At 37.3% G+C, this 62,324-nt stretch overlaps 1 protein-coding gene, 1 non-coding gene and 1 pseudogene across 2 annotated transcripts; 2 read left to right on the top strand and 1 right to left on the bottom strand.

Moving 5' to 3' along the window:
- The first annotated feature begins 2,046 nt into the window (after positions 1-2,046).
- Positions 2,047-59,296, top strand: IL23R (interleukin 23 receptor). The gene is made up of 11 exons (XM_042952913.1): positions 2,047-2,107; positions 3,695-3,797; positions 6,380-6,676; positions 13,522-13,645; positions 26,658-26,818; positions 31,629-31,774; positions 37,550-37,706; positions 50,850-50,939; positions 53,587-53,692; positions 54,612-54,702; positions 58,258-59,296. Exons 2-11 carry the CDS (start codon positions 3,728-3,730, stop codon positions 58,909-58,911), a joined length of 1,896 nt encoding a protein of 631 aa, XP_042808847.1. The 5' UTR covers positions 2,047-2,107; positions 3,695-3,727; the 3' UTR covers positions 58,912-59,296.
- LOC122229000 lies at positions 23,041-23,147 on the top strand. The gene has a single exon (XR_006206874.1). It is a non-coding gene; the product is annotated as a U6 spliceosomal RNA (small nuclear RNA).
- On the bottom strand, positions 35,075-35,424 carry LOC122227753 (annotated as a pseudogene).
- Positions 59,297-62,324: the final 3,028 nt, after the last annotated feature.

Here is a 62,324-nt window from a genome sequence, read left to right on the forward strand (position 1 = left end):
TGTATCTCTTCTTCTTGTCCTTTGGTCAAGATTTCTTGGTTCTGTCCACCTGCTCCCTTCCCTTATGATTCTAGATGTGCTAAGTTTTCTTATTCTAATCTCAGTTTTAAAACTGCTGACATGCTGAAATCTTCCAAATTTAGATCTTCAGCTCAAACTTCTCTCCCAAGTTTACCAGTGTCTACGATGGCCTCTAGACAGTTTTTTCTGAATATGTTGTAAGCTCCTCCAAATCAACATGACCAGAATCAAACTCATCACTTCCCTATCACTCCTTTTGTGTGCTCAGTTAATGCCCTTATCTACTGGGTCAGCAAAAATCACCATGAGAGTCATTCTTCATGCTCCTGATTTCTTAGATCCCAACAAGTGTTGTTTACTGCACAACTGCAGGGGTCGCCATTTTGTCCAATCTGCCTCCACATAGCTCCCAATGCTGTTTCTTCCTCTGAGTTCTTGCTGCCATTGCTTTACTTTGTGCCCTCACCAGCTTCTGATTTTCAATAACTTAAATGGGCTCTTTATCTTCATTCAATGCTCCACACAATAATTAGAATTACCTTTTTTTTACATTTTTTTTAACGTTTATTTTTTGAGAGACAGAGACGGAGCACGAGCTGGGAGGGGCAGAGAGACAGGGAGTCACAGAATCTGAAGAAGGCTCCAGGCTCTGAGCTGTCAGCAGAGAGCCTGTCACAGGGCTCCAACTCACAAACCACAAGATTAATACCTGAGCCGAAGTGAGACACTTAACCTACTGAGCCACCCAGGCGCCCCTAGAATTATCTCTTTAAAATCCAATCTGATTATGTTATTTCTCTGCTTACCAATCTTTGCTATCTCTGACTGACTTCAAGACAAAGGTTAAACCACTTAGCAGGAATACAAAACCCAGTAATCACATTCTGCCACTGGCCTTAATTTTCTAGCTCAAATCCTATTCCCTTCAACTAGCTTGTCCCAAAACATCTCTATTACTTGAACATTCTGTTCTCATATGTGAAATGTTTTCCCACACCCTTTCCTTCACAGCTTGGCAAATTGTTCCTAATCATTGACATCCAGTTGACAGTCCTTTCTTTTGTGTGGTCTTCAAAGACACTCATTCTTATATTCCAATAATTCTCAACCCTGACTGCTCATTATAATCGCTAATCACATGGCGGGGAGGTGTAAAAATATTGATGCCCAGTCTTCACCCACAGACATTCTAATCTTCACTGTCTAAAATAAATCTGAGCATAGAAATGTTTTGAATGTTTCCCCAGAGTATTATATTATGCTAGGTACCAAAGATATAAAAATTTAAAAGGCAGGATGGAGTTTCTGGCTTCAAGAGGTTCATTGAAACAAGTAACTTAACTGTCATTTACAATAAAAAGGAATACACAGAGTGAAAAGATACTCAAGTAGAAGCAACCAAGGACATGGGAGGAAAAAGCACACCAGGAAAAGCCCTTGGTGAGGACTTCTATAAATGCACCAAATATCTGGTAATTTTTTATTTCCCTGTAGAATCCTGTGATAGTTCAAAACAACTGATCTACCATTTAATCACTTTAAACAATACAACAAAAGAGCTGTTCAGTAATTAATCACCATCATATGCTTAATACCCAGAACAATGGCTGACACATATTAAATACCCAAAAATGTTTGTTAAGTAAATGAATGGTCAATGGTAGCATTTAAACTCTCTTAAGAAACTGGTTTATAATAAATATCAATGTTAATTGCAAATTAAAGCTAAGCATCATATTTTTGGTGTCAAAGATTCTGACAGGTAGAACCTGTATAGGGGTTCTACTTCTTGGATGAGACAGATCATTTTAAATTAAGCTGAGAAAAACAAGTACTGACAAAGCAGTTCACTTTCAGTAATCTGGGTTTTCCCAAATAGTGACATTAGAGCCAGTCATTTTGAATTGGACAGTTTGAGTTCAAGAGTCTGAAATGTAGGTCAGGGCTTTGCTGACATTTCCATTTGCCTCATTGCTGAAAATCTGAAGTGATTATTGACAGACAGTGGGGAAAGAGGACATGATGCAGGCAACAAGGTAGCAGCCTGGCTCTGAAGTGGAATTATGTGCTTCAAACAAGTTGAAAGGTAAACAAACCATGATCATCCAAATGCTTAAAAACAGCTATATTTTCTATGTAAATACATGGCACAGGTTGTTTTTCTCTTTCTTTCCTTTAAAAATTTTTTTAATGTTTATTTATTTTTGAGAGAGAGAGAGAAAAAAAAAAAAACAGAGAGAGAGAGAGAGAGAGAACGAGCTGGAGAGGGGCAGAGAGAAAGGGAGACATAGAATCTGAAGCAGACTCCAGGCTCTGAGCTATCAGCACCAGAGCCCTACGTGGGGCTCCAACCCACGAACTGAGAGATCATGAACTGAGCTGAAGTCAGACGCTAACCAACTGAGCCACTTAGGTGACCCTCTTTCTTTCTTTTTTAATGTTTACTTATTTTTGAGAGAAAGAGAGCACACACGAGAACACGAGTGGGGGAGAGGCAGAAAGAAAGGGAGAAAGAGAATCCCCAAGCAGGCTCCTTGCTGTCAGCAAAGAACCAATGTGGGGCTCAATCCTAGATCATGACTTGAGCTGAAAGCAAGAGTCAGATACTTAACTGATTGAGCCACCCAGAGGCTCCGGTTGTTTTTTCTTGTAAGTTCTTGTGATATTTTATAGAGTGGTTACTGATGAAAGTTTATACTCAAATGTTGTCTGATACTATATCACTTTAAACAATTATTGTTGTATATATTCTATTGGGGTGAGTAGTTAACTTCTAACCAGGAACATTTTAGATTTTGTTTTGCTTATTATTTATAAAGAGAAGACCTCATATTGCTGGCAAATTATGAAAGGTGTTCCTATATTCATGGGGGTCATGGGGACCCCAGGTTTTAAGAATGTTATCAGATATTTTATGCTATATGATGAGTCATGATTTTGTTTTGCTGTCTTATATGAAAGGCTCAGGTTTTATTAAACATAAAAATAACTGAATAATGTTGGTTATTAAGTAATAATGTAAAGTAACATTTAAATAAAAATGTAAGTAACTGAGTAAATAATGCAACTAGTCATAAACTAATGGCAATATTGTTTGGAATTTATATAATGTGTGTCTTTTGAGCTGTCTACAGAGGAAAGGAATTTTATATAAATTTAATTGGTGATAGCACATATACCTTTGTCTCACTTCATCTTTCTTCATTTTGAATGCCTCTTTCTGGAACTTCTGAACTTTTTTGGCTTTTCCTAAGTTTAACTCATCAAAGACTGATATTTCTGGAACTTCTAAGGCCTAGAAATCTGGCCAGGAGTGAGAGCAGAGATTTCTGATGAGAGAGACTAGATTAGAAGAAAGTGTATTTTATTAAGGGTCAAAATGTCCTAGTAAGGTAAATCATAGTGACTTTTGAAGGGTATAAAAGACCATTCTTTTACTTTACTTTTCCATCTGTATCATACCTCCTTACATACCACTGACTTTTCTTTGCCCTGTTTCCCTCCTCCCTTCCTTTCTCCCTTCCCTTCTTTTCTTCCTTCCTTCCCTCCTCCTTTTCTTCCTATTGAAATGTTCTCATCAAAGGCAATAATAACTGTTAGGAAAAAATGTAATGCCTTTACTACGGTTATTTTATTAAAATATTATAATTTAAAATTTTCATATTTTTTCTAGAGGGCAACAAAGAGCTATTTCCTGCTTTCAGGCATGAATCAGGTCACAATTCAATGGGATGTGGTAATAGCTATTTACATATTCTTCAACTGGTGTCATGGAGGTATAGTATTTTTAGTACCTATTGCTATCTTTTATTTAAAAAAATGTTGAGTGGTTATTGTTTTCAAGGCACTATTCTAGGGTCTCTGAAGAACCAAAAATTAGATTGGGAAAAACTATATGCACATAAATATTATATGGAATGAAATAAAAGAGTCCAACCGCCCCCCTAATGGCAGAATTCCTTTCCCTAATAAACAAACCTCTAACTTATATATGAACATTTCTATGAAGAAGCATATTATTCTGAGTTGGCGTGTTCTATCTTTGAACTGTTACAATTGTTATATGATAATCCATCAAACATTTGAATTTAATTCAACTCCACAATTTATTTGTTGACAGGCACTATGTGTCAGGCACCGGGCTAACTAAGCCTTTTATTTCTCACAACTTCGTGCAATGGTATTGGCTATTATTATTCCTATCTTATAATTCACACAAACATCTGGCATTATTACAGATATAAGCATAAGCAGCTTTGAGGAATCCAGGAAGGGGATTGTCAGAAATTCAGGCATAATAGCCTTGACATCTGAGAGTTTTTACTGGGGACTTGGTGTCCTGGGCAGGTGGTAGAAATTCATTAACTGGGAGATAAGCAACACTAAGGTAGGGTTCTAGACCTGGAAGGAAGCTTTGCAAACCATGCAAATTACTCAGAATAGTGACAAAAGCAACAATGTCTTCTGTAGGTTGGAACACAACTATATTGGTAGTTATACCAATATATTGATATATACCTCTATATATTGATATAGAGGTAGCCCTGTCATCAGAACTAAAACCCCTCCAGCAGGATATCAGACACTGCCAGAATCAGGCCAACCACTATCCAAGATTTAGGATATTGAAATATGCAAACAATAAGTAGGACTTCTGTTGATACATTCAAGTAATTAATAGAGTGCAGAGAAATAAGTTAGGCTCCTCTGACATGGCATTAGAGACCCTAGAGCTGTCCATTATATATTATTTTATATATTTTGTTCAATCTATGAATAGTTTTAATATCATCCAGACTACATTTTTTCCAAATTTTCTATTAACATGGTATGTTCCCCTTTTCAATAGCTCTGCTGAAATAATAATAAAGTTTAACATTCCTCTGACCAATCTACTAACCCCATTAAAAAGAGAAATTAACATATAACTTATTCTTACATAATCTATGTTGACTCTCACTGATTACAGATTTTTTTTTTTTTAGGTACTGAAAAATCATGGACTTACTAATTCATTCCTGAATGTAGCAAAGCTCGGTGGTCCAAAGTTTCTGGGGTTCTTCTTTATTCTGTTTTTGAAAACCAACATTTGTCCAAATCTGAAGTCTTCTGACATTTTTTATATTTTCTGTGTATTCTCAAACACTACTCACAGCAATTTCATGATAGTATTCACATATTTTTTTCAGGTGCTGGAGATGTAGTTTGTCTAAACCTGAATTGTTGACCTTATTTAAAGTAGTCAGATGTTTCCTTAAAACTTCCTTTTCTTATCTTTGGCTTCAATTTCCCATTAATAATGATGGAATTATTTTTATCACTATTTTTAATATTTAAATACTTCCAATTTATACCTAAATGTTCATTACGTAAATGGAAATATTCAATTACATTTATATTATGCAAGTTAATTCTTTAAGCATTGTAGTCCATAGCTAAGGACCTTTTAAAATCAAATAATTACCTTGATAAGATTGGTAAGATTCTAGGATGTTTTAATGCAAGTATTTCCACAAAAAGACAATAATAAATTTTCCTTGATGTGAGTTTAATTTAACTGATACTGCATTGCACTGTCATTTGAGTTTATGAAAATGACTTTTAATTATTGCTTGGGGTTATAAAAGTAATACATTCACTATATAATTTTTAAAACACAGAAATATGCAAGTAAAAATGAAAAAAGTAGACTAACACACACAGATTATCATTGTTAAAATCTTAGTGTATTTCTCCTCATTTACTCTATTTACTTCTGGTACTAAACCTATTATTAAGTGTGTTGTTTTGCAAGTTACTTTTTACCAAAATACATTCTGGACATTTTCCTATATTATTCCTATATATTAAATTAATGATGAATTTTAAGTGGTTATCAAGCAATAGATTTTTGTCATTATAAGAGTATGGTTTTACTCATTAAACTCAAAATTTTGTGATAAAAGCAGCCGTTATCTACAGAAGAATGACAGATTGATGGAGTGCCTAGAGAATGGGGTTTGGATTCTGCAATGCCAGGTGTTATTTCTAATCTTACCTTTGAAAAATGGCATAGCCTCATAATGCGTCAGTTCTCTACTTTAAATAAGGAGAGCTAATTTTATTTGCTCTTTAGACAGAGTAGCTTAAAGGCAGACTCCAGTTTTGTATCCTGTTACTGAGCGTCCACAGAAGCCTGCTAAAAGTACATTATAATAAACTAATCAATGGAAAGATACAGTTGGTCCTAAACTTTTTTCCAATGGAAATAATTTAATTAATAGGAAAAGAATAAAATTTAAATGCAACAGCATATTCATCTGAATCTCTTGCTTTAATGTTTTACATGGAATTTTTTATTTTATCTATTTGTTTCCAGGAATTACAAATATAAACTGCTCTGGCCACATGTGGGTAGAACCAGCCACAGTTTTTAAGATGGGTATGAATGTCTCTATATATTGCCAAGCAGAAATTAAGAACTGCCAACCAAAGAAATTTTATTTTTATAAAAACGGCATCAAAGAAAGATTTCGAATCACAAGAATTAATAAAACGACAGCTCGGCTTTGGTATAACAACTTTCTGGAGCCACATGCCTCTATGTACTGCACTGCTGAATGTCCTGGATATTTTCAAGAGACACTGATATGTGGAAAAGACATTTCTTCTGGATGTAAGTGTTGGGGTGCATTCAAAATTCAAATGAAAGCTAATCTAGCAATTAACTAGTCTAAAATCTTGTCTAAAAATAGAGGCTAATTAATATAGTTTACTTCTTGTACTAGTTTAATATAAGAATTGCAAACTGAAATGTTTCCGGGGGCCAGGTTAGTGAAATAAAGGAGTTAGGGAGGCTGGTGAGATCCATGCAGAGAGAAAAGCACATAGAGGTCTACGGGGGAATAGCCACTGCCCAACTCCATCATTTATAAGGATCTGGTTTTCCTAAATCTTTTTTTTTTTTTTTAATGTCTATTTATTTTTGAGAGAGACAGACAGACCATGATCAGGGAAGGGGCAGAGAGAGAGGGAGACACAGAATTTGAGGCAGGCTCCAGGCTCTGAACTGTCAGCACAGAGCCTGATGTGGGGCTCGAACTCACAAATGGCGAGATCATGACCTGAGCTGAAATAGGACCCTTACCCGACTGAACCACCCAGGTGCCCCTGAATCTTTGACTCTTTAAGGGAAGACAGACATGTGAATCTTCAGTGTGAACTCTACACTTCTACAGCACGTCTACACTTCTACTCTACACTTCTACACTCCACAGCAACTTTCAATGTTGCTGATGTATTAAAAAAACAAATTTTCAACACCAGCCTGTCCAAACACAGCATACATGAGGGGCAGCATCCTCAGATTTTTAAGTATTGTTCTTTTCATCTGCTTTACACTTATGTTTTTTGTTATTTGCTTTCCAAAATAATAGCATCAACCTTGAAGCAGATTCCATAAAAAAATTCTGAGACTAAGATTTACAAAACAAAAGCAGTTGCAAAACTAGCTTTGTGTGCTTGCTATACTTTCCAGCTGTGTGACCTTGGGCAAGTTAACCAGTCTGAGCCTTGATTCCATGTCTGTAAAATAAGGCTAATTATTCTGGCTGTGGTAAGCACCAGATTTTAATAAACTACTTAAAAGCATGTTATACATTTTAAAGTGCAACACCATTGTACAGTGTGGAGTCTTTGTCATGCTCCCTTCCCCACACTTTTGAGAATCAAATCTGAGTTCTTATTTTTCCTCATCTCCAGATTTTAACTTGCAAGAGCAAGACCACCTGGTGTTCACGACTTGCACCTAGAGTGGACAGCTAGGATACAAGAGGCTTCCTTGTTCTGAATAAGGCCATTGTCCTACTTAACTCTGGGCACCTGATCTTGCACGACTTTCAAAAGAAAGAAGAGCTATGGAAGGTAGTAGAGGTGAACTGAGGAAGGAAAATACTAAGTTTTGGGGTCAAACAATAAAGCTAGCAAACTCACACCTTAAACTGATAACACACTAAACATGCCCTAAATTATGGGAATTGAAGCCACAGGCAGACATCTTATCTGATATATGAGGGCACCTTAGCTTGTCCACATCCTCAGGAAACATAAACAACACTTAATGCTTAAATATTTTACTATTTATCCTTTGGGGGTGTTGGTGGGGTGTTGAGAGAAGATACAATTTCTTTGGAGGGCAAATAAGAAATTTTCACAGTGATGGGGAAAGGTTAGCTTTTAATTTGAGCCAGAGGAAGAAAGGAGACAAAAGAAGTGTGGCTTCCTTCCATGGGTTCCAGTTTGGGTGACATATTACCCCCAACAGCTCTGCCCCCAAACACAACCACCAGGCCATATTTAGGGCCAGGGAATGGCCTGTGCCCCCTTCTAGGACAACATCATAGAAGAATTTAGATTCTCTGCTGCTGGCTGCTTAAAAAGAACATCACTCTTTCCATTTATTTACTTTGTGAGTTGTAACTTCTTACACAGACCTCTGGTTATGAGTGTGAAATTGTAACTGCCAGGTAAGAATTTACTCTAACTCTTAGACCCAAGAACCCCTGGATTCTTGAGCTCTGCATTCTTAGCAAACAAAACTTCCTATTTAAGTAGGTCAAAAAAGGTTTCTGAGGGTTTCTGTGGTACTCTAGAAATTATATTGCTTTCACTGGGTTACTTTGATCACAGAGTATTTGTCCTGTGAGCTTTACTATGTTAACTTACCATCACTATTTTGAACAAAATGATTACATGTATTTTTTAGACTAGAAACAAGTCATAAAAGAGAGAGAAAATAAATGAGTCAGTGCTTTTCCTGGAAAGAAATCCAAATATATTTAAAAGCTTCTGTACTTTAATATGTAATTTGTGAAATACAAATATTATCACAATTTCTATTTTTAGCCATAATTTTAAACACTTTCTAGAATTCATCTATGATTAAATGCACACATATCACAGGAAGTTTATCAGATTCACACCAATCATGAGATAAAATACTGTAAGATGTCTTTATTCATTTAAAAATACCACATTAAAAAAACATACATGGAACAGTCTGTTTCTACTTAATCATTTATTTAAAAGTTTAAATGTCTTTGACTTCCTTCAATTTTAACCATCTTTTTTTTTTTAGATTATTTATATATTGAGAAAGAGAACAAACAGGGAAGGGGTAGATAGGAAGAGAGAGAGAGAGGGATAGAGAGAATCCCAAGCAAGCTCTGTGCTGTCAGCACAGAGCCCTGTCAGAGTGGAGCCCGACTCGGGGTTTGATCTCACAAACCATAAGGTCATGACCTGAGCCAAAATCAAGAGCGCCCCAAATTTTAACCATCTTTGATCTCTACTTATTGAGATGAAAGCAGAGTTCTTATCCAACAAAAGTTCCTAAATATTTGTCTTTAACGTTGCTATCTAGTATCATTATTACAGGCACAATTAGGCTGACCTGTGCTCTCCTTGGGTAAGGAATTACAGAGTGATCTTTGCCAGAAGCATTGTGCCTCTGTTCACTGTAAATTCTTCTCATTATCATTTTATTAATCAAGCCAATCAAATTATGAGATAGCTTTACTGAGTGGTTGCTCTGTACCAAAAATGTGTTAAATGGTAGAAATTCAAAGAAAAGGGACTCTGCCTTTAAGAAACTCTCAGTAGAAAATGATCGTTGGCTAGACTCTGAATTCATGAGAAATCCGGCCTGTGATTAATAAGTGCTCCAATAATAGGGGAGGGATGGGATTACTAGGAAAAAGCAAAAACATAAGCCTCATACTTACATGAGGGGGTTTTTACCCTTGACATTGGATAAAGGGGCAACGAGATTAATAATAACCCCATCTTCTTCTCATAACCATAATCATACTCCCATCTTTACATAGCTTCATATTAACAAATATTCTGTTTATTTGCATATGTGTATATAATCTAGTTGATATTTTGCAAAATTAATTAACCACTAGACATTTACAAACCTGAGCACTCACTTCATATAGAATGCTGTGGAATAACAACCCAAAAGATTGACCGTTGTTTTTTATGATGGCCAAATCAATGATACTCTCTGGCTCATGTCTCAGGGGGAAAAATAACTTCAGCATAAATCACTGTAATCAGTGCAGGACCACAACTCAATCCATGTCCAAAATGACTTAAATTTACCCCCTTTATGACTCAAATAAAAAAATTTATTTTCCCCTACTTGGAGTCCAGTTTGTCCCCATTGTAATTCAATGCTACAACTCACCAAAATGTTCTAAAGAACTTTAGTATGTTCTTACTGCTTGAAATAGTTTTTTAATTGTAAAATCAAATTGCATACAATGTAGAAAGTTTTTAAAAATTTAGACCAGCACAAAGGAAATACCCATCATCTCTATAATCCCATAATTTCATTACTAGCAATCCCTCTTTAATAATTTGAAATAGATCTTTCAAGCTTCAGTCTGTCTCTTCCCATCTCTCCCCCTTTCTCTCCTCCTCTGTCTCCTTCTCCCAACCCCTCTCTCTCTGTCTATGCCTTTATGTCTCTCTCACGACAGTGTTTCATAGCCTGCATTTTTCACTTTATCATATGGCCAGAATTTACTTAAACATATTTCTAGTGCTTTCCAGAGGCCAGATATTTAAACTATCTTCTACAACTTTGTTTTTGGATGTATTTTAGGAGTTTATTATAGTTTATTTAACCCTATTTTGGGGTATTAGGTTGTCTCCAACTTATTCATTATTATAAACAATACTTTAAGAGGCACACACTTTTGGCCAAATATTTTTGTGTATCTTTGAACATTTCATTAAGGATGCATGCCTAGATGTAAAATTGCTGGGTTGCAAGATATTGCTCTTGCTTTTAAAGATAGTAATATGTAAAGTGCTCTCCATAAAGGTTGTACCAGTTTGTACTCCCACCAACAGGAGTGTTAGAGGATTTCCCTGAAGTCCATTCCAACACTGTGGATTACCATTTTTTCAAAATCCTTGCCAATTTTATAGGTCTAAATGATATCTATTATTGTTTCAATTTGTAATGAGGAAAACTTTTTCATATATTTATTTTTTGATTTTACAAGTAATATTCTTAGTAGATGATGTGCAGGTGAAGTGTAAGTATATATTTGTATGTAAGATAAATATTTGGCTATAACTTCAGGTTCATAGATGTCCATATTTTTATTCTTCCTGAGCCCCCATTCTTCCATTTTTCTTGTCATTTGCTGAGTAGTCAAGTTTTGCAAGCAGTATTGTGAGTGTAGAGACAAGCCGAGAGAGCCACACCTGAAAAGTGACTACATGATAAACACTCCATATTTCCATACTTCTTTTTTTGATCTTGACCTTGGTCATTTATTGGATGATGTAACTGAAAATTGCAGATGTCATTCTATAGTTGTTGGGGTTTCATAGACTTCAGAGACCATTAGGGCTCCAATAATGTCATTGGAATTCTCATCTTTTCCTATCTCTTCATGGGTTTTTTTCCCCCGTGTTGTCTTAATTCTTTTTTTTTTTTTAAGATTGTTTTTCTCCTAATTTTTATTTATTTTTGAGAGGGAGGGAGGCAGGGAGAGAGAGAAAGAGAGAGAGAGAGAGAGAGAGAGAGAGAATCCTAAGCAGGCCCTGTGCTGTCAGTGCAGAGCCTGATGCAGGGGTTTGAATTCACAAACTGTGAGATCAAGAGCCTGTCACTTAACTGACTGAGCCTCCCAGACACCCCTATGTTGTCTTCATTCTTAAATCCAAGATGGCCACCAGCAGCTCATGGCTCACATGTTACTCAGAGACAGCAATTTCTAGGGGTAAGAAAATACCTCTTACAATGGCTCTCCAAAAAGCCCCTTGGAGAATGCTGATTGGTTCATCTTAAATCATGTGTTCATTCCAAAGGGAAATACTCTTTAGTCAGCCTAGGTCAAGGATACACTTGTAGGTAAAGCCTAGTGAGTAACAGCCCTTGAGGCAGGAGTGGAGTGGGGATGAAGTTGGGAGTGAGCAAGATTTCAGTTCTCAAAAGGTAAAGAAGCTAACAGATAAAAACTAAACAATGTTCTCCATATTATGGTCACTTAGAAAAAGAGCTAAAGGGGATGCAGGGAGGGAGAAAGAGAATGTTGAAATAGAATTCTGTGAATACCAAAAAAATTTTAATTATTTTAGAGAAAGAGCACATGAGTGGGTGAGATGGGCAGAGGGAGACAGAATCTTTTTTTTTTTAAGTGTTTATTTATTTTTGATAGAGAGAGATACAGAGTGTGAGTGGGGGAGGGGCAGAGAGAGAGGGAGACACAGATTTGGAAGCAGGCTCCAGGCTCTGAACTGTCAGCACAGAGCCTGATATGGGTCTTAAATACATGAACCGCAAGATCATGACCTGAGCCAAAGTCAGATGCTTAACCCACTGAGCCACCCAGGCATTCCAGGAGAGAGACAGAAACTTAAGCAGCCTCCAGATTCAGCACTCAGCACAGAGCCTGACGTAGTACTTGATTCCACAACCCTGGGATCATGACCTGAACCGAAATCAATAGACAGACACTCAATGGACTGAGCCACCCAGGAGCCCCCCAAAAAACGTTTAGTCATTTTTTATTGTGGTAAAATATACATAATATGAAATATATTTTTTTAACTATTCTTAAGTGTATAGTTCTGAGGCATGAAGTACATTCACACTGTTCTGCAATCACCATCATTTTCCGTCACTACCTTTCATTTCCAGAACTATTTTCATCTTGCAAAACTGAAACTCTGTGCCCATTAAGCAACTCTCATTTTCCCCATCCCCCACCCTGGCAACCATCATTCTACTTCCATCCATGTTGTAGCATGTATCAGAGTTCCCTTCCTTTTTGAGGCTGAGTAATAGTCCATTGTATGTATAAACACTAAACTTTTAAAGTGAGTAGTGGAATAGGTGCCAGAAGAGGAAACAGTCTGATGGGGTGAAAGAAAAAACACTTTTTTGGGATCCTTTCACAAGAGCCAAAGGCAAAGGTTTCAAGGGGAAAGGGACCAAAACAGCAAATGCTGCAGAAGTCAAGTTCAATGGTGATTGCACAGATATTTCGGAATTTGTTAATTAGAAAGTCATTAATGACCTTCACAACAGTGGTTTTGGTGGAATTGTGGGTCTGAATCTTGATTGTCTGGGGTTCGAGAGCAAATGGGAGATGAAGTAAAAGACCAGTATAATATAGGACCCTTAGTTTAGCTGTTAAAAAAAGGAGATAGTGGTAGCTGAGGAGAGAGAATTTGAGGAGTTATTATTATTTTTTTTTGATAGGAGAAACTTGATCATATTAGTATCCCCAGAAGAGTGGAGAATATAGTACACAAAGGAGAGTAGCAATGTTTGATGGCAAAGTAGGATGTTAGGTGAGGTGGTAGGGATGGAATGAGGGAAGTATTGAATGCCAGTTGGGCTGGTTTCTTAAATAAAATGGGAAGTTTATCAGCTAGCTACTTTATAAAGAACTTTATGTTTGTATGGTGGTTCCTAAGTGATACATTTTGTTGCAGATCCACCAGATGTTCCTGACAAGGTAACCTGTGTCATTTATGAATATTCAGGCAACATGACTTGTACCTGGAATTCTGGGAAGCCCACCTACATAGACACAATGTATGTGGTGTATGTGAAGAGGTAGGTTCCTTCAACAGTTTAACATGAGCAATTCCATTCCATTCCAATGTTCTGCCTCCAGCAGGGATCCAAAAAATGAGCCTTAAGCATTAAATGTATGCTGATTATCCCCAATTCCCTAATTATCATCAGTGAAGCTACCTGAACCCTTTTTGGGCCATTAATATTTTCACTCTGTGGGACAATGCGTTCTATAATCTTTCTGCCCTTTAATTCATTGGTACGTACCTGGGGTCAGGGACCTGATGCTGATATAGCACAGAATAGTTTTAAAAGGATCTTTGCTTCAACCCCAGCTCTATCCTCATTCTAGGGTTTAGGCAACTTGCTCAACCTCTCCAAATTGCCTTTCTTTATCTTTAAAATGGATCTAAAAAATAGAGCCTAATGCACAGGTTTATTCTAATTATTTAAGTGGAATTTGGCTCTTAAAGCGTGCAGCACAGAGCCAGGTCCACCATTAGCACTAAATTCATGGACGCTACTAGTTATTAATAATGATCCCCAAATCTTAAATTTGGTGCCTGTACAGGCCAACCCTCTTTTCTGGTTTGCCCGAGACTAAGGGAGTCTCCAGGACATGGGACTTTGAGTTTTAAAACTGAAGTAATAACTGAGTGAAAGTGCTAATTTTCTATCTGCAGTCCAGGAGGGCTTTGAGGAAATGCTCTTGTTACATGCTTAACAATAGCCAGATTTCGGGAGCCAAGGTGACCATGCAGCCAAACCTCTTAAGTTTTTATGCTTAAAGATAAATTGTTGATCATAAAAGTTGTACTACTTCGTACTAAATTAAATTTGAATGCTTATTCAGAAATTGCAAAATAGGAAAAGGTTGATATGAAAAAATCCCTTTCCCCTTCCCAATGTACACAGCTGAAATCTTTCTTTGTTACATTTAAACTATATCCATGTATGCTAGTCTGTTTTTGAATACTCTGCGATTGTTAAAGATGAAAATGAAATTAATTTTTAAAAAGGTATGGGCAAACAGGGTTAAGTTAGTCACCCATCATGTTTCCCATTTTATTCTTTTTTTTAAAGAATGCCTTCAGTGGTGTATTTGAAGTAAACTTTTTTTTTGTCTGTTTGTAACTCTCAAAAAAACTACTTATTTTTTAAAAAGCATTTATTGGGGGAGCGCCTGGGTGGCTCAGTCAGTTAAGCGTCCAACTTCAGCTCAGGTCATGATCTCATGGTTCACAAGTTTGAGCCCCGCATCAGGCTCTGTGCTGACAACTCAGAGCCTAGAGCCTTCTTCAGATTCTGTCTCTCTCTCTCTCTCTGCCCCTCCCCTGCTTGTGCTCTCTCTCTCTCTCTTAAGAACAAACATTAAAATTTTTTTAAAAAAATAAAATAAAAAGCATTTATGGGACCTTTACTATTTGCTAAGTACTGGGTCAAAACTTTACATGTGCTACTTCATTTAGTATCTTACACAACCTTGTGAGGTAAATATGATTATTTTTCCAGTTTTTGTAGACAAAGTAACTGAGCCTCAGTGGGGTTAGGCAATGCGTCCAGAGCCACACAGCTCCAGAGAGGGAGAGGTGGGATTTGAACTTGGGCTGCCTTGACTACCACTGCTGAAGTGGTGTCGGAACCAGATCACAGGGCATATTTGAGAGATGATAACCAGGTCTCATCACAATAGAACAGAATAATCTTCCAATCTTCTCTCTCTCCACGTGTAACATACTCAGAATAATTTTAATTAAGTAAAACATAAAAAGCAGCATTTCTTCATTCAAGAAATTCTGTGTAAAAACCAGGCAGATTTTACGAATACATTGCTAAGTCTGGAATAATGGGCTCCATGCCACAGGCAAGACACTCACACCTGTCATTCTGAGCAGGGGTTAGACAGAGGCAATGTATCAAAAGGATGATGGAAACACTGAGCCACCTTATTTAAGCATAAGCATTCTATGATTTTAGTATATTCACAGAGTTATGCGACCATCACCACAATTTCAGAACATTTTCTTATGCCAAAAGGAAACCGCGTATCCATTAGCAGTCACTCTATTTCCCTCAACTTTCCCATCCCGAGGGATCCTCTGGGGATTTGCCTACTTTGGACACTTCATATAAAAGGAGTCATACAATACATGGTCCTTCCATGACTGGCTCTTCCACTTAGCATAAACCTTTCAACATTCATCCGTGGTGTAGCATGTATAAGCACTTCATTCCTTTTTAGGACCAAATAATGTTCCGTATATGAATATATCACATTGACTTTATCCATTCATTGGTTGATGGACATTTGGGTTATTCCTGCTTTTTGGTTATTATGAGTAATGCTTCCATGATATTCATGTACAAGATTGTGTGTAGACCTAAGTTTTCATTTCTCTTGAGCATACACTTAGGAATAGAATTGAGAGGTCATATGTTAACTCTGTTTAACCTTTTGAGGAACTGCATACTATTTTCTAAAACAACTGCACTATTTTACATTCACTCTGGGAGTGTATGAGGGTTCCAATTTCTCCACATTCTTGTCAACCCTTATTATTTTTGTATTGCTTATTGCCAACCTAGTGGATATGGCTTAATTCATTTAAGTCCCACTTACTTGCCCTCTCAGGTTCTTGACAATAAAATTGCATTGTAAATTTGGAACAGGCATACCACAATTTGAGAAGATATATTTGTTGAAAAAAACTTGCCAACCACCACCTAATTTCCTAGTTAGTCTCATAAAAATGTTCTCCAAATATTTTGATTATTATAGATTTCTTTTAAAATCTATTAATACATTCAGTGATATATATTGAAATTATTTACACATGGCTTTTTCTGAGAAACACATCTACCTTACAAAGTGAGAAATACCTAGTAATTATGAGTATTGAGATTGTTCTCAATACTCAAGTCGCCATGAAAATATTAAAAATAGATTTATTAAAGATCATGCTTTTAGAGCTATCCACTGGAAAGAACAGGGGCTTTCGAGTTTTACTTTTGATTTCCAGTTCTAAGATTTATCAGTAAGGTGTCTTTTATGATGCAAATATCAGAAAATCTAACTGCAGTGACTTAAACATATGGGGCTTTATTTATATCAAGCCATAGTGGTAGGTATGACAGAGTTGGCATGATTACTTCAATGATATCCCAAAGGCTTTTTCCAACTTTTTCCTCTATAAGTTTTAATGTGTAGGCTTTACTCTCAGAAGCTGCACCCCTAGGCTTCACATCCAAATCCCAGGCAGGAAAAGTGGTGAAGGAAAAAGAACGTCTCCACCTATAGACTTCCACTTGGATCTCATTGGCCAGGACTGAGTTACATGTCTACTCTATCTGGATGGGAACCTAGGAGAAAGACATTGTTGATAGAATTTAGTACTGTCATCTAACAATATCTGCCATAATTGCTAGCTGTGTGATCTTAGAAAAGTTATTTAGCTTGGCTGAGCCTTACTTTCCTGTGAAATGAGGATAAGCAATAGTATACTGGGTGTTACAAAATTTATAAGAACACAAACTATAAAAAAAGACTTGCAAAAAGGAAGCACTTAGAAACAACAAAAAGGCAGAGTATTAAGGTGACACTCAAGGCTGACATACTAGTCTTGTTTGATTTGTTTTAAAATTAAAACCTGATTTATTTGGGTGAGGAGACTAATTAATATAAGTCCATTAAGAAATGGTCATTGGTGGGGTAGGGGCTGGGCACTGGTTGGCTCAGTCAGTTAAGCATCTGTCTCAGGTCATGATCTCACGGTTTGTGAGTTTGAGCCCCACATTAGGCTCCATGCTGTCAGCATGGAGTCTGCTTGAGATTCTCTCTCTGCCCCTCCCCTGCTTGCTCCCTCTTTCTCTCAAAGTAAATAAATAAACTTAAAAAAAAAGATCATTGGGGTGCCTGGGTGTCTCAGTCAGTTAAGTGTCTGACTTGATTCCAGCTCAGGTCATGATTTCATGGTTTGTGAGATTGAGCCGGGCTCTGCGCTGACAATGTGGAGCCTGCTTGGGATTCTCTCTTTCTCCCTCTCTGCCTCTACCCTACTTGCACTTGCACACACTCATGGGCTTTCTCTCTCTCTCTCTCTCTCTCTCAAAATAAATAAACTTAAAAAATGATCATTTACAAGGTATTATAAACAATAATTTTACTCATTTTCAGGTAACAGTCATTTTAGACAGATGAATATCTAGAAAAAAGCTGTTAAATGTGCTCTGAAAGACTAATTTTTTAGCTCTTGTGCATGTGTCAGTAGGAAACTCACTCATTCATTCAAACTAGAAATGTAATCTCAAAATGGGCAAGAATTTTTGCTTATTTTGTTCACTGCTATATCACTTGAGTCTAGAATGGGGCCTGGCGCATTGTAACTGCTCAGGTGATAGTCACTGAGTGGTTATTCTGATACGTAGACATAGACATTTCCTGCATTCTCCCATCACAGTCAAGTTAAATAATACTAATACAAAGTCTTACATTTTAGAAAAACTTTTTTCGCCTTTTCTGAAATCCAACAATAAATTACAGCCAAACGCAGACAAACCTAACCCAAATTCTGAATTGGCTGAGTCTAGATTAATAGAATTGTTTCATAGTTTAAAAAGAACATAAAAATGTGAAGGATTAGCATAAAAATGAATGTTCTCCTCTAGCAAAATCAAAGAATGAGCTCCTATAAGCACAAACAGGAAAAGGAAATAAACATTTATCCTATCTCACAATTAAAAACACACCAATGAGTTGAAAAAAAAATACAGAAGAGAAAGTTAATTTTTCTATCAAAACTGCCTTCCCCCTAGCCCCCAGGAAAAAGTTGACTTATAATCAGTTTGTGATTGAGGTAGTTTAAAAAGGTTATACTAGATCCTGGGTTCTTAGGGTATTTTCCATTTTGGCAGGTAGGTAGAGATCAGCATTTGCAAGGTTTCACTTCCAACTCATGTGGTTCTGTATTCCAGTAAGACCACATTTACAGAAGAGGCATTTCACTTCAGCCCACGGACTTGTTCCACTAGTGGCAGAAAAGTGACATTCCCTGTATGGCAGCCTAGGGGCCATCGGGCTTCCATTCACATACCCTCCTGTGCTGTGGTTTGCTGTTTATCAATAAGTGGCGGTAGGAAAAACCAAAAAAGAAGAAACTCTGGTAATAAACGTCTACCTACTATTGTCTATTGCCCTCAACAGCTTCATGTAAATATGTTCTTTATCTTGGAAACTCTTGCAGTGTCCTTGCAATGTCTTCTACTCAATAAATACTTGTTGAATGAAAAAGAATTCATCATGGCCCCTCATTTTATTCCATTCAAGTCAATCTAGCAAAGATTTATTTAGCATTTTGCTTCTTCTTGTTACTATGTTAAACTCTAGAGAGTTTTTGTAGATAGGCACCATCTCTGTGCATGACAAGCTCATGATCTCACTAGAATAACACAAATGATGGAATTTTCAGGCACTATGAAAGACTAGTAGGGCAATTATTTTTAGATAAGATATCATTGTAGACCCCCTAAGATCAATTGCTTATTCTGTCAATTCATAAGGCCTGCCTGTTTTTGCCACCTCTTCTTCTCCATATGCATATTCTTAATAACCAGAAAGAGGTCTTAGGTACGATTCCAAATATTTTTAAGGCTGTGATATTACATTTCTGTCATTCTTTTAGGACTCAATAAGCAGTCATATTTTTAAATCCATTTCCTCACCAATTCTGTATCTGTACTAGCAAAGCTAATTGTGGCTGGGGACAAATGCAAACTTACTGACTGATATGACTATATATTCATGACCACTAATCTCAACTGAGCCCTGACAGCTACCCAGTATCCTACCACATTTCACTGGCCCAGTCACTGCTCCACTAAGCCAGGTAATTATTTCATTACTTTTTGTCTCATTTCTGGCCTCCAGAATGCTTTCTCTCTCCTTGTGCTCTGTCGATGACCTGCTTTCTACTTCATTGAGAAAATAGAAGCAATGAGAAATATGATAAGTTCCCCCATCTACTGACGCATTGACCTCCCTATCCATATACTTGGTCTTCCTTTTTACTACTGTGCATGAACTACTGTTTCCCTGAGGCCAACTCTCCACCTCTTGGGCTAGATCTTACCCCTCCTGCCTCCTGAAGGACATTGCTCCCACAATGTTCCTCTCTTTCTTCTGCATCTTACCTTTTCTATCTTTACTGGATCATTCCATCGGCTTGCAGCGTCTGCCCTCTTGAAAAATATAACTTTCCCTTGGTCTTTCCCCTCCACTACTCTATTTTTCTGCTCCTCTTTATGGCCAAACTTCTCAAGAGTTGTCTGTACTCTTTTTTAAGTTTATTTATTTATTATTTTGAGACAGAAAGTGCAGGAGGGGCAGAGAGAGAATCCAAAGCAGGTTCCCCACTGTCAGCACACAGCCTGATGCGAGGCTTGAACCTATGGAATGACAAGATCATGACCTGAGCAAAAACCAAGAGTTGACCACTTAACCAACTGAGCCACCCAAGCACCCCAAGAGTTGTATGCACTTTCTGTCTCTTTCTCTCTCATCCTTTCTTTAAGCTAGTTTAGTCAAGTTTTCACTTTCCATTGAGACAGGTCTTAACAGTGTCACTAATGACTTCCCCATTGCCAAATCAAATGGTTTATTCTCAGTCCTTATCTTCCTTATGAGGAGCATTTAATAGCTTTTCGCTTCCTTCTTTTAGCTTGGAGGATACTACTCCCTTTTGATTTTCCTCCTACCTTCCTGGATGCTTTCTCTCAGTCTCTTGCTGATGTGTCTTCATTTCCAGTGAAGTAACAAGCCCCTAGAGTTTTATTCCTAGCATCTATTATTTGTATCTACACTCATTACCTAAAAGATATAACACAAATTTATAGTGTAAAACTCCCTAATTTATCTAGTTTGAGTCCAGATATCTCCCCTGTCTGCAGTTACCATATATCTAATATCTTATTCAGCACTTCCTCTTAGACATCCAAAAGGTATCTCAAAGCTAATATTTTCAAAACCCAAACACTGCCAGTTTCCTTTCTCCGTACTTGCATTCCCCTTCTCAGTAAATGGCAACTCCCTCTTTATTTTATTTGGGCCCAAATCACTGGAGTTATCCTAGATTACTCCCTACCATGCCCTTAACAAAATTAATCAGCCAAACCTATAGGATTTGACTTCTTCTTACTACCCAGTTTGCAACCCCAGGCCAAGCCATATCATCCCTCATCTGACTTAGTATAAGAACTTCCTAACTGGTGCCCTAGCCTCCACCTTTGCCCTCCTAGACTCATTCACAAGTAGCCTTTTCACATGCACCTCAGATCATGTCACTCCTCTGCTCAAAACCTCCCATTTCAAAGCCAGAGTCCTCCAGAGGCTCTTTGTGACCTTACAGTACCTTCTATATCTCTCCCTCCTCCAGAACTCTCGGATCTCATCTTTAATCCCTTTCTATCTCCTTTACGTACACCAAGCCTCACTGACATCCTTGCTGTTTTTGAACTGGACAAGTATGATCCTGCCTTACGGCCTTTGTATATCCCTAGAAAGTTCTTCCTCCAGAGAGGAGGAAAATCACCTTCTCAGACAGGCCTTCCGCATCTTCTTTTAAAATAAAAAATCCCCACTCCTGCATCTAGCACTTCCTAACCCTTTTTTGCTTTATTTTTCTTCTGAACATTTATCACCATAGGACATATTATATATTCATTTGTTTCCCCCAGAATGTGTGCTCCATGAAGGTCAGGACTTTATCTGTTTTGTTCATTGTTGTAGTCCCAATGTCCAAGGTAATACTTGGAACATAGTGGATATTAATTAAATATTTGTTGAATGAGTGGTTAACTAAATGGAAAATGCTATTAACCGTTATCACCATAAATTTGCAATGTTTTTTATTGAAAATCTATGAAATACAACTAGGGCTAGGTGCATAGTAAACTTCAGAGAAACATAAATCATGCTGACTCCCTTCAACAAATAATCTGTTATGTAATAAAAACACACCAAAAACAGAAATAGAAATAAGAAATTAAAAAGAAACTTTGTAATATAAGTTTTATGTAAAAATAGTCCCAAAGTATAGTCAGTCACTCATTATTACTAGATTCCTCATCTAAAACAGTGTTCATGGTCTAGGTGCTAATAGGAAGGTAGACTTTAAGCAGAATTAAATTACCTAATAACTATGGTTCATGTTGGTTTAAGAATGTATTTGCATTTTGACTGTGGTCTCAATTTTTGTGGTAAAAGAATTAGCCGCAAACCAATTAAGGACATGCATGTGGTTTTCTCTGACTGGAAAATATTCAAAGATGCCCTACTTGCTACTTACCCATAGTTGCCATTTTCTTATTTTTACATTTGAATTCTTACTGAGCATGAGGTTGGCATACCTTAAAAGCAATTCTCTGTAATTTATTTATATTCTGCCTTATTTCAGAAGAAATATAAGGGAACTATGTAAACACCTCTGAATTTAATGGAATGATTTGATTTCAGCTACAAGTAATATAAAAGAAATTTCACTTGTTGAAATATAACAACTTTTAAGGTTTCATTTGTATTCTTTAGAATGTGTAAGTCATGTCACAAATACCTTTTAATTAATAATAATTATCTGTTTCATAAACCCTTTATTATGCATGAAACCACCTGCTCCATGCTTCCTTATCTCACCAACTCACTTATCTGATTTTACTCATGATAACGATGTTATTCTTCCTGTTGCACAGATGAGTAAACTGAAGTACATAGAGGTTAAGTAACTGGCTCGATTCCCACATTTTATCAAGGGGCAGAGCCAGGATTTGAACCTATAGATTTTTTTTTTAAAAACCCAAGCCCTCTGCTTTTCATCACTATGACATGTCCTTGTCCTCTCGTGGCATTCATAGTAGTTTTCCTGCTGCTGAGAGGAAAGAGGCAGCACCGGAAAACATGCACTGAGGGTTAAAAACCTGGGCTGAACTAGGGTAGTTGGTGCCACCTGCATGCTATGGAGACCGGTCACCCCTACCCACGTTTCCCTGTCAGCCTTAGAGAGATTCTTTGACTGCCTGCTGAGATTATCCTGCTCTGGTAGTGATAGGTTTAAAATATAGATATTCTATAATTTTTGTATTATTTTGATTCATAAATGTATTTATTGCTTGGTAGTGTGAGGCTGGTTCCTCTTTTCCTCCCTGGAGTTCTGTGTCTCAGCAAGCATGCCACTCTGGATTCTAACAGATCATAGTGGCTGGCAAGTTATAATCTTGGCTGGGAGAAATTCGGGAGATGTTGAATAGACACACAATGGTAATAGGACATTAAGTGCAGCCTATAGGGATGAAATGATTGTGAGTTTTAAACTCTTCCTTCCCCACAAATCCTATCAAGTCAGCCTCCCAGGACGGAAAAAAGTTGATGGTATTAAAGAAACCAAGCAGTGCTTGCCTCAGCAACACAAATACTATAATTGGAATAGTGCACAGAAGATGAACATGACCCCTAATCAAGGATGACATACAAATTTGTGAAGCATTTCTATTTGTTAAATCTAAGAATATAGGATACTTGTCTTTTCACCTGTATTCAAATTCCAAGGTTATTTCCCTCCAAAGTAGTAGATCTATATTAAGTTAGGTTCCACAATGCAATAAAATTAATGTAGGAATCTACAAGTAATACCAAACAGATAATAGAGATAAAGCCTAAACCATGGCCACAGCTATCAAAACAGGAACAAAAGATAAAATAAGAAAACTGGGGCACTTGGGTGGCTCAGTAGGTTAAGCATCCGATTTCACCTCAAGTCATGATCTCTCAGTTTGTAAGTTCGATCCCCACATCGGGCTCTCTGCTGTCAGCGAGGAGTCTGCTTTGGATCCTCTGTCAGCCCCCCCACCCCCACCCCACCACCCCTCTCCTGCTTGTGCACTCTTTCTCCCTCAAAAATAAATAAACATTTTAAATAAGAAAGGAATAGTTAAATAAATGCTTCACCTTCTTTGGTTGAAGGGTAACAGAGAAAAAGTTGTTAAAAACGGCAAACTGAGGACATCAGAAAGGCAACCTGCTGTTGACAACAATGAAGATACCAGCAAAAAGTGCTGATGTGCATGGAAAGATAATTCAGTTATACATATGCTATAGTTCTGTCTTAGGCAGATATCCAAATGCATCTCCCAGTGAGACTGCAGATATTCAGTAGCTGTGCACATGAAATAGTAATAGAAACCAAGGTGAGTGAGCTGAGGGAAAAGGCAAGCACCAAGAGGGTCAAGAGTTGACCCTCCCTGTGGTGGGGTTAGAGGAGTATGGAGAGCAATCCAAGTGGAGGGTTGGAGGAGAAAAGATGTCACTAAGCAGGTGTAAGAAAAAGATGTAGGTAGGCTCTCTCACCCAGAAGACAGACTCCAGGTAGCCAAGGGAAGTTAAGAATTATAAGTAATCAAGAGGGACAGAGGCTACAAAGAGGATTCAGGACTTCACCTTGGAAAGGATGCCATTTTAGAAGAGTAGTTTCAGGGTGCCTGGGTGGATCAGTCAGTTGAGCCTCCAACTCTTGATTTTGGCTTAGGTTATGATCTACTGGTAGTAAGATTGAGCCCCAGGATGGGCTCTGCGCTAGGCATGGAGACTGCTTGGAATTCTTTCTCCCTCTCTCTCTATCCCTCTCCCACTTGCACTCTCTTTCTCTCTCTCTCTTTAAAAAAGAAAAAAGAAAAAAAAAAAGAAGAGTAGTTTCATGGGAAAACTAAAGGCATAAGAAAAGGCTTAAAGAACAAGTGGAAATGGTAACTTGGATGTAGCTGCCAGAGATGTAGAAAATACAACTGAGAAGCTTAAGAAAAGGACATAAAAGGAATTGGTAGTTCAGGGTTCAAAAAATGTAAACTTAGTGAAGTCTAGTGAAAACACTTTCATGTTATGAATAGATCCAGCTATAGATAATGGTGTGTAAGTGTCTCAGGTGGCTCAATGTTTATCTCTGCAGATTTTCCTCATGAGTTCTAAACCAACTGAGAGAAACCAAAAAGCCAGCAGGTGAAAATAGAAATATAATAATAGTTATGTTTAAATATTTTAAAATATATATTTAAATATTTAAATAACTTTAAATGTTTAAAATATTTTATAATATTTATTACAAATGAAGCTTGTTAATGGAGAGCATGGTTTTGGTATGTAGCAATAGTAAACTTTCTAACATTGGTCTTCCCAGACTTACTGCTCTTGCCCTCAATCACAGCTGGTATTAGACAGCTGCACATCCCCACTTGGAGACCAACTCCTCTAAATCTTACAGCTTATCAGAGAAGACCAATAAAGGTCATTTCTGTGGTCTTATGACTCCCAAGGGAAAACAAGAGAGAGGAAGGGACTGAGATGCATGTGGCCAGTTCTTCACGAGTAGAATCATGCTCACCTTCAAGAGGGATGAGTGAGCAAGGGAGGGACGAGATAGAACCAGGGAGGTTTAAGGACAGTCTCTCCTCACAGAAACAAGAAAAGAAAGGAATAAACATTTTTCAGTACTCCCCCCACCACTACCCCCAACCCTTACCCCCTAAAAATATAGTGGAGTAGAAATTTTTAACTGATTAAGTAATCTGTCTGCCCAACATGGAGCTCCAACTCATGACCCCCAGATTAAGAGTGGCATGCTCTACTGCCTGCACCAGCTAGGAGCCCCGGAAAGTTTTAACAGATATAAAAAAGAGGCTCAAACTTGCTGACAAAAGCCAGTGAAGATTAATAAAATTTAGAATTTTAGCCTTAACAAATAATATTTGAAATTTCACCTTAGTGAAATTTAACTTTTTTATTAAATTGGCTGATTAGAGACTGTCACACATTCAATTATAAAAACTTAGATAAACATAATTTGAAGTGATGATTCAATAGCTCTATCTCTTGGGGCACCTGAGTGGCTCAGTTTGGTTAAGCGTCCAACTCTTGATTTTGGCTCAGGTCATGATTCCAGGGTTGTGGGGTTAAGTCCCACATTGGACTCCATGCTGAGCGTAGAGCCTGCTTAAGATTCTCTCTCTCCCCTCCTCTGCCCTCTCCCCTGCTTGCACTTGCTCTCTTTCTCTCATATAAAAATTGAAAAAAACAAAAAACAAAAAAACCTCTATCTCTCCAAATTCAGTTCTACCCTCTATCTTCTCCATCCCTTTTAGCAGCAAATGACCTCCTTTATAGTTAAGTGATGGGCCACCAGATCCAGTCAGTTCTGTTTTCAAAATCCACAGGAAGTCTTTCTGATCTGGTCTGCTCTACTTCAAGTTACTGCTTGCAAATTCATGCTCCAGAGTATGAACTTGCTGAACTTTCTGGAAAATGACACACCATTTCATTTATTTGTTTTGGAACATGCTGGGGTTTTTTCTGCCTGGAAGTCTGGTCTTTCCCTACCCCATCCAGATCTTAATCCTATCTTGACCCTTCATGCCATTCTTACCCCTTACTCTAGATCTGGTAGAAATGTCTGACTCAAAGCCCCATTACTGATCTCCTATGCAATGCTCCCTCCTAGAGGGTGTTCATTTATTTCAAGCTCTGTCCAGAGTCGACTTGTGCAGAAGGCACAGTAGGCACAGTGCCCAGGGCTCATGATACTTTCAGGAGTCCATGTAAATGTTTAATTTCATTTAATATCAGAAGAAAAAAAATAAACCTTAGGTCAAAGAAAATGTTTTAATATGTAACGTTAATATATTTGCTTTTATATTGACAGTTGTAAACCATAATCTACATGAACATATATATGTATCTCTATAAAGATACACATATCCACACATATATATGCGCTTTTTTTTTTCTTGATGGAAGAATGGGTCCATGAAGGCAAAAGGGCTTAATATCCATGAGAGTCACAGTGTGGCCCTGGGTAGCCTTGAATCTATTTTTAAAAATTTTTCAAAATGAAATCAATTTTAATTGATTTTTAAGTAAATGTATTCTGAAAGCAGGCTAAAAAAGTAGCATCAAAAAATTGAGGAGTAACTAATTCAAACCAACATAACCAGTTATCATAATCTTTTTTTTTTTTTTAAGTTTAGAGACAGAAGAAGAGCAACAATATCTTTCGTCAAGTTATATTAACATCTCCACTGATTCATTGCAAGGTGGCAGGAAATATTTGGTTTGGGTCCAAGCTGCAAATGCATTGGGCACAGAGAAGTCAAAACAACTGCAAATTAATCTGGATGATATAGGTAAAGAATGAGAAGTAGTATGTCTTTATGAATAAACAGCTAATTTGTGTTGACCTAGTCAAATGAAGTCGAGATGTGAAAGGTGTTCCCCTGAAGTTCCTGCAGATCATGATATGGAAAACAAGAATTACTCATAATGAACCAACCCAACACAACACAAAGATAAGTACTGCTACCATTTTGTTGTATATCCTTCCAGTCTCATTTCTACATTGGTGCATGTGGTTTTACACATATTTATTGAAAACTTCTTATATTCAAGCATTGTTTTAAGAGCTAGGGAGAATAAGATAAGCAAGGTATCCACTGCCTTAAGTATCTTACAATCTATCAGGGAAGATGGAAACAAACAAGGATTATAATAAACTGTGATGAGTCTTATGTTGTGAGTACAACATACTAAAGAATTCTGCTGTATACACTATTTGGAAGTTATAGGTTTTTAAGTTTAAAAAAAAAACATAAAAAATGGTGAATTATGTAAACATCTCTATATTTACCAGCCAGATTTTACAAATGTTAGCATTTTTTGCTTCAGATATTTTAGGCCTTGCTTTTTAAAACTTATAAAATAAACATTCTCTTGATTTAATCTACGATATTATTTTTAATGTATGTCTTTAGTCCCTTATTGTTAGAGATTTAGGTTGTTTTCAAATTTTCACCATTATAAACTTTACTGCCATGAACAACCTTTTGGATAAATATTTTCAAAGTAGTTTTTTGCATTTCCTTAAGATAAAGTCCAAAAAGTAATTGCCCCTGAGCTTTTTACAGCTACATCCCAGTCCTGAAGTCAAAATTTAGCCAAAGAGCACCAAGTGAATCACCCTCTATTTGGACATCCTAATGCCAGTTATTTCTGTTTTTATTAAGGATGCTTTCAGTAAGCTAACATTTATGGAGCACTTTTTTTCAGTGCTAACTACTTTTACATAAATTACCTTATTTAACCCTCATAACAACCCTATTTTGTAGAAGAGATTATGGTTTCTATTTGAGGGAACCAACGCTAGGCGGCATCAAAATTTGAGACTATGGAGCTAGGGAGCTCTAATTCCAATATCCTCAACTTCTATCTTCAGTCTTCATTTAAATGCACATTGTTATGTGTCAGACAACTTTCCTGCTGATTAATGATCTGGGGGATGTGACATCTTCTCTTGGGGTACAACATGGATATTCTTTGGGGATCACTGGGGTCTTTTACTGGAACTAATATATCAACTTCTCAACTCCTGTCTCAACTAAACTTAACTATCCCAACTAACAGGATTGGTCTAAAAGTCTGTCCTTAATGCTCTGAATATTGGATTTGAAAACAAACACTGCTGATGATGGTGATGTATTCCACTGTATTACATATTCGTGGAGTTATAGTTCTCTTGACCACGATGTACACATTTTTGTAAATTTATAGTTTGAGGTAGGCTGCCATAATATGCTCCCCCCCTTTTTTTTGTAATATGCTCTTTTCTTAAAACAGGTTCCCCTCAGTGGATTAATGATGTTTAAAGGCTATCATGTATTGTATCATTTTGGCAATATCATTTTTTAGAACTAAATTATCAGTAGTATTACAGTTATTGTTATCACTGTGAGCTGATGATCTTATTATCTTCACATCCATTTATTAAATGCCTACAATGTTCCAGACAATTAACATGCAAATCACACTTAATTCTGGAAACAATCATACCTGGTACTACTGTGCCCATTTTACAGATGAAGAAAGAGATAAAACAATTTTCTCAAGTTCACATAACTAGTAAGGAGGAGAGCCAGATTTCATCTCGCTGACTTGCAGTAGTTAATCACCGCCTCACCTCCCATAAAGGGAAAATCGCATCTGGCAGCCACCTCCAAATCGAATTCCCACACTGTGAACCAGGGAGCCTCTTGTTTGGGATTGCTATTCTGCCCCCTTTAAAAAAAAAAAAAAATCTCAAAACAGACTCTTAAAAATCAGGTAGAAAATACAGGTTGACTGTGTAGGAGGCTCCACCCAACAAAGCCACCAGATAATTAATGGATGAGCTATACTCACTTGTGACACTTTAAGAATAAGGCACTGCAAGTTAGATAAATGAAACTTTCTATGAAACTGAGGACAGAGGGCTCTCCTGAGAACAATTTTCACATAACAGCTATGGGGTTGGGCTTTAATTAAGTTAGGGAGGCTGTGCTGAAAGGCAGAGTTAATAGTGCAGTAACACTGTGCCAAAGTGACATGTGAGAGGGATACTTCAGCTTCTCCTGTAGAGAAATAAATGCCAGTACAGAAAGTGCAGTGCCTTCTGGCTGCCATTTTTTAAAATTTATTTATTTATTTTTAGAGAATGTGTATGAGCAGGGGAGGGGCAGCGGGGGGGGGGGGGTGGAGAGAGAATCCCAAGCAGGTTCTGCACTGTGAGCACAGAGACCGACACAGGGCTTGATCCCCGAAATCAAGAGTCGGACACTTAACCAACTGAGCCACCCAGGCACTCCCTGGCTGCCATTTTAACATTAATTCTCACATAGGTAAATTTTTTACCTTTTTGAAAATAAAATAACCATTCTGAAAATTAATTCTTGTATAGGTAAATATATGTTGTTGGAAAGATACTAAACAACTACAAATCTGGTTATTTCAATATAAGTTGAAACTAAACACATGGCATGTAGATGGATTTGACAGTTTTTAAAAATGTAAGATCTGATGGGAATGTTTGAAACCTAAGCAATGAGAGCAAACATTCAACTTTGAGTGGTGTACCAAAGTACATATTCAAGTACTTATTATATAACAGGTTTATTTGAAAAAATATGAGATCATTCAAACCTAAAGGTTTAGCCCTCTATCGCATTGACCTGCTCTGTGCTAATGATGGGGTTTTGGAGTGTGGAGATTCGCAGCTGATGGCCAAGAAAAGATTCTTGAAGACGTCTTTGGTGCAAAAAGTTGATCTTTATTAAAGCACAGGGATGAGACCTGTGGGCACAAAGAGCTGCACTGGGGTTGTAAAGAGTGACTGCTTATATACTGTGGAGTTGGGGGAGATAAAGTCACGAGGAAGTTTCTAAAAGGGATTTCCAAGTGCTAAGGACTCAGATGACTGGAGGCCTAGCTACTGTCAAGCTAGGGTTATTTTTCCCTCTACCAAAGCATTATCATTAAAATGGTAGGGAGTTCCTGGAGATTAGGCTATTGATAAGATTGCCTTTTTGTAATTTACTAAGATATTTGTAAACTGATGGAGACTACCAATTTAACCACTTGTTTGCTGTCCTTTCCTTTGTTCTTAGGCAGCCAACAGTGCCTGAGGAATATCATACATATCCTACCTTGGGGGGAGGGGGAGGGTTGTTGTTAGCTTGTGCTTTGCCCTCAGCTTGCGTTATGCTTCCGCATCACTAAGACTATCTTAAATCTGACTTGCTGTTCTATTTACATTTCTCATAGGACTAAAGACTTTTTCTTCCTCCCCAGAGTATTTCTTTCTGCAGAAGGGTCTCCGAATGCTTGTGCTACTAAACTAATGACAGGCCAGACTCAGAGATGGGAGATAAGAGTGGGCGGGTGATTTAGCCTGAGAGTGCTTTAAATGGTCCCAAGTGGTCTCAGAGCCCTGGGAATCATTTCCCTGACTACAGAACCTGTGAATACTGATACTTATTACAAGAAGCTTACACTAGCAAAAGGAAATCAACTGTGAAATTCAGATGATAAAATCTTTAATTAGACTCATTTTGCTACTACTTCTTTCCTATGCTAGCTTTAGCCCAAGGATTATAAGACTGTCCTACTAAACATCAAATATTTAATTTTTATATTTCTCTATAAATCATACATCTGGGTATATAATTTTAGATAATAAATCATTAATAATAAAACAGTGATATTCCCAAAGAATACTTTATACGCCTAGGATAAATGAAAAGGAAACTAATCATAGAGAGTATTAAACTACAGTAATGGTCCTTAAAAACACACATACAAGGCTATTCAGTTCTTTGTTAAATAATTCGTCTAACAAAGTCATAGGTTTTCATTGTTCTGTTGTGCATATAGGAGAAATGAGAAGTACCAATGATTTTATTCTGTTCAGACACAGCAAGCATATAAGAATTAATACAGTTTAGAAATACAGAGATTCCAGTTACACCACTACTCTTAGTACAACAAAACAACTAGTAAGATAATCCATCAAAATGTCAGTTTCCTTTTGGAAGTTATTATCACAGAACATGACAATAATTGGTAAAGTCTTAGAGTCTTGTGAGACTTGCTTTGTTCAAATCATAGTTTCAAGTATGGATTTATTTTAATAGAGAACAAAATAAATTACCAATAGATTTAATTAAGATAATAAAAATATTATTGTGAAAGGTATCGATTTAATGTCTTATCAAATCAGATTCCCCTGATCTAAATTTAGAATGCAAAACTTCATTTTCCCCTAAATACATGCAGGAAGAAAGAGATACCTTCTTTATCTCTTTTTTACTCTTTTTGTTAATAAGGCCAGGCTTTGGAATTTCACTAGTTTAGGATTATAAGGGAATAGGGGGTGGAGGAAAGGTGGACTACAAAAGTCCCATTTAAAAGAAATGGAAAACAGGTTAAATAGAATTTCACTTAACAGCAGCAGTTTTCTCTTACATAATAGGTTAAAAAAGAAAAATATCATTACTTATTAATTAGATCATGACATTGTTTTTTTAGTACTTTGAGTTTTAACATGTCTATATATGGATATAAAGATTATGATTTCTCCCTAGGCAAGTTTTAAACTGCTGGGTTTTTATTTATTATTATTTTTTCTAGTGATACCTTCTGCATCCATCATTTCCAGGGCTGAGGACATAAATACGACAGTACCCAAGACTGTGATTCACTGGAATAGTCAAACAACAATAGAAAAGGTTTCCTGTGAAATGAGATATAAGTCTAAAACAAACCAAACTTGGAAGGTAAGCTAACTTTCACTGTACTTTAGCATGTAATGAAAGAAAAGCTAACCCACAATGGACTTATGATGATCTACTTTACATGTTTTTATCTGTTTGATATTCAAACCACTATAGTTTGTTGGGTTTTTTAAAAGTAATCCCTATGCCCAATATGGGCTTGAACTCATGGCCCCAAGATTAACAGTCATGTGTTCTACCCACTGACACCCCTCAAACCACTCTAGTTTTAATATTTGTTACCATATGGTTTCAGAATGGAGAGATGTTTCCTGAAAATGTCCTCTTACCTTTTATAAGTTGCTAAATAGACAAATGTCCAACTAAGAGAGATGCATCTGTTTGGCTCCTTGTAATTCAGTGCCTCCTGGAGTAAAATTTACATCAGTGATGATGAATATAAAATGTAAGGTTTCCATGCTGAAATTTAATAAGCATCTAGGGTGGAAAAACAACTGTGGAAAAAGAAAAACTTCAGATTTATGGGTGTCTCCTTTTAAATGAAAAAATGCAACTCTAAATGGAAGATTTGTTACTACAATAGGCCTCAGTCTTATGTGAGCCTAAGGTAAAAAGTGAATATCTAAACAAACTAACCATCCTTAAATACCAATGGTAAGTTACCAACTGACTTAGGAGAGGCATAGGTACAAGGTTTGTTAATGAAATCACATGACATGATAGCACCTGTGAACATTATAATAAAAACTCAGTAATTTGAACAATGAGAGAACACTAGTATGACTGAGGGAAAAGTTCCAATTTTGGTGTATTTGAAAAGAAATGCCATTTCATATTTTCAAGTACAACAAACTTCATTTAGTCAAAATAATTAAGGCATAGAGTCTCTGGCTTTGCATAATTAAGAGTTATGTACCATGCATGAATTTATCTGCTGTCAGGGAGTAAATGATATGTATTTGGTGATTAGCATGACTCCAAAGCCTCCTATTGTTTCATTATCCTGAATATCAGCTTTGCTGTAGAGCAATGTGTTTAAAGAGTGTCAAGAAGATGAGGGTAAAACTATACTGATTTTATGACATACTAGACTGTTCTCTAAAATAAATTCATGACACCAACTTGTTTATTTACCCCTGTTCATTTAAGTCAGAAATGTGATCTGAACTTTACAATTGTTTAGATTACACTTACATGTGAATCTGTGCATCATTTGGTCAATTACCAAGTGAAGATCCTGCTGGACTTGTTGAATAACTGTGACATTTGTGTACATAGCAACCCTATGCTTAAAGCCTGGGACAAGCAGGATACAAACAAAACACAACTCCACAGTCAATCCTTTTGCAAATGTGGAATTTAGGTAAATTTGAAAACCCAAATGAAATCCTTAGATTAGTCTTAGATTTTGAGTCAATAGGATTTTATTCCAATAGGACACCTGGTGCCCTTTGTTTAGTGTCCTGGTCATAGGATGATACTGATAATACAAAACTCCTTTATTTGGCATAATTAGGAGAGATTATAGGCTAGAAGAAGGTTTAGAAAATAGAAAGTAATTCTACCATCAATATCTCTGAATAGATTTTCAGAAACCAAGTGTTTTCTGGTTGAAATTCTTGTTCTCTGCTCCCCCTGCTGGTGCTACTCTACCATTGTGAGACTTGGTAACTCAGAAGCAGGCGGAAATGAAGGAGCTGAAAGAATATTTGTTATCTTATATAACCTTCATAACCATCCTTTGGGTTAGGTAAATATCTGCTCCGTTATAGAAATAAGGATGTAGAACTCGAAAGACGTCAAGCCAGGTTTTTCAAACTTAAACTGCTAGGACTCTTTTAGACTCTGTATCACTTTGGGCACCCAAAAAATATTTGAAAAATGAAAGAACAGCTTTCTATCCAAAGCCTGTATCCTATCCCTTCTATCATGCTCCCTCTGAATATAACCACTCACACAGAAAAAGGTGAATTACCATTTCTATCCAGATGACCCAAGTCCAGTCAGAAAAAGCCAGAATAAGGCTTTTATTCTCAACTTTTGCTATATCATCAATTTATCTGGATCATGCATAAAGTGTGTCTTTGCCTCTTTGTAGGGTGATAGGAAGTCAGAGGCAAGAAGAGGAGGAGATACAAAGGAATACAGATTTGATCTTCCACCTCACCTCTGCCTCCAGGAGATATTACTTGAAGGAGGTTCTTTATTTCTTTAAAAAACTTTTTTTAATGTTTTTATTTATTTTTGAGACAGAGAGAGACAGAACATGAGCAGGGGAGGAGCAGAGAGAGAGGGAGACACAGAATCCAAAGCAGGCTCCAGGGTCTGAGCTGTCAGCACAGAGCCCAATGCGGGGCTCAAACTCATGGACTGTGAGATCATGACCTGAGCTGAAGTCGGACACTCAACCAACTGAGCCACCCAGGTGCCCCAGGAGGTTCTTTATTTCAAAGTGACAGGTAGCTATGCAGGAAAGCCATGTGACTAAGAGCACAGGCTCTAGAATTCAAAGCCTGGTTCTGCCACTCTCTAGTTATGCAACCTTGGGCAAGTTCCTTATCTTCTCTGTGCCTCATTATTCCCATACCTAAAGTAGGAATAAGACAAGCCCCTACCTCATATGGTTGTGGGGATGATCAGTGTAAGAAGCTAGCCTAGATCCTGGAATAGAGTTCAAGTTCAGTAAATGCTGGCTGTTGCTACTTTTCATCTTAACTTCCAGGAAAACCATGCAACAAGTTTGGTAGAGCAAAAGAAGACCCCCTGAAAAATCAAAATTAGAGAACTGAGGTTGCTTTTCATCCCCTTTTAGCTAAGTTATTTAGACTATGAAGTATCAAAGGGAACTAGCCAATCCTTCAGGTGATCCTACAAGGCTAACACCATGTGGAGAATATTTATCTATTTATTGGTTATCTTCATGGACTATCTCTTTGGCACCTCAAACTTGTGTTATAAATTGAGCTCACAACCTTCGTCAGCAATCCTTGCCCACTTCTGTGTACTCTATCTCAGGAGCATTACCATGTTGTATATCTATTTACCTGTTTACACCTCTATTTCCCTGTCCTTTAACTACAAGCCCCTGGAAGGCAGGATGTTCCATAATAATTTCTTGTACCTCCATTGATTTTTACAATGTGTAATTCATGTAGATAACATTTTGAAACATTAGCTATTAATATTGTTTGCCTTTAGTAGGTGCCCAACAATAGTGACAGTAAGGCAGGGAGGTCTTTGCTATAAGTTCAAGTAAATGGATTAATAGTGACTCATTTCTCTAATTAAGCTAGACTAGGGTATTGTTATTTTTTTTAACGTAACCTCAAGATTTTACTGTCTTCATAATAAGACAAAATGTGAAACAAAGGACGGGATTACTTGTCCCTTTCTCTTATTATCCCCTCCTCGTTCAAAATGCTTGCATCTCTTGATAGCCAGAACTGTCTTAGATCTGCTGTTGGGATCAACACATTCAAGTCTCAGCACAACCTTCTTTGTAGTTTTTAGCCTTTTCCCCCAAAATCGGCTCTACCTGCCCACCATAGCATAGCCACTTTACTTCCTGTCATAACACTGCTTCCCCTGGGCATCAGAGAATTCTTGCCCTTCTTGTACTGTGCCACTTTGTGGGGTTGGTGCTTGCTAAGCTTCTTACAAAAAATTCAGTGAGTGTCAGAAACATTCACCATGTTTTTAAGAGCACTATCAGCACAGAAAGTGGCAAACTTTTATTCAAGGGCCAGACAGTAAACATTTCGGGCTTTGCAGGCCATAAGGTCTCTGACCCAACTACTCAGCTTTGCATTTGTAGTGTGAAAGCAGCCATACACAATATACAAATGAATGGACATGATAAAACTTTAATTTTGGACACTGAAATTTGAATTTCATGTAATTTCCATGCATAACAAAATATTCTTTGGATTTTCTTATAACCATTTAAAAATGTAAAAACCATTCTTAGCTCATGGAGCCCATAAAACCAAGCATTCATTCTTTTCCAGGGAAGGCTAATAGAACAGTAGACAGATAGCAAAAGGTCAAACCCTTGACCTTGAATTTCAAAAGTGTAAATGTGGGGCACCTGGATGGCTCAGTGGGTTGAGTGTGGGACTCTTTTGATTTCAGCTCAGGTCATGATCTCACAGTTGTGAGTTCGAGCCCTGTATCGAACTCTGCACTGACAGTGTGTAGCCTGCCTGGGATTCTCTCTTCCTCTCTCTCTGCCCCTCCCTTGCTCACATGCACTCGTGTGTGCCAGCATATGCACTAAACAAACAAACAAACAATTTCTTTAAAAAAAAGTGTAAATGCTGCTATAAGGCAGAAGACTTAGAAGAACATGTGATTAGTCAGAACTAAGTTTCTCAATCATCACCCCACTCCCTCTCCCACCAAACACTAGGTAAAGATTTACTGGGCAGCAAAACAAGGAAGTTGGAGGGAGGAGGGAGTTAGGAAGAGGAACCAAAAGAGTTTAGACAGTAGTCGGTCACCAAAAAGGGCCCCTTCACCCACGGCCTTGTCCCAGGTAGGGAGTTGGAGGGAGTGGGTATTAGAGAGCTGAATAGGTTGGAGACTCTCCTTCCCTCCACCCAACAATGCTCCCAGAAATTTAATGTAACCCTAAGAGGTACCTTACATTGATAAAGGTCAAGTTTGCATGCTCCCCACTTTCAGAATTGAGGCCCTAAATAGAAATGAACTGCTATAAGAAATAAAGTCCTATTTCTTGCACTTGAGATCAAACCCTCTACATAGGCACTCAATTAGGTCTACCTCTCTCAGTGTTTGTTTTAGCCTATGAAAATATCTTGAGGCATCATCTTGTGCTTACAAGACTCGAAGCAGTCACCTGGCTTGCCTCTGCCTCATGGCAGAAACAAGTCTCTTAACAGTTCTGTAAAATTCTTCCATTTCAGAATTCTGGCTGTGTTTTAGTGTATGTCTCTACTTTACAGGGACTTATCTATAAATGTAATGGCAAGAGACATACTAGAGAATAACAACTCCCTTCCAAGAGAAACAAATAGAAGCAGAGTGCATTTGAAAGTGAAACTTTTGCTACAAGTAAAATCTTTCCTGGATCCCAGGAGACCCCCAAATGTTCCGCCAATCATATTCACACAGCAGTAAATTCCAAGGGCCAAGAGTAGAGACACAGCTTATAGAAAGTCTGAATGATACTTTATATGAAGCATGACAGATCCCAAGCAGATATTTTCATGAATTTTACATTTTCAGTACATTAAAGGTTTTAAAGATTTATGTTAAGATTGGGTTTTCATAGAAGAATCTCTCAGGAAGGTTGGTAGCTTGCTGGCTTTCTCTCTTTCTTTCTCTCTTTCTTTCTTTCTTTTTTAAACCTTGACATTTTCAACTCCCTCTTTCATGAGTGTTTGGTAACTCTTTCCTCCTAGTTATTGCCTAAATGCATTTCTAGACACATTTTATGGTTACCTTTCAATCATGCTTCACTTTTTCCAGTCAATCCACTTACCAGAACATACTGAAGGTATGTAAATGCCTTGGTTTCTCTCTCCCAGCTGAACCAGGTTGTTAGGGGGGTCATTTTTCATTATGTTTTATAGCAGGTCATAGTGCCCCAGAAAATGATTTGTAAGTTTAGACCTCATGTCTTTGATTATTTATGGTCATGTTTTATATAAAGTGCCCTATTCTTCTTTGTTTTCCCAGGGCCTAGAAGCGTGCCTGGAACATAATAGGTGTTCCATACATGTCTGCCTAAATGGAATAATTATTTGTTTTAAAAGCACACTGTATTGTTTCATTGTTGTTATTCATTCATTTTAGGTTAAAGAATTTGACACCAATTTTACATATGAGCAACAGTCAGAATTCTACTTGGAACCAAACACTAAGTATATATTTCAAGTGAGATGCCAAGAAACAGGTAAAAGGTACTGGCAGTCCTGGAGTTCACCCTTTTTTCATAAAACAACTGAAACAGGTGAGTGTGTTTATATATTTAATCTCTTAGGCTTTTCTTTTGACCTCTGTCTCTTTTAAATATATTTATACTTTTTCTTCTTGACTTGTATCAAATTGACAAAACTATTGTATGGCAGGTGGTGACATTGAAATTGTCATTTTGCTTTGATTTTGTTAAGGCTGACTGTAATTTAGGTAATGGTTCTCAAACATTCTTGGACATAAAAGCCAATTAAAACCACCTAGTATGCATGTTCACTGTCCCTGCTCCCAGAGGCTCTGTGTTCACAGGTCTAAGGTACTAGGGGTGGGGGGGTGCTCAAGAGTCAGCATTTCTTATAAGCAGCCTGGGACATCCTGAGGCATATAATGATCTAAGATCATTTTTTGAAACACATTATTAATAACTATGTTAAACTCAAACAACAACAACAACAAAAACAAACTTCTTACGCTGTTGGTGGGAATGCAAACTGGTGCAACCACTTTGGAAAACGGTATGGAAGTTCCTCAAAAAGTTAAAAATAGAACTACCCTATGGCCCAGCAATTGCACTACTAGGTATTTATCCAAGGATACAGGTGTGCTGTTTTGAAGGGACACATGCACCCCCATGTTTATAGCAGCACTATCAACAATAGCCCAAGTATGGAAAGAGCCCAAATGTCCATTGAGGGATAAATGGATAAAGAAGATGTGTTATATATATACAATGGAGTATTACTCAGTGATCAAAAAGAATAAAGTCTTCCATGTGCAACAACATGGATGGGTCTAGAGGGTATTATGCTAAGCTAAATCAGCCAATCAGAGAAAGACAAATATCATATGACTTTACCCATATGAGGAATTTAAGATACAAAACAGATAAACATAAGGGAAGGGAAGCAAAAATAATATAAAAACAAGGAGGGAGACAAAACATAGGAGACTCTTAAATACAGAAAACAAACTGAGGGTTGCTGGAGGGGTTGTGGAGGGGGGATGGGCTAAATGGGTAAGGGCATTAGGGAGGACACCTGTTGGGATGAGCACTGGGTATTATACATAGGGGATGAATCACTGGAATCTACTCCTGAAATTGTTATAGCACTATATGCTAACTAACTTGGATGTAAATTAAAAAATAAACAAGTAAATTAAAAAAAAAGATCTGGTGTATACACACCCCACATACATATACACACAGTGAGATATTACTCAGCCATCAAAAAGAACGAAATCTTGCCATTTGCAACAAAATGAATGGAGCTAGAGTGTATTATGCTAAGTGAAATAAGTCAGAGAAAGACAAATACTATATGATTTCAGTCATATGTGGAATTTAAGAAACAAAACAGATGAACGTACGGGAAGGGGAAAAAATAGAGAGACAAGGAAAAAAACTATAAGAGACTCTTAACAATAGAGGACAAACCAAGGGTGGACAGAGGGAGGTGGGTGGGGGATAGGCTAAATGGGTGATCGATATTAAGGAGGACAATTGTTATAAGGAGCATTAGGTAATATATGTAAGTGATGAGTCACTAAATTCTACTCTTGAAACAAATGTTACACTATATTTTAACTAACTAGAATTTAAATAAAAATTTGAAAAGAAAAAATGGATTAAAGACCTAAATGTAAGACAGGAAACCATTAAAGTCCTAAAAGAAAACTTTGGCAGAAAGCTCTTGGACATCAGCTTTCACTATATTTTTTTGGATCTGCCTATTCAGGAAAAATAGAATATTAGCTATAAAAAAGCACAAAATCTTACCATTTACTACAACATGAATGTACTTAGGGAGTATTAAGTAAGTCAGAGAAAAAGAAATACCATATGATTTTACCTATATGTGGAACCTAATAAATCAACAACAAAAAAAGAGACATACTCATAAATACAAAAAGCAAATCGGTGGTTGCCAGAGGGGCCGGTGAAATACGTAAAGGAAATTAAGAGATACAAACTTCCAATTTAAAAAGGCAACTGCACTTGGGGCACCTGAGTGGCTCAGTTGGTTACGGGTCCAACTTGGGCTCAGGTCGTGATCTCACGGTTCTTGGGTTCCAGCCCCAGGTCTTGCTCTGTGCTGACAGCTCGGAGCCTGGAGCCTGCTTTAGATTCTGTCACCCTCTGTGTGCCCCTCCCCGGCTTGCACTCTGTCTCTTGCTCTGTCTCCAAAATAAATAAACATTTAGAAAAAAAAAAAAGGTAACTACACTTAAAAAAAAAAAAAAAAGAGTTACATTAAACTCTTTAGGCCACTCTGATGAAAGAGAGACACAAATCAAATCATATCAATAAATATTGATTACCTACTGTATGCAAAGCAATCATAAAGTTAAAATACTTAAACATGGGATTATTTAATTCTCAGCATGATCTAGCTGACCTATTGTTTATCTTTAGATATATTCCTGCTCTTAATATTATTAGTTTAATTTTCTATCCATTACATGTCATTCAATAAAATCTTGGCCAAATAGGCTTCAATAGTAAGCAAAGTGAATCTATTACAATTATCTTAATACTCCATAATGACCACCATTAACCTCAAGATGTCTCCCTATTGTAGGTAGCTTATACCCAGACTGAATTTTTTCTTTTCAGAGCACTTAATTATAATCACAGGATTGTTAATACCATCTTTATTATAATAGAGGAGTTGGAACTGAGTTTTATGTTTTCAAAGCACTTTGGCAGACATTATAAATGTTGATTGCTGCCAAATAAGCAGAGGGAGAGAAATGGCAGACTAGCTAAACAGTTCTTTTGGCGCCCCCTAATGCCCAAATCTTAGAAATGCATTACCAAGGGAATAATTTGCAATGCAAGGGGATAATTTGAGTATCCGTTCTTTTTAAAAAGTTGGTTATTAATTTAGTATTTTCTTTCTTACGTTTATATTGTTAAAAGTTCTTAGTACTTTAGGTGGCACATCTTATAATAGTCAGAATTTAGTTGATAGCTCAATTTTTTTAATGAAATTTAGAAATGTCTAGCAAGATTATTCAAACTGATAACTAACATTTACTTACCATTTGCAAAGTACTACTATGTATAAGCTTGTTTGATCTTTACATCAGCCATATTTAGTAGTCTATTGGCACCATTTTACAAATGAGAAAACTGAGGCATGACTTGCTAAATAGCACATTGCTAGTGGCTGGTAGCACCTAAACTAGAACAGAAGTTCATCGATTTCTTCCTTTAACCAGTTATATCAAAGTGGAGGAGCAGCTTACTAAAGTATTCTACAAGTATAGGACCACAAATGTTCTCCTTTAAAGGCAAGGGTCTTAAACATCAGATGGAAGAAAATAGAAACCACAGCAACCCTACAATAAGTATAAATGTAAAGTCTTGGTTTCCTAAGTGGGCAGTGGGGAGGGGGGGGCACTTAAAAGGCAAAACTGCTTTTTATAATTAAATATCCTTGAAAACTTGCATCTATCCAATTTAATATGTTAGCAGAGGAACCATAAATTTTTCTTCTAGTACAAATTTCTTCCAAGACACATTAAATGACAAACAGTGAATATGAGTTAGGAAAGTGCTAATATTAAATGTTTTGGAAAATTTATCTTTTTTTTGTTTGTTTGTAAAAGCAATGCAAATTTATTGCAATATACAACCTAGGAATAACTGCTGTTTATATTTTAATGAATTTAACACCAGTTTTTTCTTATGCACATATGTTTTATTACTGAAGTATAATTAACATACAATGATATATTAGTTTTAGGAGTGCAGCATTGATTCAATAATTCTGTACAGGATTCAGTGTTCACCACAATAAGTATAGTTACCATCTGTCATCACACAATGTTATTACAATATTATATACTATATTCCTATGCTATACTTTTCATCTCCATGACTTATTTATTTTATAACTGGAAGTTTGTACCTCTTAATTCCTTTATCTCTTTCATCCACCCACCTCCCCTCTGGCAATCACCAGTTCTTTGTATTTAAGAGGCTTTGTTTGTTTATTTGTTTTCTTTTTTATATTCTATATAAGTGAAAGCATATGATATCTGTCCTTCTATGTCATTTTTCTTAATAATTGGTGTTGTGGTATATTGTTTCATATCGTGATTTTCTTAGTTTACCTTGTTGAGTTAAAAGAAACTATTTAATGGCCACACAATGTACGGATGCACTATAATACATTTAATCATTTCCCTATTGCAACAATCTCTAGGTTATTTATTTTTTCCATTGTCAATAAACTTCTTAGAATAGCTTTTTATATAAACTCTCCTTATGTATTTACATTTTATTGGATCTAAGCTTAAGTACATTTTAAGATGCATGATGCAAGTTGCCAAATTGCTTTTCAATAAATCTTTAATATTGTTTTTTAAAAAGATATCTAAGAAAGGACATTCACTTAGTGATTCATGAAATATTCAATTAGCCTCTACCGTGCACCAGGCACTTGCTATGTACTAGTAGAATCTCAGTAAAGAAAGGAGACAAAAGATCTCTGAATTTTAGAAAAGACAGTCAATAAAAACAATGATAAAAATATAAATTACATAGCACTATAAATATCTTATCTGCTTGTAAGAATCAAACCTCACAACTGAAGTTTGAATTGCTTCACAATCGAAAATATTAAAAGATACAGTTTCTATAATACTTTAGTTAACCAACTTGTTTGATAATGAGGCTTTTTGGCCAGCCAATTTTTCCCAGTAATTAAAGGTTTACTTATTTATGAAGAAAGACAGCCCAGCCAATAATGATCCCTCCATGCAGAAATTTGCTGTTTTACTCTCTAAATTCCTCATGTGTATATCACTGAATTGATTTATCTCAAAGCAATGTGTTTTCAAAATTATGCCTAGATAGTACTGCAGATCATGCAGTGGATATGGCTTATCCTTCAGACTCCAGCATCCTCCTGTATCACTTTTCTTGGTCTTTAAAAACCTAGTCCAAAAAACCCCAAACATAGCCATTTAATGTAAGAGTTAAATTATTTATTAGACTTATTCTCTTTTCCTTCCTTAGAGTATTTGGACTTTAATAGAAAAAAAGTCTTATACTAAAAAAAAAAAAAAAAAAAAATCAACCTCAGAATATAATATTAGACTTTACCAAACACACAGGAGAAGTTTCTCTAGATTAGAAACTCATATTTTTCTACCTGGTATACATAATGTATACAAATAATATGAAATACTAATATATAATATAAATTATATATAATATGGTATAATTTATATTATATATTATAAAATATGTTATACATAAGTTATATATAAAATATATAAATATAAACAATATAAATAAATAATAGCTAACATTTATTGGATGTGTTGGGTATGTAGTAAGCATTTTACATATGAATTGTCCTTTACTTATCACTAAAGCCCTATAAAATTATTATTCCAATCGTACAGAAGAAGGAAATGAGGCCCAGGGAGATTAAGCAGTTTTGTTAAATGTTATAAAGCTGGGAACAGTAAAGCCAGGGCAGAACACATACTGTAAGTTTCTAGCACTGTAACTCTACCGGTCTCCTTCCTAAGACACCTAAGAGGGCCTTGTGTCAGCCTCCCCTCAGCCACCTAACCAAACCCTCCTCTACACATTAGCTAATAATAAAAGGATGCCAGCAAAAGTTCACTTTTAATGTAATGTTTGTTATGAAAATGCAAATACATGAGAAAGGAGGGACCCACGGATGCTATCAGCTAATTGTATACTGGCCTGAATACAAGATGTGGAAGCAGGTTTGGGTTACGGTAATGAAAATGTAACTATAAGACTCCAGGAACCAAGAGAATAAAGAATAGGATGGGGCAGTCTGAGATGAAGACAAAGTATAGGTGAAAAGGTATCTCTGTTAAAGACAGGACCACTACAGGGCAGTTCATAATGTGTTTTTCCAGCTGGTCCTGCCTGGTCCAGTAAAGTGTCTGGAAAACAGTGCTTCTTGAGTGGAGTCTGTGGACCATCTGCATTAGAAATGCTTGGGTACTAGTTTAAAACGCAAATTGCTGAGCCTCTAGCCAAGTGAAACTTCTGCAGTAAAGTGTAAGAACCACTGCTCTAGAGGTTAGACACACCCTTTAAGAGGGAGAAGTGTCATGAAAAATGGCATAGGGTGTGGGCAGGAAATGTGGACAGGAAGGGGGAGACCAAATTGCCCAAGCCATTGCCTTAGTAATAGGGGTTTGAGGGGGTCAGAAAAGGGTGGGTACATGAGAATTTCAGGACATTATCTACAGTACTATCTGGACATCTCTGCTTCTTCTTCCTGACCACCGCTTCGCTTCATGAGTTGCTTAGCACCCTAGCCCCACCTTGGCAGCCTAGGATCCCCAGAAGCACAGGATGTAGAATCGTTGTGCCTCTGCCTAGCCCCTGCCCTGCCTCTGGATATGAGGCTTCAGCTGAGGCTCTGAGAACCACTGAGGGCTGCTGAAGTTGAAGCTTCTAGACCACCAACCTGCAAAGTCACTGTAAAAATTCCTGGGGTTTTTAAGCAGTACAGAAAGAGCCCCAAAGGAGAAAAGATAATTTGTGAGTGTAGAAAACCAACACCAAAAATGTGAAAGTCAGTTCCCTAAATTCCATACTACTGATATACAAAAAGGTGAAAAGATGACTGCTAAGCCAGAGTGTTGTTCCACTCTGCTGCAAACCTCTCTTTGCAATGAAGGAAAGGCATAGGCTCTATAATCCCTTTAATGACAAGTCAGAGGCCTGAGGGAAGGGCAGTCACATTTCATAATGATTAATTAACTTGCTTGAATTGCTACCTGAAGTAGGAAGGTTTCCCAGAGAAATCATATTCTTTTTTTTTGACAATTCTCCAGAGGAAGGCAAGTATGAGCAAGATATTAAATCACATTGTGTTTTGTTCTCACAAAACAGCATTGGTTGTTCCATTACCAATGACTCCTTAAAAATTCTCGTTAACTTTTCAGAATTTTTAGGGACCACAAGAGAAAAAAAGAAAACAAATGTTACATCAGTGGAACTAAATATAAGTGATATTAAATAGAACACAGATTAGAAGCCTACTACACAGAATTGTACTTTTCAAAAATTCCATTATTTGTATTAGGGGTTTCTGATTCATTCATACTGAGATGGATTATAAACGTGTACATTCATGGTTACTAAACGGGTTTAAACAGACAGTGTTCCCTGAAATACTAATCAGTTTAGACTCTTAATATGGATTTATTTAATCTTCTTCATGTCCTATCCCTAATAAAGAACCAGAGTTCTGTAGAATAAAAAAAATGTATAAGAGCTTTATAATCTCTGAGGTTCACAATATCCACTAATAAAGAATACAGATTATGCTTTTCTATGAGAAAGTAATAACCTCCAGTATTAGTTTCCTATTGCTCTTTAAACAAGTTATTACAAACTTTAGCCAAATACTATGTGACTTAAAACAATACACATTTATTATTTTTTAATTCTGGAGGTGAGAAATCCAAAATCAGTATCACTGGGGCTAATGTCAAGATATCAGCAAGGCTATATTCTTTCTGGAGGCTCTAGGAGAGAATTAGTTTCATTGCCTTTTCCAGACTTTAGAGGCCACCTACGTTTGTTGGCTTGTGGCCCCACCTTTCATCTTCAAAGCCAGAAGCATAGCATCTTCCAATCTCTTTCTCTTTGACTCTGACCCTACTGCCTTTTTGTAAGGACTCCTGTGATTTCATTGTACCCATCGCTATAATCTAGGATAATTTCCCCATCTCAAATCTCTTTTGCTATATAAATTAATCTATTCAAAGTTTCCAGGGATTGGGACATGTACACTTTTGGGGGGTAGGGAGGTCACTATTTGTCCTACCACATTTCCTCACCTAGCTACCCCACCACCTATTATTGCAATTTTTACTAGTCATTGTGATTTGGTGCCAGCAAAAGCAATCAAATAAATCCTCTCAAGCAGAAATATTAGAAAGATAGCTAGAAATCAGTAGGCAAACAGTCACAAGTAGGATACAAAGGAGAGCAGAAGCCAGAACCACAGCCAAAATTGTAGTCCGGAAGACTCTGGTGAGGACCCCATAGCTGGCACTGTGGTCACTAACACTGCCTGTCTTTTGCCCTGCCTGGACTCCCCGTGGTGCTACTGTTACCAGACCTTGCATATAGCTGCTGCTATAAATAATTTCCTGGAACTGAGTAGTGTGCCAGTGGAGAGAGGAAATCATCTGTTCAGGTAGGTTTAGGTTATCTGCTTATAGCTACTTGATGGCAATGGGGAGAGGGAATCTTTGTTCCATTGAGGCTTCCACAGTGGGAAGCCTTTTCTGCTTCTTACCTGTTCTAGGATGCCCACAAGGAAATATGTCCTGGTGCTGAGCAAATAAAAAGTAGTAAATGTCTACTAGACTATTTAGACTCAGGAATAGGCACATGCTATGCTTGGGAGCAAAGTGGTACTTTTGAAAAATCTTAAACTACTGAGTAAGACTCAGAAGCTGCCCATTCCTGCACATAAGGTTTTGTTACACTTTGACATCAGATCCACGGCTCTGTGTATTCTATGTGACTTAGGAAAATTCCCTGAGTTGGCTGCTGCTTTTCACTTTTTCCTCTTCTTCATCTTTTTCTTTAACCATATGATCACCATACATATATTTCTCACTTTCTCCTCCCTCTACATACCAAGTACTTAGAGTTTAGGAATATAAGCATGAAGATAATCCTGTGGATACGTCTAGGCACACCTTCCTATTCTTACTACACAAGGATGACATTGTAACTCATAAAATGATTCATCATTTGACTTGTTTTTCCAGATGTGGTAATGAGTTTGTTCTGACATATCACTTTCCCTGCCCTGGGCTTCTGGTGCCTATTCAATAGGTCTGGCCATCATCTTCTGCTTTGACGACTGACTGGGAATAGTGTCAAATCTTTACTTTTAGCCCAATAATGTTGAATTCCAACCCTAGAACTAAACTGGCCTGGGAAGACAGCACATAAACACCATGGAACAGCTAAGATTGTTAGAAGAAGGAGATTAGAAAGAACACAAAAGGAGATGTTTATGTTAAGAAAAACCATTTGAAAAACATACCCTTGGTCTCTTTTAATAGGTCTCCTCTTGTATCTAGAGCCTACTGAAAAAAAAAAAAGTCTATAAACGTCCCTGTGTCAGCTCTGGTCAAAACCTTTAAGATGTAGGCGTTGGGTAGTGTGGCTTTGACACCATGATTGGCAAAGGCAAAAGTAAATAAAGAAGACTTATAAATGTCCATACTTATTAATTGATTACTATTAATCTATTAGTAATTCCACTAATAGAAATCTAGACTTAGTAAATAAGCAGAGATATGGAAAAAAGATTTATGTATAATGATATTTATCCAAAAACTAATTATAATAGTAAGAATTTTGAAACAATCTCAAAGCCCAATAATAGCAATAGCTAATGCTTATTAAGGTTTTAATTAGTGTAAAGCATAGTACCAAGTACTTGATATGAACTATCCCATTAGACCTCAGGGGTGAAGTACTATGTTATTATCCAGTTTTACAAATGAAGAAATTGGTCAGAGAGGGGTTCAGCAACTTACCCAGAGCCATGCAATTCCTGGAGCCAGGATTTGAATTTTGTCTGAATCCAAAGACGGTGTTTGAAACCACCAAGCTACACAGTTTCTCAATAGGGGGACGATTGAATACTGTACAAACATGATGAAATATTAAATTGCTATGACAGTTTTGAACAATTTTTAATAAAAAGAGGAAATGTTCATGACACAATATTGAAAGAAAAGAAAAAACAAGACACGATATTTAGATCATAAAGAGAATGATATCCACTAGGGTACAGATATACACAAAAGACTGTTAACAAATACATTAAAAAAGTGATTGCTTCTAGTTTGTGAACAAGTATAAAATTGCACTTTCTTCTCCATACTCTTTTATACTTTTCAAGCACCCTACAATTAGCGTGCCTTGCTTGTATAATCAAAGAAAATAGCTGGCTTTCACATGGAAGTTACCATAGGATGGAAGATTCTAGGGTCAGTGCTAAGTGGGTCAGGCCAACCACAGCCCATTGTGGTATGGGATGGAGTCCTACAAGGCCAGGCAGTTCTCATACACTGTGGCCAGCCCCTGGAGGAGCAGTGGCTAGGTCTCAGCATGGGAGAAGCTGTTTGCAGGACCAACTCACCTGCCCCACCCAGAGCCATCCTGCTGCAGAAGTGAGGTTCTTAATTAACAGAGCCAGTGACCAGCACAGACCACATGTCAGGACTGGATGGGAATTTTCACTCTTTGACCTCTACCTAGGTGACTTTGGGCAAGTCATCTATCCTTTTTACTACGCCTCTGTGTCCTCATCCATGAAACGAGGACAACAGTATTTTCTAACTGTTTTGGTTGTTGTAAGGATTAAATGACAGAAAACATGTAAAATCTAGTACATTACCTTGAGCATAATCAGTACTCAATGAGTGGTCACTTAAAAAGAATAATAAAACACACTAGGCAGACATAGAGGGAAAAGACTGAGGAGTCAGATTTGGTATCATCCCTCAGAAACAGATAAAATACATTATTACTAAAACCAAGCACTTTTGAGATTTGATACAAATAGTCTAGCATCTGATGGGCCACAGAATGTAGTTATGTTATGTGCTTCAAGTTCTTTTCCAAGAATAGGAAACTACATTTTTTTGTTTAAAACTACTCTAAACTCCTTCTAATTTTCATTTAAACACACTGTCTTCAGCAAGACTAATTCTAAAGTCCAATACCAGTGTGTATAAGTTATATAAAAACTCTTACCAAATTAGAGATAAAGTGAGTTTCTGAGTATACCCAGGTATGTGTGGTGAGAAAAACAAGCAGAGACAGAATTGTCTCATTATGGACCTAGCACCACAGATATTAAATTAATAATGAAAATATCATGAGATTTTTCTAGCACATTTGGTAATGCTCTGATGATTAGAGCTGATAGAAACAATGTTTTTCAGTTATAAAGGTTCTGTGTGTGTGTACATCACTCTGTTTGTGAACCCTTTTCTGTGTTAAATACTTGGAAATTATTTGAAATACTTGAAATACTGCTGGCAAAAGGATCAAGGGGATAGGATTAGGGATGGTTATTTTTCTCTCTCTTTTATTCTTCCTCTTAATTTTTTTTTCTCTATTAAGGTTACTGCTCTCATACTGATTAATATTAAGTACAATTTAAAAAGAAATGACCCAGCCACTTGGTGTCAGTATACCATGAAGAATATAGTCCAGTATGGATGGCTTCATTTCAGTCCTGTGCTTAAACATTTTGTCATTGGCTTGATTTCTTCTCTGACAATCTTATTTATAAATTGTCTCACTTCAGATATTTGATTCCTTGTGAAATTACCCTCTGATAATTATTTTAAATGTCATTTTAAATGACTTTAATCTAATTTAAATGAATGCATCTGGTTGATTTGCAACTCTGATAACAAAAAGGCCCTAAAGGATGATTGTGTTTATTCTATTAGGGCTAATAAAGCCCTAGTTAGATATAAACATTATTTTTATGTGATACAAATTAATAACTGAAGTTTCATTGCTAAATAACTACCTGTAGTTTATACAGCAGAATTAAATTAACCTGCATTAAAAACCAACAGCAGCACATATTACTTTTAAATAAAAATGCTACTTTTAAAATAACGTAAGTGAAAACAAAAATAATCTAGCAACATATGCTACAAACCCGTGATCTTGCCAAATTGAAAATTGTGTTACATTTTAATGTAATATTTTTAGTCTTAAAATTTCAAAATAATGTAGATGCAGAGTCCTACTTGGGCTCCCTGGGAATGAACATAGCCTACAAAATACTAATTTTGATGAATAAATCTGGCTGGTGACCACTGGGGCATAACCTTTCTCCCTCGGAGTCTGATGGAACCACATACTTGGGAACAAAAGAGACTTAGTGAAGCACTGAGAAACCAGAAAGAATTTCTGATTTGTTACAATTCACTGTTGCAACATTTTCCTCTTGCTATAGAGAAGACAGAATAAAAACACAGAAAAGTACTTTTGGCTCTTCTGATGTTTTCACCTTCTAGAATTCACTACCCATTGTTCTTAGAAAACTACTGAGCCTGTACCTGCACCCAGATTGACCTTTTTCAAAAATTTCCAAAGACCATAGGAACCTTTTTATTGAAACTCCATGATATTTTTTCTCAAAGAGAGTTGTCTGGGCCACATAGCTTGTTATACAAGCCTGTGATATCACGGTGGCAGTTAAGCCTGCCTCAAGTTGTGATTTCTCCCAGGCCCCACAAGTAATTCCTCAAAAGGAAGAATTTGAACACTGAAATCAGAATAATTGAATACATAGGGCTTGAGGCACCCTTGGGAATCCAGGGCTTAGAACCATTTTCAGGAATGTCTTCTGTCAGTTAGCAGAATAGTGTCCTTGAAGTCACCTCTGGCAGCTTTTAATTGTCAGGAGAAAGGAGCCAGGTAAGAAAGCTCCAGGACTGCTTTGAGTCCAGACTGAAAGCAGGTTAGCTGCCAAGGCTGTTCACCACACCCTGGTCAGAAACTCACATTAGCCGTGACCTGACAGTCTTTATGACTAGACAGGGCTGGCCAGGATCTTTGCCAGTGGGAAAGGAGCAGAGGGAAGTCATTAATAGCATTCCACCCCTGTGTTATAACCTCAAAGTGTCTGCTAATCAAAAATGAGCTTCTTATATGGAGCCAAGATAGTGTTCACCAACAGCATCTCAAAGATTGTGCAAAGGCAAGAGTGACACATCTTGGAGGCTCTTAAGGAAACTTAAAATTTATTGCATCATCTTTGGGAGGAATCAAGGAGAGACCAGTTATTATGTTTTTTGTTTTTGTCAGTGAATTAAATAAAGCTGCTTGGTATTTTTTGCCTAGAAGCCTCACGAAATTAGAGGATATACCTTGAGGTTTTATAAACTCAAGTTAGTTTTCATTGTCCTTTCAGTGTTTAGGATTTGACCAATTAAATTAAAAGGAGGGAAAAAGACACACATACTGAAAAGCCTTTGTTTTTATTCCACTTACAAGCCTATTAAAGTTTACTTTAATCATCTCCAAACAAGTGAAAATGGGTAATTCAGGAATTGAATAACCTGAATGCAAATGTAAGAAGTTCACTCTGTTTTCTTTTTGTTTAAGTCCCCCAGGTCACACTGAAATCATTCCAACATGATACTCAGAATTCTGGGCTTCTAATTGCTTCCATCTTTAAAGGACACATTACCACTGGTAAGAAAATACTACTTAGGTTTTTTGAGTAGTCTTTACCAATCATTCATTTGAACCCTTCAACTGAAAAATCATGTGCCAGGCATAAATTTCTTGAGAATAAGATATGCCATGAGCTTTCTGTATGGAAATTATCAATAAAGATCCAGGTAAAACTGAATTTAAGCAACGGTTTAGGTGGACTTTGCCAGCTTCTGCTATGGGTTGGATACATTTTCATTTCAATAGGTGCTGCGGCTCAAGACCCCAAAACTCCTAAAAAAAAACAACAACAACGTAATTTGAATGTCTACCATGTGGTAGTTGGTTGTATACATTTGTTCAGTTTTCAAAACAACCAGGTAAGATAAGTGTTATGTATCTATTTTATAGATGGGAAAACTGGAGCTCAGAGAGGCTGAGGAACTTGTCCAGGTTCACACTAAGTGACAGATCAAAATTCAAATCCTGTTTTTCAAATCCTGAAGCCTGTACTCTTTCTTTTGTACAAACTAGCTCCTGTTTTGTTAGTGTGATTCAATATTTTCCATTGATGAGCTTACCTAAATGTTTTAGGCGTTAAAAAATTATGACATCAGGTATGTGTAATGGACAAATATAACTCTAAATAGAAATTTCAAATTAAAAAACTTTAGGCATAACTATTTCATCACTGACCACTGGTAGACCACTTATCTCCCTGCATAGAAATCTGGCAGGAATAAGGGCACCTGGGTGGCTCAGTCAGTTAAGCCTCTGACTTTGGCTCAGGTCATGATCTCATAGTTTGTGAGTTTGAGCCCTGTGTCGGACTCTGTGCTGACAGCTCAGACCCTGGAGCCTGTTTTGGATTCTGTGTCTCCCTTCCTTTCTGCCCCTCCCCTGCTCACTCTGTCTCTCAACAAATGAATAAATATTTTTTAAAAATTAAAAAAAAACGAAATCTGGCAGGTATAGTACCAGAATTTTTGCAGGTTACATTGACAGTCTTTGGACTTCCATTCATTTGTTTCACAAATATTCATTAAGTAACTACTGTGTGCCAGGCACTGTCCTGGATGGGAAATCAGCAGTGAAAAAAATGAACAAAGCCCCTGTCTTCATGGAGCTTCCATTTTAGACAGTTGAGGAGAAAAACAAAGAGGAAAACAACAAGAAGAGAGTCAGGTGGCAGTTAAGTATTATAAAGAAACATGAAGCAAGGTGAGGCCACTCTGAATTTAAACATGCAAATCAATGAGCCAAGTGTTTTGGCTCAGTACATATCCTTAATTACAGATGCCTCCCCAGGCCTGCCCCTTGATATTTCTGTGGGAACTGGGGAGGTCAGGAGCTCATGGCAGCCCTATTAAGATAGGTGTTATAGTCTCTATTTTCCAGAAGAAGAAATTTGAGTTTCAGCAGGCTCATAATTATGCCCTGAGGTTACAGGGCTGGTAAGGGCAGAGCCCAATTTGAACCCAGGTATCTCCAGTTGTCTCTTGATCACTCTGCTCTATCCTTAGACCCCTATGCCTGGCTGCCTGGCCCCATGTTATTAGGGGATTCTCTAGTCTTTCCCAGGCACTAACCCCAAGGGTATGTGGCACCCACTACCTCCCATTAGTTGTGTGAAATCTTCAGCAATAGAATTCTAGTCCTAGGAAAACATTAATTCCGTATCCCCCTAGAACTTTGGAGCAAGCTAAGCTACACTGGCCCAACCCCTGAACACCAGTTGGTTTAAGGACAGGGGCCAGATAGCCTGGAGACCCCTAAGTGTATGGCAGGTGCAGCTGGAAAATAACGAGGGCAGGGCCAGTGAAGTGTCTGCCACATGGTAAGTATCTGATAAATATTTGCCAAATGGAGTGAGGAAGTGGGGAAGGAGAGTGGAAAGGAGGCCAAAAACCCATCATCACTCAGAACAAACTCCACTGTGGCAGACAAGTCTCAATTATAGTCTGTATTTGAAAATTGAAAATAGGATTTTTTTTCATGTACTAGGGAGAAAATGTGACAAGCCTAGTAGGTAACATGTGTTGAATATATCGTAATTATTTAAGGATTTGGGGTGATTAATTAAGCTTCAAAATGTAAGGAAAGCATTGCTTTTAAAATAAAATATGAGTGCAAGATATATATCAATTTGCATTTCTTATATATTGTTTTAGGTTGTTTCTGTTTCTCAGCAGAAAAAACTCATGAACAATAAATTTTGAAGAATGGTGACAAGTTGTACATTAACTTCTTTCTTGCTCAAAATTTTAAAAAGAAAACCCAAAAAACCTCAGCTGTGATTGTGGCTACCTTTAGACTCTGTTACCAGCAACTGGGAATTCTTACTTGTGTCAGACAAAACAAATGAGATTCATCATTAAACCCTTTTATATAAAATATGCATGCACAAGCTCAGAAAAGGGTCTAATGCTGACCACAATTGCCAGAGATGCACTTCTAGAAACCCATTGGTACCAGATACATGCAGCCCAATTTTCTCAAATAAAAGATATTGTGCAGTTTGGAAGGGCTGTCACTGTACACACAGCCTAAGGGAAAGGTTAATTTTGTTCTCCCCTTCCTTTTTTTCCTTTGAGATCAATGACTTTTGCTTGGCACAGAGAGAACAATGATTCAGACATCCCATGGACACTAATGCTTAGCTAAAATTATTTTTCTCTCCTTTCAGACAACAGGCAACAAGACATTGGATTTTTATTGGGAATGATCTTCTTTGCTGTCATGTTGTCGATTCTTTCTTTGATTGGGATATTTAACAGATCTCTCCGAACTGGGTATGTTTTCGTAGAATTTCTGTTTTCTAATTTATACCAAACCTAGTCAATTCAGTTATTTACTAGGAAAACCCATCAACATTTTTAATCAGAGAAAGACAAAAATAAAATGAGCAGTGTTTGATGATTACCGACCCATGCCAAACTCTTTACACATGTCATTGGTTTAATCCTCACAATGACCCTGCTGGAAACCAGATCATTTCCTTTAGGCTTCCAGAGGTTACGTGGTCAGCCCAAGGTCACTGAGCACTAACCCAGGAGCCCAGAACCGGCTGATAGCACAAGTCATGTTTTCTCCTTCACTACACAGCCTGCTCACAGTGCCCCCAAGTTTATCTACAGTGCCTGGATTCTTTCTTTCTTTTTTTTTTTTCAAATGTTTATTTTGAGAGAAAGAGAGAGAGGGAGAGAGAGAGAGGGAGAGCATGAGTGGGGGAGGAGCAGAGAGAGAGGGAGAGAGAGAGAGAGTCCCCAGCACGCCCTGCCCTGCCAGTGCAGAGCCCAACACAGGGTTCAATCCCAGACACCGTGAGACCATGACCTGAGACTTAACCAAGAGTCAGACACTCAACTGGCTGAGCCACCTAGGCACCCCTGCTTTGCCATATTTAACGTGCGTACAGTTTTACTTCCATGGTGGCTCTCCCACTTACCTTGAATCTAGTGTGAGTGTTTCAAAATGTTCTGCCTCATTAGAGAAAAGCAGAGCAATAGAGAGAGGAGGAAAATCTGAAAAGACATTGAAGCAACTTCCCACTTAACTTTCTAAAGTAAGAGATGGAAATCTGCATCAGGAAGTTTAATCTTTATTATGCATTTCCCTCCCATTCCAGTTGATTTCCTCATCTCCTATGTGATTGCCTGAATCAATCCTAAAGTAAAATGCTTCTTCTAATGTGTGATATTTGTTTCCTAGAATTAAAAGAAGAATCTTATTGCTAATACCAAAGTGGCTTCATGAAGATATTCCTAATATAGAAAACAGTAGTATCGTAAAAATGCTACAGGTAACCAAACACCATCAAATAAAAAGTGGCAGCTAAGACCAAAAGAGCAATCCAACAATTAGAGTAGAATTTCTGTTCAAATAAATAAATGTGTGTACATTTTAGCATAATTGTATAAACACATGTCAAAACAGAATTATACATATTTCAAATTATACTTAAGAGATAAGGGAATAAAGTTAAGGGAAGGAAAGAGAGAAGGAAGAAAGAAACAATGCTATTCAAAAGAGAAAAGTAAAGAGGAAGCTTGTGGGCCAAGTGTCAGTCACGTGATGGCCAAAAGCTGATGGCTGACTTCAGCGACAGGAGGCGTGCAGAAAATCTCAATAAAATGAGGCTTAAAGACACAAAGGGGCTTCTGTTTTACATGAGCCTGGAGAAGCAGGTGAGATCTGCTTTACTGCTGAAGCTCAATGGATTTGAGAAAATAAATGTGAGAGGAAAATAAATATGATGGTCTCCCAGGGGTGAGGCCAAGTTTCTATCTCAAAAAGAATAGAAGGGTGTGCTGGGAAGACCCTGAGGTAATAGGGGACTATGCTAATTATGGAGGAACTGCTGATTCTGGAGAAGGGGAAAGGTTCTGCTATATGTGCTCCTTCTATTTTTTGGCATCCCAGTTTCATCATTAAGGGGCTCCAAACCCAGTAAATGGGACAGACACATCATCCAAGCATGGCCTTGCAGTGATATAGTACAGTGACAGAAATGAAACCAAACATGACAGGGGTATAGAGGAAGCATACGAAAGATGAGAAGGAGTCACTTAGGAGAAACAGAAAACATTCAAAATAGAGAGGGCAGCATGAGCAAAAGCACAGAGGTGAGAAGCACATGTTTCAATGAAGTGTTGCTTTATTGAAAGGCTTGATGTGAGGAGTGGGTGGTGTACTGCAGGAATGGTGAGTAGGATCAGATCATAGAACTCAGACTTCATTCTGTTGACAAGGATGTTCAAACTTGTTTAAAAAATTTAATTTTAGCTTAGAAACCTTTTGTTCAAAAGATGTGAGGAAAACAAGAATTTATAAAACAAATAAAAGTGGCTTTGTTTGGAGCTCTGATGAGCCCATTAATCAACTCCTTAGCCAACCCCAGAGATGTCCCTAAGATAGTAGTTCTCAGCCTTGGTGGCATATTGGAATCTTGATGTCTGGGCCACATTCCAAGATCTCTTGGGGTGGGAGGGCATGGGGAGACCCAGGCATCAGTATTGTTGAAAGCTTCCACAGTGATTCCACTATGCATCTGAGGTTGAGAACACTGTTAGGGATTGAAAACTGCTAAAGACAATGAGGAGTCACTAAGAGCTTTTCCATTGGAATAGACAAGGTCCTAGGAGAGAGGCAGAGGAGGGTCAGAGAAAAAGCATCATGTGGTGTGAGCAAAGTGTCAAGAAGCAAGGAACCATGGGGCTGACTACTTTTTAGAGGATATATAACATAAAAAGTGAAATGAGTCCATGGAATTTGATGAGAGGGAAGTCACTGGTGAGTTGAGAAGTGATTAGTAAGTGAGGAAGTGGAGGCTGAGAATGAAGACATTCTTCTAAAGGGAAGTAGAGAAAGGGGCTATGCTGACATAAGGTCAGCTCTCACATCTAGTACAATGAATGAACAACAGTAGCTTCAGAGGGGCATGAATCAGAAGTGTGTTTATACTAAATTAGTTAGGCTTAAGAGGGACTACTACAGAGAAAGAGGGAATATTGATCCAACAAGACTATAAAGAAGAGGGGAGGGGATGTTCTAAAGGGATGAGGTGAAAAGGTTCACTTTGGGCTGAAGGAGGGATTCCTGTCTCTGTATACTTGAAGGAGAGAAAGGGTTTGCATGTGGCTGAGTTTGAAGACTATAGTGTTACCTGCTAATAGTGAAGGGGTGATCTAGAACGACTAAACCCACACATATAATGAAGTACATAGGTAACAAGTCACTGAAGGACAAGCATATATCCACCAAACTACAGACAATAAACACTATAATCTTAATATTCTTTCCACCTGGTAGTTCTATCTTGTTCCCCCACTAATTATTATCCTAGGGAATTAGGGATTTTCTGTGACCCAGAGAACTGTCCTTGACCTTGTTGTGGTCAGATCCTCTTCTTCCTTTATCGTCCTCACTCTGGAATGGTCTTCCACATTGTTGCTCCTCTGTGTCCTTTACTGTGGTCTGACTCCCACCCATTTCACTCAGTTGCCAGCCTGAAGTGCAGAAAATGCCTCCTTCTTTGGAACACAGCTACCTTGTATTCTTCATTTCTTACAGCATGTCTAGTTTCTTTGACTTCATCTGACTTTTGACTACGTGTTTGCCCTTTCCAACCCAAAACTGGTAAGCTCCCTAAGGAGGTTGAGCCTGAAGGAAATTTGAATGACACTTCATGCTGCTTTGTTCAAGGTCTTCCTTTTTGCTAAACTTCCTGCCCATTCTGGGCTCCTGGTATTAGAAGCAAACCTTCAGATGAAGTTTTGTTTTCTGCCAACAGACTAAAAGGTGGTATTTTGGTCAGCTCAGACTACTATAACAGAATAACTACTATAACAGAATAGACTGGGTGGCTTAAACAACAAACATTTATTTCTTGCAGTCCTGGAGGCTGGTTAAGTCCAAGATTAGGATACTAGCAGGTTGAATTCCTGGTGAGATCTCCCTTACAGATGGCCAGCATCTTGCTGTATCCTCTCATGGCAGAAGGAGAGATCACAGTCTCATGTATCTTCTTATAAGGGCACTAATTATATTCACGAGAGTTCCACCCTCATGACCTAATTACCCGCCAAAGGTCTCACCTCTTAATATCATCACACTGGAGATTAGGGCTTCAACATATGAATTTTGGAGGGACACAAACATTTCAGCCCATAGCAACTGGCTATAATTTTATAATTTTATAACTGGCTATAATTTGTTGGATGGGAGTTATTTGCCTTGGGAAGTCAGCCATCAGCTGCAAGGCCTCAAGTCATTTTCTTACCCAGAAGAGTCATTAGGCTTTTATATCAATAAAAACCTTCTTCACTGATCCACCTGTTCATGTCTGAATTGTATAGCTTTATACAATTATACCCCTTTATAACCCCAGCACAAAATATTTATTACTACTTTATTCAAAAATCAGAAACAAAACAGGATTCTTCTACCTTCCTTTCTTTTATTTAAGCAATGAGATATTTTCTTGTAGTAAGGCTCCATGATATTAAGAAATATTCCAACACATTAAACTTCCAAACTTTAAAAGGCACTGAAATAATATGCAAGTTAATATGCAAGACACATCATTCTCTTTAAAAATTTTAAGCCAAGACATGTGCTTAAAACAGCTTATCTCTATTATTCCTTTCCTTCAGTCTCCTCATCGGAGAATTTAATAAAGATCTGGAATTGAGCAGGATAACAAAAGGAGGAAATTGTATGGGAAGAGAAACAATATCAGAAGAGGGAGGGGAAAAGCAAAGCCAAGGGAAAGCAGAATTCCAGTTCTTCTTTAATTACCCAGTTAGCCCCTTTAAATGTCTTTTGTAAAATTAAACAAAAAAATCTTTCTTCCTAGGAAAAAAGTGAATTTACAGATAATAATTCCAGCGAACAGGTCCTATATGTTGATCCAGTGGTTACAGAGATAGAAATCTTTCTCCCAGAAGAACACAAACCCACAGACTATAAGATGGAAAAGAATACAGAATCCCTAGAGACCAGAGACGGCCTGCAAAAGTCACTACTCACCAACACTACAGTTGTATATATTCCTGGCCTCAGCCCTGGGTATAAACCCCAGATTTCAACTTTTCTCACTGGGGGAAACCATCTCAGCAAAAATGATGAAACAGCTTCCTCAACTCTCAAACCACCAGCTGATTCCATAGACCTGGGGAAAAATGCCATGTTTAAAAAATATCCTAATTTTGCTTTCCCTGTCTCAAGTATGAATTCGCTAAGCAACACACTATTTCTTGAAGAATTAAGCCTTATTCTGAATCAAGGAGAATGCAGTCCTCTGGACATGCAAAACTCAGTAGAGGGAGAAACTACCATGCTTTTGGAAAATGTTTCACCCAATGAAACTCTTCCAGAACAGACTCTGTTGCCTGATGAATTCGTCTCCTGTTTGGGGATCATGAATGAGGAGTTGCCATCCATTAACTCTTATTTTCCACAAAATATTTTGGAAAACCACTTCAATACAATTTCACTCTTGGAAAAGTAGAGCTGCATAGTCAAAGTTAATATGGGAAAGCTGTCTTGCAATCTAAAGTTGGATCTCCTCCTCAATATAAATTTAATTCTGCCCTATTTTTCAAAGTTAGAGAATTAAGATCCAAAGATGGAACATACTTCATACTCACAAAAGGAGCACCAATATTAGGTACACCTTCAAAAAGTATCAACTAAATCCTTTTTATTTTCCTCATTGCAAGGCACAGAACGGATCTCTCCATTACAAGAAAGTTAAATAGTAGAAGATATGTGGCAGTGAAATAAATGTTGAAAATACTTCTTAAAAATTGAGATGTCAATGTTTGTTTGCAAGGGAGAAGAAAGTTTAATTTTCATTTTATGGCTTAAAATTTTCTTGAGTAGACAAAAACATAGTCCCCAACAACAAGATAGAAACAAGAATAGAAACAGAGAAGAAATTAATTAGCATGTTTGTTGTATTGTTTCTACTACTTTCCATTCAGGTAGTAGGGATTTGATCTTTCCTTATTTTGATTTTGGACTAATCAGGTTATAAAACAATGAAGTGAGGACATCATGAAACTGCTGTCTTCATTCAAGTTAAGAGTGATGCATTATTGTCCTGTGGTGTAGTTGGTATATTAATTACACTCTGATACAACTGAAATAGCAGATGCAATATCAGCAAGGTGTAATTATTTCTTTTCTGATCAACTATGCATTAGATGATGTTGAAATTTGGGGATTCAGAGAAAACGGTCAAGAAAGAATTCTGAAACATCTTTGGTGCAAAAAGGTGGTTTTATTAAAGCACAGGGACAGGACCCATGGGCAGAAAGAGCTGCACTGCAGTTGTGACGGGTGACTGATTGTATACCTTCAAGTTGGGAGGGGGTTAGGGATAGGGTAAGTCTCTAAGGAATTTTGGAAGCAAGGTTTCCAGGACCTTGAGGGAGCTAGCTCTTGTTGGGAAAAGGTCATTTATTACTGTCTAGTAAAATCTCGGTCATGAGACCCTTCAGATGTATATTAGTGGGCCATATGCCTGGAGGATGACTGTTAATGTATATCTAGGGGGGGTGGACATAAAGGAAGTTTCCAAAGGAATTTCTGTATGTTTGAAGTAAACTCATAGGATCCTGGAAGTCGGGATAATGTTAAGCTAAGATTGCCTTTTGGCCTTAGCAAAATATTAACATCTAGGCTGTTGAGTTCCTAGAGGAAGGTCACTCTGCCTATCTCAAGGACTTGTCAATGGGCTGTAAGTTTTAAGAAAACTTAACTATTTTCTTTGCCTTTGTTCCCCACATAATTAGATATATGTCAGAAAAATATTGTTAAAACAGATATTTGTCCAAATCTGGGATGGCAATATTTGCCAAACATGCCATCGTCCCATATCCATATCTCCTGTAGACATCCTAACTGAGCACCACACACCTTTCTGCTAAGCCCTAAGGTGACCTCAGAATCCTCTCAACACAGTGCTTCTGATGGCTACACTCAATAAGGTATGGGACTAGAGATGAACTTTATCTGACAACCAGGTCAATACTGAAAGACAGGTGATCTTAAAATATGAGATGTGTGTTTTAGCTGAGAGATGGTACTCAGCAGACTTCTCTATTCTGATTAATTTTTATGGTCCAGGGAAAAAATTTTCTAATGAGCAGAATACTTTGAAAATAGGGTAGATTACCCACTGAATTTCTCTTTTCTAATCAGTTTCAACAGTAATAATTTATTATTCAGATTAGTTTATTACAACAAATTGAGCAGTTAATGAAAAAAGGACCTACTGTGTGTTTAGCACATGGACAACCTATTTCATTTTCTTTTAGCTTTTTTTCTTTTCAAAATAAAAAACAAACAAACAAACCTAAAAGCAGTTTTATTGTCGTTATGCGTCCCCATGAGGAAGATGACCACATACCCTGGTTTATTCTGATTTATGGTCTGCTGCCCCAGTGCTAATTATGACCAGTGTACCCTTTCACTCTTAGAAGCATCCCATTTGGATGATAAATCATATGGCCATTCTATCTATGAAAACTATTTAATATCCAGCATATAAGCAATTTGTCACGATTCACTTCTTTTTTTGTATTGACAATCTTTCTTATTTTATTTAGTATCACTTATTAAAGCCATTTTGCTCCAAAATGGAACATTACTATTCACACTGTAAAAAACCTATCCCTTGCTATGAATTTTTCTGTTTATCCTAAAGTATGTATATATTTGTTGTACTTTACATATTCTGAAAGGAGCATGTTTTAAACCACTAATGAAATGCTAATATTAAATTTCTTGACTTGTAACTGACCATATGCCTTTCCTTTATTCTTCTTTGAAGGGAGAATATAATGAAGAAAAAAGGCAGGTAGTATTTGGGATAGAGATAACAAAAGACTGAGACAAATCCCTGATGTTTATCGATATGATAAAGACATCTATTAACATATGATGAGTATTTTCATAGTGTATTTCAGTATAATTGTAATTGGTCACACATCAAAAAATCTTTTGTCAAGCTGAAAGGATTGCAGCACTATTTGATCTGTGTATGCTTCCATTTCAGTGAGTGTCTCCTTTAGAACTTCTTGTCCCCTGGAGTGTGAAGGAGGCTGTTTTCTCTTTCCAGGGTATCTTTTCCACACCCACATCACTATTCAGCACAGAGAAGATACTTCTTGTTCCATCTTTGCCTTTAGTCATTGTTGGTCCCAACAGACTAAAAACTGAGGCTATACCTATGATGGAGGCAATGTGCCTGCCACTGCCCCAACTCAAGGAAAATTTTAATGGTTTTATCATAATGCAACCTTGGTAAGTGAGCAAGGGTTTTCTTCCAATGGTGCTTTTATTCAACAAGTGTTTACTAAAGTATCGAATGCCCCTACAATGTGCAGGGCACTTTGACCAATACAGACGTTAACAAAACAAGCCAAGTCCCTGCATCCTTGGGACTTATAGTCTAGGGGGAAAAAACCAGACAATATATGCCCTTTGAGGATCTTACATTTTTTGGGAAGAGAATAACAGTAGGGCTGGAGTCTTGGTCTCTTGTACAAGTTGCCCCTAACCCAAAGCCCCACCACCTCCCCTTTCTTAGCCAGAATCTTCTGTAGATTTTTGGGGGCAAGTGTATCTTTTTATCTTTCCATCTAGCCCTTGGGCTTATTATCAACTTTCTTTCTCTGAGTCTACAATGTTTGTTAATTTGTTGCTTCCTAAATGGAGACGCCATGCTTATTAGTATGGGTGAAGGAGGAGGAAGAAGAGAGAAAGAGGCAGAAAAAAGTCCCTCAAGATACCATTGGAAGGGAAGAAGGGGAGAGAAATACAAAATAAAGCATATTAATCCTCAGTGATGCTGAAGCAAGATGGAACACCAGTTCCAGACGATACTAAAGCTGATTAAGGGACATCCAATTTCCC

Source organism: Panthera leo, chromosome C1 (assembly GCF_018350215.1).
Source record: "Panthera leo isolate Ple1 chromosome C1, P.leo_Ple1_pat1.1, whole genome shotgun sequence".
Taxonomy (NCBI): domain Eukaryota; kingdom Metazoa; phylum Chordata; class Mammalia; order Carnivora; family Felidae; genus Panthera; species Panthera leo.

Excerpts from the sequence above, each read along its gene's own strand:
- IL23R (XM_042952913.1), top strand. The coding sequence starts at position 3,728 with ATGAATCAGGTCACAATTCAATGGGATGTGGTAATAGCTATTTACATA. Across the intron at positions 6,677-13,521 it reads AAAAGACATTTCTTCTGGAT|ATCCACCAGATGTTCCTGAC; the intron begins GTAAGTGTTGGG and ends ATTTTGTTGCAG. Across the intron at positions 37,707-50,849 it reads TCATAAAACAACTGAAACAG|TCCCCCAGGTCACACTGAAA; the intron begins GTGAGTGTGTTT and ends TTTTTGTTTAAG.